Source organism: Crassostrea angulata, chromosome 2, assembly GCF_025612915.1.
Source record: "Crassostrea angulata isolate pt1a10 chromosome 2, ASM2561291v2, whole genome shotgun sequence".
NCBI lineage: Eukaryota > Metazoa > Mollusca > Bivalvia > Ostreida > Ostreidae > Magallana > Magallana angulata.
Window position 1 is genome coordinate 71,784,405 of NC_069112.1, and position 72,089 is coordinate 71,856,493.

Here is a 72,089-nt window from a genome sequence, read left to right on the forward strand (position 1 = left end):
TTAAATACTTTGATTGATAATGAGTGAATTTAAGATTTTATCCCTAAATTGTAGAGGGCTCCATGATGTTAACAAACGAAAAGATGTGTTCAAATATTTGCGAGAACAAAAAGCATCCCTGTACTGTTTACAAGATACTCACTGTACTGAAAATGATAAAAGTGTTGTATATGCACAATGGGGCCTGGATTTTTTAATGAGCCCTGGTAATTCAAACTCAAGGGGAGCACTGACCCTTACTAATAATAATTTTGAATATTCTGTTTCAAATGTTAAGTCAGATCCCAATGGAAATTACATTGTCTCTAGTATACTTGTTGATAACAAATACTCTCTAACTGTTGTAAACTTGTATGGTCCAAATAGAGATTCTCCAGATTATAGAGAACTCTCTAACATTATTGAAGAATTCAGTGACGATTTTATAATTATGTGTGGAGATTGGAACCTGGTTCAAAACTTCAACCTAGACTGTCATAATTATGTTAAAGAAAATAATTTAAAAAATAAATTAGAAGTTATTAAGCTACAAGAAAAATTTAATTTGGTGGACCCATGGAGTATAAAAAATCCTGATGCAAGAATATATACCTGGAGTAAAAAAAACACCTATCAAACAAGCTAGACTAAATTTCTTTTTAATATCTGAAGAGTTAATGTCACTTTTACATAGCGTATTAATATTACCCGGATATAGGACAGATCACTCTATTATTGAATTACAATTAAAATTTAACAATTTTACAAAAGGTAAAGGTTTCGGAGATTCAATAATTCTTTATTAAGAGACCCCACCTATGTCCAGAAAGTTAAAGATACAATAGCAGAAACTGAATTAGAATATAGGGAACAAGGTAATCCAGTGGAAACCGAGATATCTTCATGTATTGATGATGACCTATTTTAGAGACTTTATTAATGAAGATAAGACAAATTACTATATATTATGCTAGTAAAAAGTCTAAGGAACGGAAAAAACAAAAGGAGCTCCTTGAAAGACAAATTAAATTTACACAGGATCTTTTTAATACATATCACCTAATTTCCTACGCCCAAGCCCTTTCTGATTTTCCAGATGAATTAGAAAAGATTAGAAAATATGAATTGGATGGACTTTTACTACGTACTCATTGTAAATGGATTGAGAATGGTGAAAAGCCAACAAAATACTTTTGTGCCCTTGAAAAAAGAAATTATGTAAATAAAAATGTTACAAAATTAATCAATAGTAAAGGAAAATGTATTGTTGAGCAAAATGAAATCTTGACTGAAATTAGAAAGTTTTATCAAGTTCTATACAAAAACTACGATGATCAAATAGAAGACATAGATCTTAATGACCTTTTCACACAATATAAAATACATATACCAAAAGTTAATGAAATGAAACAACAACTCCTTGATAATAACATTACCTTATCTGAAATATTGTGTTCTCTTAAGAACATGAAAAACGATAAAACCCCTGGAACTGATGGTTTCACGACTGAATTTTTTAAATTCTTCTGGATAGACATGAATAAATTTAAATTAAAATCCTATCAATGTAGTTTTAAGAAAGGATATTTATCAATAAGTCAAACCCGAGGAATTATTTCTATTATTCCAAAAGGAAATAAACCAAGAGAACAATTAAAAAATTGGCGACCAATTTCACTACTAAATACAACATATAAAATTTTATCTGCTGTTCTAGCTAATAGAATGAAACCTCTTCTTTCTTCTCTTATACATGAAAATCAAAAAGGTTTTTTGAAAGGGAGATACATTGGTGAAAACTCAAGACTCCTATATGATGTTATTCATTATTGCAACGAGAATAAGGTCCCAGGACTTGTCCTTCTTATAGATTTTGAAAAAGCTTTTGATTCAGTTTCATGGAGTTTTATGTTTAAAGTACTTCATTTTTTTCATTTTGGGGAAATCTTTATAAAATGGGTCAAAATATTATTTTCAAAAGCAAGTCTTTGTGTTATTCAAAATGGGTTTTTTTCTGACTTTTTTGAGATTGGAAGGGGATGTAGGCAGGGTGATCCAATTTCACCATACTTGTTTATTCTATGTGCCGAAATAATGGGTATATTGATCCGAAATAATCTCAATATTAAAGGTATAGTTATAACAGGGAAGGAATATAAACTACTACAATACGCAGATGATACTGTTTTACTATAAGATGGTTCAAAAAATTCATTAAAAAATGCTTTATCTCTTATTGATCAGTTTGCAGAATACTCAGGTTTAAAACCCAATTATGATAAAACATTATGTGTTAAAATAGGTTCACTATCAAATTGCAAGCAAAATACACTCCCTGAGGTTAATATAAGATGGTCCCAGGAGCCGTTTACAGTTTTTGGTATAACCTACTGCATAGACCTAAACACTATAGCCATGCATGAATTGAATTTTTTTTTCACCTAAACTATGTGAAATGAAAAAACTTATTGCTTCTTGGTCGAAACGTCTTTTAAGCCCAGCTGGAAAAAAAACTGTAATAAAATCTAATATTTTGCCAAAAATTATCCACTTAATTATTGCTCTTCCAAATCCTCCGTCTTGTTATATGAAGGAGTTAGAACAACTTTTTTTCAATTTTATATGGAATAATAAACCTCCAAGAGTGGCAAAAAAATGTATCACACAAAACTATGAAGATGGTGAACTTAGAATGATAGAATAAACAATTTATGTACAAGCTTAAAGATCACATGGATTCGTAGATTTCTAAATTATACTTCCTCTTGGAAATCACTATTACTCAGTACGTTGCCAAAAATTGAAAACATTTTTTTGTATGGAAATATGTTTACAAAAGTTTTGTCAAGTTGCTGTATACAAACTTGTTTTGGAGAGATGTATTTGATGCTCTATTTAAATTTAGGAAAATTGTTGAAACCGAAGTGTCTGAATCTGTTGTTCAGCCAATCTGGTATAATGAAAATTTGAATTTTACAACAATTTTTTTTTTTTATGAATGCTTGGCTCAAAAAGGTGTTCTGTATGTATATGATTTTTTTAGTACTAATGGTCAAATACTGCAATATGAAGATTTTTGTGATAAATTTGATGTACTGATTCCATTTACAACCTATTATGGTATTGTCAACAATATTAAAATGTTAAAACTGCCTTACGATGTAAATACAATTATGTTCAACAATCCATATTATCCAGTTTTCTTAAAGCCAATTCTCAAAAACATAAAGGGTTCAAAAGAGATATATGATATAATCACAGCTACATCCTGGGAAAAACCAAAATATGAAACTAAATGGGAAAATAAACTTAACCTTGATGTAGACAGATTTTGGTGGAAATTACATAACCGTGCAATTTTTAAGATATCCACAGATGTACAAATTCAATGGTTTCAATACAGAATTGTTCATAGAATTTTAACTACAAATGTACGCAGGACAGTTAAGGCAACATTTTGCTTTTAAACAGAAGTAAAGGGAGGTCGTTTGGCTTTTGTCTATTCATTTCTGCATAATGAATAGTTCTAAACTATTTTGGGTGTTATTGTAAAGATATGGGTCTTCTTTATTTGACCATGTCTAAATTTGTGGGTCACATGACTTTTTAGGGTCATGTGGGCGTCTTTTAGACAAAAATCGCCAATGCTAAAATGAGACAAAAAGTTCAAGGGCAAGGCAAAGAAATTTAAGAGTAAGTAATATGGCAACATATTCAAAATTATCCATACATCATAGAAATCAATGCTCATTCAGTTGTAAAGTTTACTAGTTATGTAAATTTCTTTAAAAACTGGCTACTTGTTCCTAAAATAGTGCATTTTTGTATATTTTCATTACAATTACAAAGTAAACCTTCATCTCTCAACAAATGAGCATCAGGTTTTATAAAGAACTCGTAAAAGGGAAGAAAATCATACCAAGTTTAATAATATCTATAGCCGTCTTGCACTTGAACTTTTGCATTTAATTTCTCAATCTAGAAGTCCTCTCAAATCAATACACATTTCAAACGCACAAGTGATCCCAAAAGGGGAGGTAACTCTTTTGATATAGGCGCGATGTCATTTTATCACATAATCCGAATTAATTTTAGGATATGTTTCAACAGTACATTATGTAAATGGTTATTTAAACATAGTGCTTCTGTTTTATTTATTTTAAAAGAGACAAGATAGTTACGATGAATCGTCCGCATTTCCTCTGTTGTATCATGGATGTAAACAAAAAACCGTTGTGTATCAGTTCTCTTGGTTAACTGCATTCGCGGAGTTATTGGTTTCTTAATATTTTTTTAGTAATGGGAGAAAAATATATAAGAGCTAATTGTACACAAATATTTGAGGGATTAGATGTCAACAGAGACGAATGAAGCCCCTTATATTAATAAACTAAATAAATTGTTCTCATAATATATATCAAAAAATAAGATATGGAGTATTTTTTTCATTATTTATGTGCAGCCTTTGCCCAATGACTGCATATTCTATAGCACTGCTTGGGTCTGTTAATATTATTCTGGGGAGGGGGTTCAAAGGGGTAACTTTATTCTGTTTGCCAGGGGCCAGGTACCATGGTGTTCTACGATGTAAATTTTGAATTAAATTAGAATTTGCCACGGGGACTATACATGTAGATCTGCCCATGTATGAGGCCTTTTCCCATCCCCCATAAGCAATCAACAGTATTCACCTTTGTAGTACACGTTACACTTGTAATTTAAACACTCATTAAAATTGACTTTTATTTTTATTCAACACATGCAGAATGATTAAGATTAAGGAGAGGGGGGGGGGGGAGGGTTAGCATATCTATTCATTCACAAAATAAATTCTAAACGCTCATTTCTCATTACCGAGAAAGGAAAGAGTGTGTAAATCCTGCAACAAGGCGATCAAAAGCCATTTTTGGTTCACACCAATATATTGAATTTAAATAAGTCTGAATTCTCCTATGTGAGAGACTCTCTCTCCCGCCCATTTACAAACCATCCCCTTTCCACTTCTCAAACAAAATTATATATATAGAAACAATTATATATGGTTCATTTGTTTTATTAATTCAAGAAGATAAAGGGACTTTCTGAAAAAAAATTCTGTGACAACATTTAAACCTGACATATGCATGCAAACTCAAAATTGCAATTTCTTTTTATGATGTCAATGTGTTTATTGTTTGACTTCTTAGTTCTGGTCCTCTTCTCTCTTCAAAAACACAGTCTTCTTTCTAAAGTTCAGGTTTTTCTTTCCATCATTTTATCTTGTATATGACACCAGGATAAGGGTGCGGGTAAATGATCACCAATAAGAACATCATTTATGTAAATCTCAAGACAAAGCAGGTACCAGCTAAAATGAAAATTATATATATTTCAGTAAGTTTAACTTGTTATCAAAATAGCTGAAAGACTGAAATGGAGGATTTTCTACAATTTGATAGTCAATGGAATTCATTTATCTTTATAAACATTTCATTATGTTTAGATGTGCATTTAATTTTGCACAAATTCAAATACAGCTTTTCGGTTTGATCGATTTGAAATTAATCGCATCCTCACCCCTGATGTGTGCATGATATTAGTTTAATTGCACCCCTTTATTTTACCCGGCCTGACCTTAAAAATGCACACCTCTCTCTATCTCTCTCTCTCTCACAACTGATTTGATTGATTGATATTATATAATGCTGGTGCAGTCAGTGTGAATTATACCATGTATTGTTGATTTGTTGATGAGCAATATTCAAAATTGTAGATTTATAAATAACATAGGTTTATATCAATCATTTTAAAACATTAAATGAAACCATTCGTACTTGAAAATACTTTTTCTAATTGAATTGTCTCATAGAATAATCAGATTGGTCATTATTTCAATGATAAATTATTGAACTTATACATGTATGTTATTTACTTACATTTTCTTCCAGCCTTTTTTTTTCAAATCAGTGTGACACTTTTCAAATTACTCTGCAAATAACAAAATATAATTATGAGAAGTCATACAATTTAATTTACATGCATATAAGGACATGTCAACAGTAATTTGAACATTTTTGTGAAAGGTCTACATATATTATGCATGGATGGGTAAAATGACCAACACTTCAAATTTTATTTGAAAGTTACATATGCACATTCTACACAAACAATACCATAGATGACCATGAATGTAGATTCCTCATTTAGAGAAAATCAGATGGAGACATGCAGTCATTTGTTTATTTGGGTTTTTTTTATTACCAATATAGTACAGCATCATAAGTATGAATCCAGGTGGCAAGATTTCAAACAGTGTTATGGTAGTAATATACTGAGTTCTAAAAACAAACTAGTAATAATTAAGAATTAATGTGCATAAACATCTTAATATATCAACTGGATGAATGTGTAAACAATATAAATGAACTGTCATGGAAGAATTTTGAACACAGTAAAAAGGTGTTATTGATCAGCTGTTCATCAATTTCCAGAAAATGAAATCAGCATCTTTTAGCCTGCACTGTACTGATTTTCAGAAAATCAAATCAGCTGTTTTCACACAGTCTTTGTATTCTTTACTTACAAATTGAAATTAAAACAAACAGCTGTGTAAAGCTAAATATTGTCAGTGCAAGTACTATGAACTGATTCGTGTCGATTGGTGAAAATGATCAACAATTTAACGGACTGGCAATAAAGCTACATGTACAATGTACATTGTATAGGCCTAAATGTAAACAATACAGTCTCTCCTCATGTTTTGAACGAAACAACACATTAGGTCGATCAGAAATGCATTAACAGTATAAAATCACAATAAAATAGTTATTGAGCTATTTGGTATATTACAAATACACTGTATATCTAATCTACATACCTGATAAATCATCAAAAGATCGCCATCATCGGGAATACCAACTACGCGTGTTTACATCGTCTGACGAGCGCTTTTGGGACGCAGATTCACACCCATACGACAGATGCGTTATGGAAATTCTTCGAATATTCTGATTGTTTTAAACTTATAAAAACACACATGAGTGATTCTTAGTTTTATTTTGCTTATGAAGTATTAAATCAGCCGTATTTTATGCTTAAACTGCTGTTTTCGGTATATATTCTATATATGGTAATACAGAGGCGGGGCGTATATTATGACGTCATAACTCATTATCCCTTCATTAGCATATCAAAACGATGTGTTGCCTTATCTGTCCTGCGTATTTTTGAAAAGAATTGGAATTGTGCAATCTGATTTATGCTCTTTTTGTGACCTTTATCCTGAAAACTTCTTCCATATATTCTGGGAGTGTACTTATGTTGAAGAACTATGGAATTCTTTTTTTGAGTGGATTAATGATCAAACTTATATGATGATTGATGCCAATATTGTTGATATTTTGTTTGGTAAACTGTCAAAGCACAAAAATATAATCAATCTTTTGATCATCTTAGTAAAACGCCATATTTATAAGAAAAGAAAAAACAAAATGTTACCTTCTTTCGAAGGCTTAAAGAGAGAAATACTGTATTATAGAAATTTAGAACATTATATGTATAAAAAAAATAACAATGAAGACAATTATTATAAACGATGCATGGGATATTTTCTCTTCCCTTCAATAAGTGTCCTCTGTTTTAATTTATACTTGGGATACTCTATTTTTTCCAACTTCCGCTTTCTTTTTTTCTTATTTTTTAATTTGAACAATCGTAGTATATATAGTTACTCTGTGTACACAACCATAAACACTGGATGAATGTGTGTGTGTATATGCAAAAAATGTCCTATGTACAGCTTTTTTCACAATAATATTGTAAATTTGATGACTTCAGGGCCTCCCAACCCTGACATCAAATAAATGTTTAAGTTGTCTGGGACAATAAAATATTTAAATTAAAAAAAAAAACCAAGTAATTTTGGACCCATATTCGGCATCAGCTGATCACAGAATACTTGTGTATCGGTTCTCTGACTCCTCAGGAAGGATCCAAGAAGGAAACTATGAAGATGGGGAGCATGGAGAGGGCAGGCGCTTACTATACTATATGAAAACAAATCAAATGCAGGGTATAGCGGTGGTCATTACACCACGGAGCGGTCACACGCAACTGGGTCCCGAGAGATTCAATATTATGAAGGAACATGTGTGCGATGTTGCTAACTTACTGGATCACCTATAATAATAGGTTTCAAATAAATACAATCCTTGCGAATATTTATATCGGAATAAAAAAAACTTCATATTTTTCTCGTACAATGTATTTATTTACACGTGTGAACATTATACCAAATTTCAAATGAACAGTTAGTCCACCTTAATTTTTTTGCGGATTTATTATGTTCAACTAATTTATTCCTTTTTAACTGCGCATATGAAACATCCGGTTTGTGTTTATGGACACTGAAATCGCAAAAGTTGACGTTTACCTACAATCGCATCTTCCCGGGCCTATTCGGCAGGCTTGGAAAAACACCTCGAATGTATTAACATCACCGGATGTTAGAATTTTATACAAAATGGAGTCGCTTCCCATTAAATTAAGTATCGGCTAGACAGTGTTGTATGTCGGTTCAATGTTATATTTTAGGGTATATCATTTATTTTAATGAAGTCTTGCTCACATCTCAACAGATTGTAAAATGTGTTGTATTTATATCAAGTTTTATAAAAAAGGGGGTTGTCATGGACGCCTAGGTAATACATTCAAGGTGTTTTTTTCGAGCTTGCCGGAAAGGCCCGAGAAGTTGCGATTGGTTAACATTTTGTCAACGTACTTTGAGCATGTCTATAGAAAGGTATTCTATCTTCTTCCAACTTTCTCTTCTTTCGCCCTTTTTGACAGTACTGTTTACCCAAAATTTGATTTGTTTGAATGACTTTATTGTGTTCCACGTTTGCGATTTAAATTGCAAGTTAAAAAGAATCTGTTGATAGGCTCATGTCGGACGTTAAGATACTTTCTGTAAACTGAGTATTACATGATATTATATCATATTTTAAGGCAATTAAATACACTGCAGGTTTTGAAAACCAAATGAATGAATTTAATAACAGATTGGAACTATGGCAACATTTATTTACATAAACCTCTCTCTCATAGGTTTTATTTTAATTTATGTCATTCTTTTAAAACTTTTTTGTTTTTTCATCATGAATATTGTTCTTGTGTATGAAATTAGTAAGTTTATTCTTTAAAAAAAGAGTAACATTCCTCCGAACGACATTTAAAGGTTTTCTTGGACAAAGCTAAGCGACGGGTTAACGGCTTTGTTAAGTTCTCTTGGTACAATACTGAGCAACGGAATACATTTCTCTAGACGCCTTTGTTAAGTTCTCTTGGTACAAACAAATCGACGGAGTAATTTTCCCCGGAACGGCTTTAAGCAGTTTTTTTTTTTTTGGCAAAAACCGGAAAATTGGAATGCTCTGCTTTAATACATCTTGGACAAACAAACAAAAAATGATAAATTGTCCAATTTAACAATATAATCCATACATTTATTGCCAAGCAGCTTTCTCTCTTTCACGTATATTAACAAAAGAGTTGTAATTAATTTACATGTAACATTTAGCACCGTGTCAAATTAAATCATATGACGGTTTGCTATTATGTCCCTATTTAAAGAAGGGAGGGTATTCTGCTCTGCTGCTGTCTGTCGGTCGGTCTACCAACAGTTTCCGCTCATTTTTGTCGCAAAGGATCGACATATTGAAATATAAAAAATACAGGTCTATCACAATATCTAGGTCAAGTTCGATACTGGGTACGACAGAGCGATTTTCGACACAATTAATGGCCCTTGGACGTAGAGAAATTTAAGTCATTTGCAGTTTCCGCTCATTTTCTTAGCAGAGGGTGCCCATATTGATATGAAATTTAGTATACAGGTTCATCTAAATAATATCTAGGTCAAGGTTTGATTTTGCGTATGATAAAGCAATTTTCGACAGAGTTATGCCCATTGGAATTAAAATATTCCAAATATTTGCAGTTTACGCTCATTTTCTTTGTGGAGGGGGCATATGTGTTTCACAAACATCTCTTGTTTCATCTGCATTTTCATTTCAAAGAATAAACGAAAATTAGTGGATGATCCTAAGATTTGGAACGTCTACAATCGCGAAAACACATTTTGATTTTTTTTTTAATCATGGCCATTTTGCTTTTTTTTCCTGTTGACCAGTAATCTGTTTTCCTTTACAATCTTCTTGCAATATACTCAGCTCCATTCGTACTACATTGTTATATCAACCATTATATCATTGTAACATGTATATCAATCATTTTATCTGGTGTTTTATCCGAGTTCTAATCAATCACCATTCCACAGTTCATTTGTCAATATAAGTAGAATGTTCTATCGTTAAAATGACAGATGCCCTACCTACCCGGTTTTACGATAGAATTCGTCCCTTATACTCGCTTCGTAGCAAATAAAAAAATTATATCGCACTGTCTTAAATACATACAATGTTGCTCTTTTATAATCCCATATTACCACATTAACTGTTTTTTGCAACGAAATCACTGCCACTTTTAACATCACGTTTGAAAATTCGCTGTTTATGGTCACCATGTTTATGATACAATCCGAGACATTCCGAGTGCGATTTCCGACAAAATGGCAGGCAAATTCAAACGTGTATTTTTACAAAATGCCTTGGTACGACTCATTAAATAGATATTTTGTGGATTAAGCTACATATGCATGTTCATAAAGGTTTGTAATGTATAAAAATTTGTTTTTTCCATGCAGATTTAGTTTTGATTTTTAATTTAATATCGACGCGAAGCTTCGCGTCTGCTACTGTAGTGTCCGGAAATATCCGTCCCGGTTTTAATTTTTAGTTTTTTTTTGTTGGTTTCCGCCCAGTCTATCCGCACAACGTTATTTTTACAGTTGGCGTGTTTTGTCCCATCATGGAGTAAGTTCTGTTGCCATGTCTTCTTTTGTGTATTAAATGATCGAATACTCTTTAAATATTATGTACGCTGTGTGTAGTTTGTAAACATTCTGTATATTTTGCATATTTCGGCATTTCTATCAGCTTTATTTGTAACTGGTTCATCGTAAATATGGCGGAGAATTTCAGTCATTTTTATGTATAAACGCAGCAAATGGTTAAGAGTAATGTGTCATTGTTTTTATCCTAAAAGTCTGTTAACGATTCCTAACTACAGCTTTAATAAGACTTGTCAATATTGTCAGTATTTTATTGTGAAATTGTGTATTGATTTTGTCTAAATATGTGTTATCTTATTTGTATTTTTTTACTCTCTTCCGAGAGGTTTCTGCTAAAATAAAGCATAAAACAGTACAGGGGTTGTATGGACAACAGTGATGAAAAAGAAATATGGCAGAAAGTGCCTGTTTACTAGCGGTGTTCAGCTTTAAAAAGCTTCAGGTTAGCGACGGGTTGTACCGAATTCAAAATTGGTTATATTTTTAGTTTACACAATTTTAAATGTTATATTATCTGCACGGGGCAATCAAATAAGTTCTGGTTTCAAAATGTCTTCAATGATTTCAAATCTAAAAGACTCCATTAGAAAAAAAATTATATAATTGCGCCCATATAATATATTATTTTGTTGTGTAAATAATTACCATAAATAAGCCAGACATGTAACATTAAAAGCAAAAACATATAGAGGTATAATAGGGCAACACCTGTAGAATTTTAACTTGAAGCGATTTGAAAAGTCACATTAAATAAGAACAGATAATCAATTCCCCAGGATGCGCAAACATATACATATATCAGAAGTCGGCAACATTTCAGCTTAGCCATCGGCTTTAATGAATGTTAGACAGGGACGCCAAACACGTCAACCTCACAAAGAATGAGATGCTCAGTTGTCTTGGAGATCTTAACGAATCTTCCTTGTGGTAGTGTTGGACAGTCGATGACGACCAGTTGTGACGCGGTACCGGGACCATCAAAGTAACCACAGAGAGTGTTGACATCAGATTCTGTCAGTCCTACAGTGACGGTAACATCACGCAGCCAGTGTGAAGTATCTGAATAAAAGTCAAATTACAGGTGTAAACTAGATTCTGTAATCTTTGGCTTGTATGGTCATAAAAATAAGCACAATATAATTATATATAAATATAACACAGGAAAAACCTTACCGAAGTGTTTCCCCTAGATTACACTTCCCTGTACTTGTTTTAATTTTTATTGTTTTGCATGATTAACTCATACAAAATGGCTCATATTAAGCAAAATATGATTATTTTATTTTTAACGTAAAAAGAGAAGGTTGAAATTTTATGTGATAATTTTTCAAGAAAAATGTGATCAATAAGAATGATTTAAGTTTGACGAGATCTTGCTTTGGCGATTATAATATTGTTACGGGTCATAATTACAATGAATGTACCTAATATTGACAAATAAATTTGTTGAAAGTTAATATATGTTAAGCACCTTAATTGTAGGATGTGGCAGGAATAAGTATGCTAATTCATTTTCTTTAGCGGGTTAAGATTTTTCTGCAATGATGGCTACCTTAAAAACCCGCATGAATCTCAAAACAAGATTTTATATTATGACACATACACATTTACATCTATCTTTTAACAAATTAATAAATTGATTGTAAAAAGTTGGTAAAATCCACTTAAGTGCTGTTATGTACATTATGTACATCAGTACGTTAGCTAAAAGTAACAGCCAGATCGCCTCCTAATGGAATTTGAGTCTGAAAGCATCATGATTGTTTTGAGCAGTCCGTGGTATTACGTAGGCTGTCGTACATGTACGTTTATAGCAATCGATGAAAGGGGCGTGTAAATTTCAGTATTGTTGTTTCTATAGAGCTATGAATTTACAATAAGTTTTCGTAAGAAGGAGAGGGAATCATACGTGGTGGATGTAAATATATCATGCTTGTTGTAAATGATTCACATCACGTGTTATTTACAACTATATCGTGATGACTAGGGAAAACGTTAATTGTGTCGTAGACTTTTGTTACTATTAGCAGTTTAATTGATGCCCCACTATGCATTTGCCCTATAGTAATCACTCTATTATATTCTCTGCGGTGCTTTACGTCAAATTTCTAAGTAAAACAAAATGCTTGAACTGGGTTGCTTAAGTCAAGGGTTAAGGTCACGGAAAACTTCTCTAAAAAATATTAATATTTTAGATATTATATGTAATGTTTTCTATGAACATCGTCGGAAACAACCTAGACTTGACGCTATTATATTTTAATATTTTGGGGGGCTTCATTCGATCAAAGCTATGAAACAATTAACCAGAATTTTAGCAACAGGTTCCTCAACGTTTGCTATATTTCGATTTTTTAATGTTGTTGTTAAATACGCTTACCCGTCTATTCCTTTGTTAAGTATTCTGACAGTTGTGATGTTATACATATAAGGTATGGACATAAAAAGCACAGTCAAAACTTGCAATGTTGTTACTTTTTACACCTACCTTTTCCGTTTTGATATATTCTTCTGTTAAGTATTCTGACAAATGTGATGTTATACACAGCCTGTAGATCCACCCTCCACCAGGGATTGGTGTCGCCACCACGTGTAATTGTACACATGTCTACAACAATGTCAGTTCCTCTGTTGCCATCCACTGCATACGCGGCTTTATAGTCAAGAAATGTTGATGACTGTGCGGCAGGTTTACCTAATGCGATGTTCGGCAGAACTGTCAACGAAATTACAATAAATAATAATATTTGCGTGAAGAAGATATGAGGATACCATTTACTACAATACAGAAATAGCTGTGATAGTTGTTATTAAGTTATTAAACTAAACTGTAAATGTAGTATTTAAGCCATTTGCTGCCCCAATTAGCCCATTTATTAAATAGTAAGACGACTGTTCGGCAGGTTTAACTAATGCGAAGGTCGACAGAACTATCGACAATAATACAGAGAAAAATGTCTAGTGATTAATTAACGAAAATACAATACAATTTAAATATGGAATGAAAAAACAGTATTGACTTCAATGGTTGTTTATAAAAAAAATTATATCTGACCAATCCCGTTCCAGACTTAAAGATATCCTATTTCATAAGAAATTAAAATCATCATTACAATAACGTAAACAACAGTAGTAGTATACCCTTACTCTTTCTTCAAAACCTGTCCATTTTTAACAAAACTTTGTGCTTTAATAAACTATTATAAAACTTCTTTTTTACAGTTTTAGATTATTTTATTATCTTTCACTTGCACAACAAAATCATTTTGATATTAAAAAAAGTATAAATACATGTATAGTTATACATAACGTTTTCAGCGAAAAATTACCGAGTCTTTTCAAGTCGTTTAGTTCCAACTAATTTAGAAAAATAAAAAAAAAGAAATAAAAAAAAAAAACAAGAGAAAAACTGTCAACGTGACAGCAAACCGGGTTTTAATTTTGTGTGAACAGTATCCATAATCCATTTGTCCATAATGAATTGATACAAATTACATATCCAGAAAAATGGGGTACTCTATATGCAATGATTTTGCCAAAAGTGACAAAGTTAAACAGCTGATAATTTTTCACAATCCTAGCAATTTGCATACCTCTGATATATGTTTAATTGATATGCAAAAGAACAACTTCCTTTCTTAATCAAAGTACTGAAAGTACTGGTAGACGGAGGAATCATTTCGGAGGAAATTAAACTAATGAAAATTTATATGATTTTTTATTTAAGGAAAAACAGCGCGCATACCGCTTATCATGTTAGTATATATGCGAAGCAGTTTAGTATTATGGCAATTTAAGGTAGTGAGGACATTTTTCAGGTTGACATCGGAGTTAGGTAGATCATTAAAATAATTAGTGTTGTTCTCTTTGTTTAACCTTATAAGCTTATTATATTTCTACTTAAAATTTTTTATTCTTTACAAAAAAGGAAGGAGGAAATTATTTTGCATCACAAAACAACATGCGAAACTGTACATGTTATTGAATGCATACAACTCGAACTTGAAAAATACAATGCAAACTATTTATGTACACATTTCTTTTCTTGTGTATATTTAGTTTAAGTCGATATTATTTCCTGTGTATAGTGATTTGAAAACCCAAGGTAGAAAACGCCATATCCTAGAGGTTTCCACACCTGTTCAGGACAAAAGATAACCTCTAAATTATGAATTACTTTGTCTAACTCTACAAACCCCCCCCCCCCCCCCCTCCTTTCTCCTTTTCTATCTTACAGAAGGGGTTTCTTGATTAATGAGTGTCGTCGATCTAGATATTCTCTTATTATGATCGTTATGAGAGAGAGAGAGAGAGAGAGAGAGAGAGAGCGTTTAAGGCGTCATTTTACGTACATTCATTTGAAATATACTAATATTACATATTCATAAAATTAGTATCCACAAAAGAATATAGTATAATGTGATTTAATCCAGCATGCAGTTTCAGTCCGAGTCCACGTGTTACCCCTGTTAATCAAATCAACGCGCGAGGTGCACCGTGTCCCTTCCAAGATAAGGGAAAAAACGTTCGTTCTAATAGTTTTCATTTCAAGTAAGGAGAACAGAAGTATGCCTAACAATAAAGTATTCTACACTGTTTGTAATGTTTGATTTCAAGTAAGGAGAAAGGAAGCATGCCCAACAATGAAGTACAGGTATTCTACACTGTTTGTGATGTTTGATTTCTAGCAAAGACAAAAAAAGTATGTATAACAATGAAGTACATGTATTCTACACTGTTTGTGATGTTTGATTTCAAATAAAGAGAAAGGAAGCATACTTAACAATGAAGTATTATACACTGTTTGTGATGTTTGATTTAAAGATTGATATACTGTGTTTATACTGGGCATAATAAAATAGAGTGTAATGAAAAAAACTGGCTATGTAAGCTGAAAAAGTTGGAAAAAAATATTGGACTCTTGGCGAACAAGAAAGCTAACTCTTTTCGGAAAATGCCAGATAATTAATTCTTTAATTGTTTCTAAGCTTCTTTATGTCGCAACAATACTTGAAATTCCTGATCAAACGATATTAAAACAAACAAAATTATTTTTCTAGTTTCTATGGGGGAAAAGAGATAGAAAAAAGCGTAATACTCTAATAAGACATATATCAGATGGAGGGATTGGTATCACCGACTCTGAAACTAAGGTCAAAGCTTTTAAAGCATCATGGGTTTCAAAACTTATTCATTCTAACAATGATTTAAATCAACTCTTGAACGCTTGTATAGAAAGATATAATTTAGATATCTTTAATCTATTAAACACGAATATTACAAACGCACTAGACCTTACTATCAAATAATTCCCAATTTTTTTATAAGGAAGTAATATGCGCTTTTAATGAATGTAAAAACACTGATCGAGAAAATATCCAGTTTCAGAATATATGGTTCAATAGAAATATAATGTAAAAAGGAAAAACAGTGTTTTTTCCAAATTGGATTAAAAGCGGTTTTAAGTACGTGAGTTATTTATTCAATTCTAATGGATTCAAACCAATAAACGAAATCAAAGAGAGTCTGATATCTACAATTACCTATGTGAATATTTAACTCTAAAAAGTGCCCGTAGAAAATATGCCGCTAAAATAAACTTACAGAATATAACACATAATAAAAGTACAAAGTTGTTTTTCAATTTTCATGGCTATTTCGAACTTGTCGAAGGAAAAAAATCCAATTTTTTTTTTTACCATATCTTACTACAAAAAATCTCAAAAGAACCTAGAATGGAAAATTTTGGGTTCAACTTTTTTGTATTGATGACCGTCAATTGTGGGGTAATATTTACCAATAAAAAGTGAAAAACATATTTGATAAAAATGTATCAGAATTTAATTACAAATTAATACACAATATTTTATCTTGTAATAAATGTGTAAGTAAATGGAAAGAAAATTTTGAAAAAAACTGTCTGAATTGTAATGTAGAAGAAGACATTAAACATCTTATTTTTGATTGTTGTATATCTAATCCCATTTGGAAGAAAGTATCTGATATCTTAAATATAAATGGGTATATCCCTCTAACTATTTTTAGAATCGGTAGGACAACAAAGAAGTGCCTTTAAGCAAAATAGTCCCTATACTTGCAGAGTGTATATACATTTATTGGGACATTTTAAATCATAATGCTTGACACATGTCAGAAAAGAGGATTTGCAATTTTTAAAACAAGTGTCAAAATTGAATTATCATTTGAAGAAAAGAATTGAAATTGTTTGATGTACACCCTTTCCAAAACTGAGAAATTCCCTACTTTTACTTTCATTTTCAGAGTTTTTCAATACAGACGCATTTTGCCGGAAAACGAATCTGACTTCAAACCACGAAATTTTAACAGGAAAGAGACAATTTGATGAGCTTTCATTCAATAGGTCCCTCGTTGCTGAACGAAAATTAGGGCCGGAGCTATGAACCATAACGTTAACATTACCGCCTATGGAAAATGCATTAGTGGACTATACCCATAATGTAACATGGAAAGTTATTGTTATTGGCTTTCCAGCATATTGCAACAAAAACACGTTTATCTTTAATAATGTATCTTTTGTAGCTTATAAAATGTACAAATATAAAATGAAATGTAGAGTGTTGAACGACTTTGTAACATATAATGGTTTATTATGTTTTCTGAAAAGTACACTGGCAGTTTTATATGACAGTTAAATCAGCAAAAAGCATTAAGATTAATTTTGATATTCTTAATAGATTGAATGAAAAATTGTAATTATATTTCAAGTTATGTTTGTCTAAAGGTGACCTGGCCTTTAGATTATTAAACTGGTAGGGGGATTCTCTGGACACTTATACTGTTATTCCCCCTACGCATATAACAGTGAAATATACTGTTACATAAACCTGCTAAATACATATGTACAAATCTAAATATATGTATGATATCTATATATTGTAACAACCTGGTTATTTCTTTCCAACTATCTTTGCTGTATTAATGACATACTAAGCATGAAACATTTCATGTGCGGAAATTTACTTGTAAATGAATATTTTTCTTCTTTTTTTTCGTGCTAAACTGTAGTTCAAAAAATTCCAAAATATATGTTGCAATAAGCCTCTGCGCAGGCCCACTACCTTCTGTTTTGTTACATATATATCATTGAATAAATGTTTGGAAAAAAAAAGATATACTGTGTTTGTGAAGTTTAGTTCGTATACTTTTTTCTCAACATAACTCTCTCTCTCTCTCTCTCTCTCTCTCTCTCTCCCTCTCTCTCGTTCGTTAAGACTATGGACACAATAAACACATGTACTTTATTTTGCTATTAATTTTGAATTTGCAGATAACTCAAGATCAGTTATATGGTACCATTTTAAATGATATATATTATGGCTATTGTTTGCATCATATAAAAGATTTGTTTGTGAAGTTTAGTTCGTATACTTTTTTCTCAACAGAACTCTTTCTCTCTCTCTCTCTCTCTCTCTCTCTCTCTCTCTCTCTCTCTCTCTCTCTCTCTCTCTCGTTCGTTCGTTAAGACTATGGACAAAATAAACACATGTACTTTAATTTGCTATTAATTTTGAATTTGCAGAGAACTCAAGTTCAGTTATATGGTACCATTTTAAATAATATATATTATGACTATTGTTTGCATCATATAAAAGATTTTTTTGTCAATTCTATCTATTTATGTCACGCACGACACTCTTATCAGCTTGTGAAATACACTGACCTCCCAAATCATTTTCTGGGGGGGGTGTAAAGAGAGATACGTCTTCGCGGGAAATTAATTAATAATATGTAAACCATATACGACAGAGACAAAGAAGCACACCATGTTTATTCATCGAATCTCATTATTATTCATAATTTCCTCCACCGCTAGATGGTGCTTAAGGAATCCCCATTATTTGACGTCATGGGCAAGACAATCACAATATACGGAGGCTTTTTAACAGCCTCCGTCTAAAAAACTGTACGAGGAGTTATCCTGTACGAGGAGTTATCCTGTACAAGGAGTTATCCTGTACTAGGAGTTATCCTGTACTAGGAGTTATCCTTGCGACGAGTTATCCTGTACAAGGGGTTATCCTGTACTAGGAGTTATCCTGTACGAGGAGTTATCCTGTACTAGGAGTTATCCTGTACGAGGAGTTATCCTGTACGAGGAGTTATCTTGTACTAGGAGTTATCCTGTACGAGGAGTTGTCCTGTACGAGGAGTTATTATCCTGTACGAGGAGTTATACTGTACTAGGAGTTATCCTGTACTAGGAGTTATCCTGTACGACGAGTTATCCTGTACGAGGTGTTATCCTGTACGAGGAGTTATACTGTACTAGGAGTTATCCTGTACGAGGAGTTATCCTGTACGACGAGTTATCCTGTACGAGGTGTTATCCTGTACGAGGAGTTATCCTGTACGAGGAGTTATCTTGTTTGAGAAGTTATCCTGTACGAGGAGTTATCTTGTACGAGGAGTTATCCTGTACGAGGAGTTATACTGTACGAGGAGTTATCCTGTACGAGGAGTTATCCTGTACGAGGAGTTATACTGTACGAGGAGTTATCCTGTACGAGGAGTTCTCCTGTACGAGGAGTTATCCTGTACGAGGTGTTATCCTGTACGAGGTGTTATCCTGTACGAGGAGTTCTCCTGTACGAGGTGTTATCCTGTACGAGGAGTTATCCTGTACGAGGGGTTATCCTGTACTAGGAGTTATCGATACAATAAGGATACCTTTATGGCAGCCACTCCCCCGCCCGCCATTTTCCCTGTTTTTATAACCGGAAAACCGGTTAAAAATTCTCTCTCAAAATTCTTTGAACAGAATAGAAGCAATCGAGCTACGTGGGACCTCACGGCAGTCTCCGAACCCCATGCCGATAAAAAAAAAATTCACCCCGTTATATAACCTCTTGATCCGTCTCATTTCTAAATAAGATTACACATTAACTTTTGTTATATAATTGATTAATTCCTAGCTTTCTGATTAACTAACTATCTCGAAAAAAAACAGAACGTTAATTCACCTGCACGTAACCTAGGAGGTCAATAAAACATTTGATTTTCTCTTCATTGGACTGAAAAAAGATAGTCCAATGAAACATCGCATTTCTCAATTTGTTTGGCAATGGCTTTAAACTAAAACTTTGCTTGATAACAATCCATTAATATATGTCTGTATTAATTCGTCGATGAATTATATAAAAAAAATGATAATTGCTGTTATTTCGATCAATACCATGATTTAGCTTCCCGAGAAGTTCAGTACTCGGGCTCGTTAAATAATGTACTCCGGCTCAGTGAATTTTGTACTTCTCGGATAGCTAAATCCTCGTATTGACTTCAAAACAGCAAAAATATAATATTCAAGTTTACATGTCAAATTTTTTAGAAATAAGATATTGGAGATTTCTTTTTAACCCTTATCGCACAATACCATGATAATTATATTACAGAAATCACCGCATTGTCACATCGGAAACGAATTTTATATACATGAACCTAGCTCTCCTTGTTTGGTTCAGTTTTAATTATACCTTAAATATTTTCTAACAATAATGCTGGTATTTTTAATAGAAAAAGTGTTGTTCATTAATAACTTAGTGCAACAGTTTAGTTGGATATCATGTTTATTTTTCGTCCATTCTGGCGATTACGGCATGCCTCTGCAGCAAGGCAATTGCCATGTAAGGTCATGTCAAAATTCGACAAACTTGTAAACTTTACATTTGTCAACTTGTATCTGGTCTGATGTGCTATTGCCGAGAATGAAGTTTCAAATGCAGAAACTACGGATTAAATGTGTGCAGAGTTGAAGGTTTAATAAACAAATGAAAACAATAAAGCTGCGAAATGTGCATCATACGAAGTAACCGATTCAAATCTTACATGTTTTTATGCCCGAGTTTTATAGGTTACATGATCATAAATATTATTGCATATTCGGATTTACTAGTTTTCATGTCTGGATTTTTGAACACGATTACCCTCCATATTTTTTAAACGAAGCCCGGGTTATAATCAAAGTACTGAAGAACTGTCGGGAGTTGATTTTGTCCATGTTTATTCATTTTAAAATCAATGATATGTTATTTTGCATGACAAGTACATGTAGTTTCTAATTTGAATTACGCCCATTTTTATAATATGAATTTTTGGACTTTTTCGACAAGAATGTTGAAAACCCCCCATATGAATAATGTTGAATAATATTTAAAGATAAAATTAATTCAATCAAACTATGTATCACTTCAACGAAACTCTCGGCTGAAACCGTAAATCTCCGACAAGGATCTACGAAGACAGCCGAGCGTCGTATATAGAACTCTGGCGTAGGAATACATACGACTACACAAATTATTTAAATTGTTCGTACCATTTAAAATCTGACTTTTTTCAAGGTATTTATAAATAAGTTTCCTTAAAAAACAATGCTTTAGCATACATGAAATCGAATTTATCAATTATTTTCAAGAACTAAGTCTTGTCAGCAGCAATGATTTGTGCTGAGGTCCAAACACTGTTTCACTTTCGGTTTGTCTTTGTTACTGCATAGGAGAGTTGATTAAAATCAACTCCCAATAAAATGTGTTCAGTTTAAATACATGTGTACTTTAAAAAAACTCATGCATAACTGTTAATTAAGGAAACAATTAAACATTATTGATATATAGTTTGAAGTTTTAAATCAAATGATTTAAATAATTTATAGAGCGAATAATCTCCGTAGAGGTCAAAGTGAGGGTCAAATTAGTCTCAAGTATTTCCAAGAAATTAAATTCGTGTGTTGACAAGATTTGTGTTTAAACAATGAAATGCCTTCTGTGTTGTTGATTACGTTCTACTTTCCAAATTTTTTGTGCGTTTAGAGTGCGCTCACCGTTCACAAAACGCTCACCTTGCGCTCACTGTGCGTTCACTCATCGTTCGGTCCGTTTTCATTTATTCTCAATCGGAACTCCAAAATGAAGGATCGGTCTTTGCTAGTCACAGCAAATGAAAAAAGAACCCGAGCGAAAAGGTGGAAACTTATATTAGACATAAAACATCATTTTAAGAAGAATTTAGTCAGTTGAATTTAAAGTACACATTTCTGAGCAGGCAATGTCCCTTTTTAGTTGTTATTTTTTTATGACTTCAAGAATTGTTTTTTATCATTCCTATAAAGAAGTCATTTAATATATGTTTGAAGAAATATGATGCGACGTCCGATTTAATATTCCCGATGCACAGATATTTAAGTTACCTCGATCAAAAGAGTATTAAACATTTTTATTATTACATTACTCGATTATTTTTTTTATAAAATTATTGTCTTAAATTTGGTTTCATTTAAATATTTTATTTCTAAACATAAATGGTATCATGGTATAAGATATAGTAGGATAGACATTGTCTTAGATATTGTCTGACGTCAGGTATATCTAAGGTTTGAGAGTTGCATTCTCCGAAACAGTGCAGGCAATGGGAGCAAGCAAATATATCAAGAGTTCAGTTTGCTGGTTTATAAGATGTAAGAGCAGTTTGAGAAAGTATAACGTGACAGACGGACGGACGGACGGACGGAACAGGGTATAAACAATATACCCGTACTTTCTTTAGAAAGTGCGGGTATGATTACAAAATGAAAGACCGATATTTATTCAAAGTGGAGAAAACCTCGAAACTGTAGAAATAGGGGTTGAATTTTTAAAAACCTTCTTCTCAAGAACTACTTAGTCAAATTCAATGTAATTTTGCATAAATGATCTTTATGGAAAGAAAAGATATAAATTGCAAAAATTATTGGTTAATTCTGTTTAAAATCTGAGTTATTTCGAAAATAATATAAAACGGCGAGGCAAAACTGGGCCGGGGCAAAAACAAAAGATCGGCAGTAATTAATCTGCCAATCTCATTAAAATTTTCAGGACATGTTAGGGACCAGTATATTTGTATTCGCTGTAAATATTGCTGCAAAACAATGCGTATTTTGAAATTGACGATTGCCGATCTGCCCCGGCTTTTATTTTGCCCCGGCCCGGGTTTGCCTACCCATTTTACTAAAACTCGTATTCCATACTTCTAAAACGAGGTTCTTTGTTTAAAGCAGCCATGACATATGATAAACGGGTCGATCTGACAATGATGAATTTGTTCGTTGTGCAACAGTTCGCGTACGAAGGGAGTCTTAGAAACATGCAAGTAACATTGGTGCCGATTTTGTGAAGTAAATTGAGGTTAAATATTTCAATGGGTTGACAGTTTTTACATATGGCGGTCATGTTAGCCTGTTTTGATTTTCGTTTTGTTTTCATTACTTATGCATTGTAACCTGGGAATTATCGCCTGCAATTTGTACTTTTTACGAATCAATTAAACAGAGACTTCGGTAAATCAGATAGTTAACTGTTTACCTGCGCAAATTAAGCAAAATCTGATGTATTAACAAAGTACTAAAATACGATTCATTCTATCGGTAATTTGGCATGATCTTATGCGTAATGGTAGATTAATGCAATGTGTTTTGTTGAGATGCTCAGCATTTTCTCGAGTTTATTCAATTTGAATAGAGTTTCATATCGCTCACGGAAATATGACATTTATTATTTAATCATAATTCAGAAGACAAATTAAATTTTTGAATGTTTTTAATAAAATACAATAACTATTATATTTTATTTTAAAAAATGACTAGTAAGTAGTTGAGAAAGAAAATGTACATATATGCTCTCTTATAATTTGATCGCTTTATGAAGTGCGGAAGGAGGGGGGGGGGGGGCAGAACAAAAATGTGGAGAATTGGAAGTTAACAGTATACACCTGCCAAATGTTTAGTTTTATATCTTGCGTAGGATTTATTTTTCTATTCTGGGTAAAAATAGTATTCCGTAAAGGTACAATGTCAAAGATTACGTGTAAGCAAAAATTAGTGTAAAAATCGAATACTTTACAATATTTATTTTTTGTTATTCTACGGAGGGGTCATATGGCACAATATCTTTTGAACGCCAATTGTTGCTCAGGTGAGCGGTGTGGCCCCATAGGCCTTTTGTTTAATAGCTTGTCAAGATTTTTCGATTGAAGATTATACGTGCTTGAATATCCTTTCCTATTTCCTTAAAATTTCTTAATATAACAAAATCAATTTAAAATTTGATTGTTTAATCTTCCGCTTTCATGCTTACTTGCAATTATTTGAATGATATACGCATGTACATTCCTAAAATATTATAAAATTATTGAATTTCAAGTCATGTACATGTTCTAGATTGAAGAAAAAGACTTAAAATTTCTTTTTAAATATTAAACGTCCCGTTTATGAATTTAGGATCAGCAGCGAAAATTAAAATTCATTTCTTAAAAGATAGCCTCTTTGATCCATGCATTCCTCCACTGAAAAATTTTGTCAAACAAGCTTTTCGGAAAGCAATTACTTGTTTGCTGGATAAGATGTAAGATACAGGATATAGGGTATGATAAGATTGTTTTGTCAACTTTCAAAATACATATAGCAGCATTGTACACAGAGTTTATTAGGTACTAGTATTTCTTTTCTCCGCGTGCGTTCATCGTTCACCGTTATTAGTGCTCACCGTTCGCTCAGAGTGCGCTTACCGTACGCTCAGAGTGCGCTTACCGTACGCTCAGAGTGTGCTTACCGTACGCTCAGAGTGTGCTTACCGTTCTCTCAGAGTGTGCTCACCGTTCATCCACCGTTCAAGTGGGAAAGTAGAACGTTACAGGGACTGTAACGGTCTTTGCTTCTACCCATGTTTGAAAACCCTTAATTATCAAGATTTTTTTATTTGTACCATAAATCTGCCTTTTATATAGATTGACTTTGTTAGTCTTCTAGTGTTAATAATACGATCAGTTATTCAACGAAATGATTGGCAGTAGTTCCACGGAGATCGACTACAAATAGATAAAGGGATCCGAGCCGGCGCCGCATTTATGTACAATGTCTTTATTTTTTTTTTGATAGCATTATATCCATTGAGAAAATTTCAATAATTTTGTAAAATGCTTATGAATTATTTATAGCGAGCGCAGCTCGCCGGCTCGCAGCGCCGGCGCGAAGCGAGCTCTACCGGCAAGGGTGTGCGAATAGAAAATTCGGACTAGTTGCACATTCATTCAACAGATTTTTTTGGCGTCAGTAAATCGGACCAGTAATGCCTTGTTTTGATCGTCCCAGTAATTCCCTGTAAATATGGTTTCCCATTTCACACTCTCACGAGAACAAGATAAAAGACTATGTACATCATGCATTGTAAATAAAATAATTCCATTACATAAGACTAACAGAGTTGTCGTTCCTTCGAGTGACGTCACAATGGATTTCTTGCACATTGATCCCACAGAATTTTTCGGCGTCAGTAAATTTCGACCCAAAATGCAATTGATCAATGTCGGACGATCTCACAAGACTTGATTCCTTCTCGCGAGAATCAAAGTAAAACTTTTGAGAAACAGATAAATTGTGTAATTTCAAGAATATCATGCTTTTTAAGTAAACAAAGCAGTATATTTCACTTAGTTTATTTTTCAGGGTTTTTTTCAAATAGACAGACGACACTTGACCGACGTAAACTTTGACGTCACAATAAGGGGAAATTACTCTAAGTAGTTATATTGTAAATAAGCTGAAATTTATACCAAAATCTTCTCAAAATCTTGCAAAGCTAACGAATGGGGACATCTTTTTTTTTTTAAATAGGAAACAGTTGTAACTTGCCCTCATTTGGATGAATGCTCACATTTATTTTATTCACTATATATTTACAGTAATTAATTTCCAGGAAAGTTTTTTAAAAGGGGGCGCGGCAGCATCATTCAAAAAATATTTACAAGCAAAATGAAAAAGAAATTCTCAAAATCAGGGAAATTCTAATCCGGATGAGGAATGGTGAGTGCGAAGTATGCATTTAGCTCTTTAACGGCTCAATGATATCTTTATTTTCACATTTATTACATCCCGGGGGGGGGGGGGGGGTCTAAAACTGTTTTTCTTATATGATCAGCAAATTCTTTTATACGTGAATTAAATTTTTTTTAAACGGGGGGGGGGGGGGGACTCTATGGTAAGTCAATTTTTTATATGTAAGTTTAAGAAAAATGTCTGCTGCAAGAAAAGAGGAAATAAACTGCAATAAACATTATGTTAAAATCTTTATTATTCAACAACCTATTGTATCTGAGATAAATTCTTTTTAAATAAATAAACAATCTTATAAATTATGAATTTACTAGAAAAAATAGGCATGTTTATTTTTTATTTTGCATTCAAATTCATTTACGTTACGTTGATACTTTTATTTTTATTGATTTTTTATTTGATCACATGCTGCGCTCGCCTCAACGGTCGCACCGTAAAACATATTATATATCTTAATTCAATTTCATTTATAATGTGTGAAGGAAAAATTAAAAAAAATAAGATGAAAAGATACTGTGGCCAGGCTTGGGGTAATGCTAAATGTAATGGTAATGCATTGCAATGCATTACATATTTTCAAAGTACTGCTGGTAATGTGTAATGCCACAATTTTAGTATACAAGTTATGGTAATGTAATGCATTACTTCCCAAAATCTAGTGTAATGCTGGCATTACATGGCATTACTTGGCATTGTTATATTCAGTAGTATATTCTCACTATATAACTCTATATAGACAAATAGTCAATAACTGTAATATTAGCTCATCCGAAAAATATTGACCGGTCAATATTTTTTTGATATTGACTGGCTAGGAATAATATCTAGAGAACATTCCCTCTATTTCAAATAATCGCCTCTGATTTGTTGATTCGTAAACGATGACGTAAATAACTCTTCGCGACTCCAAAACAAGGTGACGTCATAATAGACAGTCAGTCAAGGCAAGTAAACAACGGACGCGCAATGCGACGGTTTGCTATCATAACGGATATAAGGATTTGCGAATTACTGTGAAGTAAAATCAGGTAGAACATCTGTATTTTCATTCTTCCGGTCGGCGGAAAATCAACAGTGACCGTTTGATGCTGAGGATATTTTGGAAATGAACTTTGCACAAATTTGAATTCGTGAATTCTTTGTTGAGCTGAGAAAATTACGGCGATCTGTTTTCAATTACTTTCTTAAATTTTGGTTTGTTTCTTCATATAACAAAACAAATGTTGACTGTGTTTTCGGGCAACATTGATTATATTAGCCCCCTTGGGACGAAAATATTGCCCTCCGCTTCGCGTCGGGCAATATTTCGTCCCTCGGGGGCTAATATAATCAATGTTGCCCTCAACCCCAGTCAATATTTGTATATTACTATGCTTTTCTTACATGTTTATTTGTAAAATCGTGATGAATTGAATAACTGAAACTGTATTTGATTAAAACTTGTTTTTTAAAGAAGAAAAATAATTCTTGAGATAAAAATATTTTTGTTGTATGATTAAGCATGTTAAAAAAAATTTAAAAATCCATTCTTAAATTGTCAATAAAACTGGCTATATCAACACAATTTCATAACATTTTAAGAGTGTCTTATTAAGAATTTCAAATCATTTGAAAAATGTACTCCAATTAGTTGTACATTCAATGAATTATTTACTGTGAAGAATGTGTCAACAGTGTTGTTCTAAGTATCAAAACATTCTATTTTTTAAAGAGGTGCTAAACACCCCAATCACCACCCTTCTATTGGCTGTATGTGTTCCATTAGAATGGAAAACAAACATACACCATTAAAAGCAAAAATGAATACACTATTAAAAAGATGCACTGACTAACCATAATCTCTTGAAGCTTAAAAATTACTTCCAGTATTATAACCCCTTTGAAAATGACTTTACACACTCTCTCTCTCTCTTTCTCTCTGTTGTATACATGTATTAAGTATAATAACTTGGACTGATAGAAAATACAAGATTCATGTATTTTTTCTATTATTACCTGAACACGTACCGGTACATACTTGTATCTTAGATTTTCACACCCGACAGGATACAGTTGAAAGATGAAACCTGTGAAACTTTGATCATATAGTGCAACAGCAATCTTGTAAAAGTCATTAAATTTGAACCTGATATTGAACATGAACCAGTAAATATGTTTAAACATGTTTTATTTATGAAACATTTACAAAAACTCTTTATTTAGCTTTTAAATTACTCTTTTAAAACTTATTGACTTTTCACAAAGTAATGGTAATGATAATGCATTACTTCTCTCATGTAATGGTAATGTAATGCATTACTTCAAGAAAATTAAGTAATGGTTATGGTAATTTAATGCCCTAATTCTTGAAGTAATGGTAATGTAATGCAATGTAATTCGCCCCAAGCCTGAAGTCTGTGGCAAAGGATCCATCAACAGTGTAGTGACAGCAGAGAGGTAAAAACGATTATTTTTTAACATTATAAAACATTTTACTAAATGATTATTTTGGCATCAAAACCATTTGACAGTTACGGTTAAGGTCTTTATGGTATTTTAAATTATAAAGTATATTTCTACCTAGGGTCAGCAAACGGTATTTTAAAAAAAATAAGCATTGTTTACATTAACACTATCTTCATGTTTGTCCTGCCCCGGAATTAAAATCTCTATCCGGGGGTCATGAAATTTATAATTGTCTTGATTGCTGTATAGTCTTTCTTAATGGGGCAGAGTCACGATTTTGGTGAAATTCTATGTTTCTGTTTTTATTATTTACAATGCTTTAAGAATGCATTTTCAAAGACCAAATTAAATTGGAGGGTCAGTAATGAAGTTATAAGCAAGATACAGGGCTCACAATTCTTTGTCATGTATACAAGGCTCCTGCCCTGTTTCTTTTTACATTAGTTCAATATACCGGTCAAGCTGATTTTTCCATCTTATTCATTTTAAGAATAAATAAACAGATCTTAACGTTTACTACATTCATTTTCGGTCTTTTACTGGAGTTTCCACTTCAACGTTTCAAATGTAAACAAACGCTTTGTTGTCATAGCAAAGAATTGTAAGCTCTGTAACTTGCTTATAACTCAAAGAATGACACTTAAATGTTGGTTGCATATAGAAAATGCTTTACTGAAGCATTGTAAGCATTTAAATCAGGTAAATAATTTTTGACCAAAATCGTGACCATGCCCCTTTAATATGTAGTCAGTTCTTACTTAGTGTCAGCAGAAGAAGAAAAAAACCCGATTTTTTGAGTATTTAATACATGTGTGTATAAAATCATACTATATCACCATTTTACCCTGACTTGGATTATGAAACCCTATACCCAGAGGTCATAAAATTTTAAAAATTATGTAAAAAACTTTGTAGTCTTTCTTAATATACAGTCAGTTTCTATTCAATGTCAGCACGTAAAAAGATTTTTTAACATTATATGCAACGATTCTAAACAAGCATTTTTGCATCGACCTAGAGATGAACCCCGTAAATTTGAAAACAGGAAATTTACAATTCTGGTAGAGATATGAATGCATTATTTTAAGTAGATTTTCTTAGATACGCAGAGAATAAGTAAAATATTATAAAAATGATCAAACTTAGCAAATTTGGTCCTGCCCATAGGCAATCTTAGCAAAGAGTCATAAAATTTACAATTTATGATGCATCATGTCACATTTTAATAGAAACGGCCGAAGTAATTTTTATTACTAAGTTAAAAATAGGCAATTGTTAACGCACGACGAGCGTCGCATCAAGACCGACGGCGACGGTGAAATACTAATTCTAATAAGTAATCAGAGTGCCTCAAGTGACCTAAATTTGAAAATACCTGATGTACTTTACAACAGTTCCTTTAATTTGAATGTTTGAAAATTAGGTATAAATACAAATACGTCAACATCAAATAAAGCTTATGAATTTGTAAACCTCTTAACAATTAGATCTGACTTCTTCTTTACAAAGAATATTAACGTCAAACACCCCTGTATTGATATGATAATAAAACTATATCCAACAAAAAGAAGCTACAAAAACAGTGTAATTTCTATACAAATAGAATAGATAAAGTTGTAATAACATGTTGGTATTTAAAAGTACGAACACTGTAAAGATACGTATTAGAGAGACAAACATGAGAGAGGAGGCAGATACACAGAAATAACAATGAAAGAGTTGATAAACATCAACTTAAATTAAAAGACTCGGAAAGAAACACAGAAACAGAGGAGAAAAACATACCTATTTATATTGATAGAGGGAAAAGAGAAATATACATTAATATTGATAGAAGGGAGAAGAATAATATGCATTTACCTTCATTACAGAGTGCCCCTATGAATCCACCTGCGCATCTACACGTGAAAGATCCATCGCTGTTGCTGCATATTCCTCCGTTTTGACATGGATTGTCAAGACATTCATTGATATCTAAAAGTTATTATGATTTTAAGCTGTTATCTCAGACATTATATAAACTAGAAAAAACAATATAAAATACAAACAAATACAAGAAAGCAACATCAATTAAGACATTAAAATGCATGTAATAGTCCTCGTATTTAAAGCTGACATGAATTCATAAATACGCATTATTTCTCGTTTATCTCCGACTACCGCCATATTACTTGTGGTTCATCGATACACACCCCCTATATACATGTATCTGCATTCAGGCATTTCATACACCCGAACCTTGGACGAAAAGACGTGTAGAAAAACGTGTTGAACATAAATAATATGACAACAAGTAAAATGGCAAGGTATATCTCAGCGAACAACGAAGTAGACAGACTGAAACCAAGGCACAGATACTTAAAAAATCCTCGATAATTGTAGACCGCTTCCTGTGTTGTTTCTGTTTAAACATTGCATACGCGCAAACCACACACTTTGGCAGATCGAGCAATGTCAATAACAGGATAGACTTTAGAAACTGACCTTATGTAGAAACCGATGTTACGTGTTACTGTTATGGATTTACTTAAGAAATAAAGAACGAGTTTTCGTGAATGTTGCAGGATAACCTCCGAGGTCGAGAAATGTTGTTTTGAAATATAAAAGCCGAGGCGTTAGCCGAGGCTTTTATATTTCAAACAACATTTCGAGACCGAGAAGGTTATCCTGTAACATTCACAAAAACAAGAACTTTATTTCTATTCTACTAACAGCCCAGTATTTTACAAATCCATTCTCCTATAGAGAGACGTTCTAGGTCATTTTGACGGCTGTTCCGTGTAACCCCAATGGTTTTGTTAGTAATGTTAACATGTGAAAATATCAAAGAAATCACATGCAGACGACAGACAACATTTTTCTTTGGATTTTTAATACTCTTTACTTATTTATAAAATATCTTTAAATCATGTTTCTTATATTTTAAGGGCAAAGTAATACGATTATTCCTACTATACGTTTTCGTTTTTATGTAAAAACACGCAGTGAAAATGTGCTAGGGAGGTGCTAGGAACAGCCGCATTGATCTCTTAAAAATAGAAATTTGAGGCAATACACATCGTTTTGACTGGAACTAACACGTGAAATTGACATAGTTTTAAAACTTTTTACGGTTGAAAGTTGTACCTTCATGGTCAGTGCGAGACAAATAGGTATTTCTGATTTGATAATTTACTGATGACGTTCGTGGTATATCGGAGAATAATGTCCGCGGCATCTCTTTGATCTCGGCAATAACTGTAGTAGAATATTATTTAGCTACTGAGTTGGATGTAGTTTGGCCAGTGTTTTCAAAAAGACACAGACGTTATACACTCTCTATGAACGACACACGTATTCGATATGCATTCGATGTAAGGGAGCGCAATCTGTGCAAAATAATAATGATACCTTGAAAATTATTGTAAAGAATAAAAAAACTTGTTTTTTGTGATTGCTGTTTTCTTTTTTCTTTATCACAAACATTTAACTGCAATGTGTAGTTTATGCATCAACAAGTCCGTGCAACCTACATGCCTCGATCGGAAAGCAACCGACGATAACTTTCTCAACTACTGTAGATACCCCAGTGGCAGTAGAGGAGCGATTGAAACTAATATGGCGACCAAATGCTTTATGCATTCATGTAAGCTTTAACATATAACAAGAATCAAAGGAGAATTTGGTTTTAAGTTGGATTTCAAAAATTATCCTTATTTTAACGGAAGGAACATTTTAACATTTGCAGCCTCCACAACTATAAACATGCTTATTTTATATTTGATTTAAAAACACTGTACTGATATAATAATGAAACTATATCCAACAAAATAAAGCTACAAATAACAGTTTAATTCTTTATACAAATAGAATGGTTAAAATTGTAATAACATGTTGGTATTTAAAAGTACGAACACTGTAAAGATAAGTATTAGAGAGATAATGACAAACATGAGAGAGGAAGGCAGATACACAGAAATAAAAATGAAAGAGTTGATAAACATCAACTTAAATTAGGAGAGTCGGAAAGAAACACAGAAACAGAGGAGGAAGGCATACCTATTTATATTGATAGAGGGAAAAGAGAAATATAATTAATATTGATAGAGGGGGGAAGAATTATATACATTTACCTTCATTACAGAGTGCCCCTGTGAATCCACCTGCGCATGTACACGTGAAAGACCCATCGCTGTTGCTGCATGTTCCTCCGTTTTGACATGGATTGTCAAGACATTCATTGATATCTAAAAGTTATTATGATTTTAAGCTGTTATCTCAGCAATACCATAGATAGAAAAAACAATATAAAATACAAACAAATACAAGAAAGCAACATCAATTAAGACTAATGCATGTAATAGTCCTCGTATTTAAAGCTGACATGAATTCATAAATACGCATTATTTCTCTTTTATCTCCGACTACCGCCATATTACTTGGGGCTCATCGATACACACGCCCTATATACATGTATCTGCATTCAGGCATTTCATACACCCGAACCTTGGACGAAAAGACGTGTAGAAAAACGTGTTGAACATAAATAATATGACAACAAGTAAACTGGCAAGGTATATCTCAGCGAACAACGAAGAAGACAGACTGAAACCAAGGCACAGATACTTAAAAATTCCTCGATAATTGTAGACCGCTTCCTGTGTTGTTTCTGTTTAAACATTGCATACGCGCAAACCACACACTTTGGCAGATCGAGCAATGTCAATAACAGGATAGACTTTAGAAACTGACCTTTTGTAGAAACCGATGGAACGATGTTACGTGTTACTTTTATGGATTTACTATCATTTAGCTACTGAGTTGGATGTAGTTCGGCCAGTGTTTTCAAAAAGACACAGACGTTATACACTCTCTATGAACGACACACGTATTCGATATGCATTCGATGTAAGGGAGCGCAATCTGTGCAAAATAATAATGATACCTTGAAAATTATTGTACAGAATAAAAAAACTTGTTTTTTGTGATTGCTGTTTTCTTTTTTCTTTATCACAAACATTTAACTGCAATGTGTAGTTTATGCATCAACAAGTCCGTGCAACCTACATGCCTCGATCGGAAAGCAACCGACGATAACTTTCTCAACTACTGTAGATACCCCAGTGGCAGTAGAGGAGCGATCGAAACTAATATGGCGACCAAATGCTTTATGCATTCATGTAAGCTTTAACATATAACAAGAATCAAAGGAGAATTTGGTTTTAAGTTGGATTTCAAAAATTATCCTTATTTTAACGGAAGGAACATTTTAACATTTGCAGCCTCCACAACTATAAACATGCTTATTTTATATTTGATTTTAAATAAAACTGAATTGATATAATAATGAAACTATATCCAACAAAAAGAAGCTACAAATAACAGTTAAATTCTTTATACAAATAGAATGGATAAAGTTGTAATAACATGTTGGTATTTAAAAGTACGAACACTGTAAAGATAAGTACTAGAGAGATAATGACAAACATGAGAGAGGAAGGCAGATACACAGAAATAACAATGAAAGAGTTGATAAACATCAACTTAAATTAAGAGAGTCGGAAAGAAACACAGAAACAGAGGAGCAAGGCATACCTATTTATATTGATAGAGGGAAAAGAGAAATATACATTAATATTGATAGAGGGGGAAGAATTATATACTTTTACCTTCATTACAGAGTGCCCCTGTGAATCCACCTGCGCATGTACACGTGAAAGATCCATCGCTGTTGCTGCATGTTCCTCCGTTTTGACATGGATTGTCAAGACATTCATTGATATCTAAAAGTTATTATTATTTTAAGCTGTTATCTCAGCCATAACATAAACTAGAAAAAACAATATAAAATACAAACAAATACAAGAAAGCAACATCAATTAAGACATTAAGAGACAATGTCAGTAATCATTGAGCTTTGTCCATATTATAAGTGGAAAGTGTAAAAAAATATTTTTCCTTGATATTGTTATGTTGATTAATATAGGTAAGCGGTATTTTAGAAATATGGTATTTTTGGCCACATGGTCATTGTTTCCATGGCAACAACCAAAAATAGACAAAAACACTAAAATACCAACAAATCATCAAATATGTAAAAATAACAATGCATATCAACATAAAATTTTGTTAAATTTGAAAAAAATTGATAACACTAAATTTTGCATTTATTTGGAAATCAGAATGTCAAAGTATTATTTCCCAAATTGCTTTTTTAACATTTTTCATTGTAAAATTTAAAGTTTTTTTAAAAATTAATTTCTCTAAAAAGCAACCTGAATTTGTTTTGATTCTATATTAGATAAAAAATTCTTACATTGGTTTATAAGATTTATCAGTGAAAAACGGTAGTCAATGTGTATAAAAGAAATAACATTAAAAGCAAAGTAACCAAACTTTGATTTTGAATATGTAATATTACCCCCCTTTATGGAACTCTTCTGCGGCGGAGGTTCAATTAAACTAACAGGAAGTGGAAACCAAACATGTTGTCTGCTCAGTTGGTTGTAGTCTGCTTGAATTTGCAGAGGACTTACAGCAACTTGTAATGGTAGGTGATATTTATTAAATATGTCTGATCTATGCCAAAAATATTTATTGTAAAACATCTATATTGCTTCATAAACGGATAAAAAAATTGACTTTTTGATTGACTTTACAGGGAGTTGTGGTTGCTTGATGTTTGTTTAAAATTGCAGAGGAATGACATCTGATTCAACTTGTAAATGTAAGTGTTGTTCCGTCAACATATGTGATGAGTTTAGAATAATTTCAATTAAATTGTTAATTTCTAAAATAAAAATACACTCTTTACCAATTTTACATAGATTTTTAGAAAGAATTGGAATGACTCATGAACTTTGTCTTAATTGTTTAAATTGTCATCCGCTTGAAGTTGCAGAGAAATGACAGCATCTTTTGAAAATATGTGTATTTTTGTCAGTATGTTGGATGGATTTCAAATAAGTTACCAGTTATAATGTAAAGCATTCATAAATTAATGCAAATTTATATGAAAAATACATAACCCCACCCCTATCTCTCTCTCTCTCTTTCTCTCTCTCCCCCCCCCCACCCACTAAACATATAAAAAGACAGAATGTTTATATACATTCTCTTTTAATGGGCAATTTTAATTTTCAATTTTTAATTCCAAATCAAGCCTCCATGATGATAAGGTTACACTATCATAGTTAGATTCTCAGATGTATTACATGTATGTTTGTTTTGGAAATACATGAAAGCTCAATATCAGTTTATAACAAGCTTTTATATTAATAACATATCTTGATCTCTTTTAGATGGAAATCAGTTTGTCTGTAGCTCAGCTTTTTCACACCGAATGATACCTGTGGATATATACAAAAAGACCTGGCCAAGACATATTATTCCTATGACATGTTGTAATCTTTCCATAGATGCACACCTCCGACAGTTTTCAATTTGTAGCAGTATAAAATCAGAATCAGAATTATTGAAAATAAGGGGAGGTTTCTTCAGTGAAGATGATGAAATACTTACCATCTGTCCAAACACAGGTATGTGACATGTCTTATGAATGTATCATGTTTCATAATATGGTTATGAATATCAGACAATTAAATTCAAAGACTTGCAGAATTTAAATTAAACACCTTTATCAATAAGAACATGTGATTAGTTTTGAAAGAGTTGCTTGTAAATCTCTGAATTAACAGAAAAAATGACCCATAGAAATTCCCTTTGCTTAATAGTGAATTAGAATTTTCTCTCTATCATTTTCTCTCTATCTCAAAGCATCTAATTTAATTGTAGTAACTGTACCTTCAGTTTGACAATGACAGACACTAGCTTGCAATTGACAAATTCATATGTTGTTTGCTTTGTTTTGTTTTTAATGTTTTGAATCAGGAAAAATAAGTACATGTATAAATGGACTGAAGTGTACATAATTACTTGTACTTGTGAATTTAACTAAGGGCATTTCCTTATGTAACCATCTCTCTGTCTTTCCTCACTTATCTTTCTCTTCTTTGATATTGATGTTGCAAGATATATCTGTGCATTACTGTGAATCAATCAATTATTACAATGCAGATAGAGGTAGATTCTTTCAGATCATCAAAAAGTTTGGCATACACAAGAAACTTAATCTACCAGCATTAAGTCTACAAATTCATACTAAGTCCAAAAATGTGAAATAAGAAATTGCAAAGTAAATTTTAAAATTTTGACCATATTTTTTTTATATTGAGTGACAATTGTAAAACTGTCAGTGGAACAAAAATTAAGCATTAGCATACATAACTGGGAATGTAGAATTTAAAAAAAATATGCCTGCCAGATTGATTATATCAAAAGTATGTGTAAAAACTTTTGATTGTATCATTACTTGACCATGCAGTGGGCATTTGTGAAAACAAATTAGTTAAGTAATGATAAACACATTTACAAATGAGTTTTAACATCTTATTTAGATATGTTCTTGGTGTTGGATGGAGGTCAAGTAGGATGTGTTCCCTTGGATGGACATGTAATCATCAAAGCAAGAGCAATTCAAAAGGAACCATAACAAAAGAGCAGCCACTCTTGCTGAAGAATTATTATGATTGTGTTATTAGAATTGGTTCAGGTTTGTCAATTACTTTGGTTATTATGGCATTGAGATTAAAAACACAGAATTTTTATTTCTCTCTCTCTCTCTCCCTCTCCTCTCTCTCTCTCTCTCTCTGTTGATAAATAAAGCCTAGGACCAGTAGTCTGTCAAAATATATTGGCCTGCAAAATAATTTACTTGCCCCCATATATCCATATGTGTAACATTCAAAATTGATTACAAATTGTTTTAGACATTTGGCTTTTAAAATATTTACGAGTCCATCATACTTGTGTTCCCTTGGATGGACATGTAATCATCAAAGCAAGAGCAATTCAAAAGGAACCATAACAAAAGAGCAGCCACTCTTGCTGAAGAAGTATTATGATTGACTTATTAGAATTGGTTCAGGTTTGTCAATTATTTTGGTTATTATGGCATTGAGATTAAAAACACAGAATCTTTATTTCTATATTCTCTCTCTCTCTCTCTCTCTCTCTCTCTCTCTCTCTCTCTCTCTCTCTGTTGATGAATAAAGCCTAGGACCAGTAGTCTATCAAAATATATTGGCCTGCAAAAAAATTACTTGCCCCCATATATCCATATGTGTAACATTCAAAATTGATTACAAATTGTTTTAGACAGTTGGCTTTTAAAATATTTACAAGTCCATCATACTTGTGTTCCCTTGCATGGACATGTAATCATCAGAGCAGGAGCAATTCAAAAGGAACCATAACAAAAGAGCAGCCACTCTTGCTGAAGAATTATCATGATTGTTTTATTAGAATTGGTTCAGGTTTGTCAATTATTTTTGTTATTATGGCATTGAGATTAAAAACACAGAATCTTTATTTCTATATTCTCTCTCTCTCTCTTCCCCTCTCTCTCTCTCTCTCTCTTTCTCTCTCTCTCTCTCTGTTGATAAATAAAGCCTAGGACCAGTAGTCTGTCAAAATATATTGGCCTGCAAAAAAATTTACTTGCCCCCATATATCCATATGTGTAACATTCAAAATTGATTACAAATTGTTTTAGACATTTGGCTTTTAAAATATTTACAAGTCCATCATACTTGTCAATTTATTTAATTTCACTGGCAGGAATAAAAAAATTTCTGACCACTTAGTTTTTGTAATGACTGATATTACAGTCCAAATTAAATAAATTCTTTACTGCGAGCGCTTTCAGCCATGTTGGCTCTTCAAACTGTTACACAAAATTAAACGTAGGTAATCAAATAATTGATTTGCTTTTTATTATCTCACCTGAGCTGAAAGCTGAAGTGAGCATTTCTGATTACTTTCTGATTACATCCATATGTCTGTCTGTCTTTCCATCCATCTGTAAACTTTTTGCATTTTTGACTTCTCTCAAGAACCATGCACTGGGTCAGTTTTAACCAAGGAATATAAGTAGAAAAAATCTTTTGAAAAGTCTTTTAAAAAGGGATTTGATGTTTAACATAGGAATATGTGCAGTAAATTTTAAAGATAGTTTTAAACAAGGTATACTCTTAATTGTTATTTTAGATATTTTGTTCTGATACCATGAAGTTAATTTGATGAGCTATTGTTGCTCAGATTAGTGATGTGGCTTCTGGGCCTCTTGTTTGAATTTGTTAGATGATATCTCCATCATTTACTGTAATAGTTTTTGAACTTTTACAGGAGTGAGTTCCAATTGTAGAAAACATCTTGTAAAAAGGATGGAATCAGATAAGGAGAATACAAAAGGGGAAAATGAAGTAGACACATATCCAGTTGGTTCTGCTGAAGTTCTTCACAAAGGATGGGCTTTGAAGTCAAAATGCGAGTTTAAGTGATTCACTGAATCTCAAAAATCTTTCTTGAAAGTTTGGGGTTGTAGAAAGCAGTGGTCATAAACTTGACCCAGAAGATGTAGCCTCCGAGATGAGAAGAGTGAGAAATGCAGAAGGAAAGTGCATTTTCAGAATTGAAGAGTTCCTTTCAGGAAATCAAGTTTCCAGCTATTTCTGCAGATTGGACTTAAAAAGGAGGAAGATTCCTGTTGTGATCAGATGGTTGGAGAAAAGGACCTAGAAGCTGAAAATGATTTGGACAATTTTAGAAGCTTGGCCACTTTAGCATTTTATTAGAACTTCTGATTCACTATTTTTAGGCCACCCGAGTCACTCAGGTGACCTTTTGCTATCTGTATTTGTCCGTCATCATTCGTTGTACATTGGTTGTTAACTTTTGAACATTTTTAGCTTCTTTTTTGAAACCACTGAACCAATTTAAACCAAAGTTAATATATGTACTAAAGTACATACCAGGTATATATTTATGATGAGGATGAGTGCCTCTTCCAAAATTGGGAAGTTCATGGTCCTGGGTAAGGTGTTCTGGTGTTAGAGTGGGGCTCTAAATGCAGTAGTTCTTTGAAAATCTTCTCCTATGCTCCTGGGTATTAATCCGATGAAATAAGTATATAGTTATGATAAGGAAGAATGCCTCTTTCAAAGTTATGAATTTCATGGCCACTGGATCAGGAGTTTTCTTGTAAGGACAGGGCTCTAACGATTATGTATAGGGTAGGGTGGTGTAATTTTTGCCCAATTATTTTTTTGTTCCTAAGATTTGTTCAACTATGTCACTGTATGTTATGCTATGACGTTTTGATAATTTTTTTTAGAATTTCAAAAGTTTATTAGATTAAACTATCCCGGAATAATAAAAATGAGTTCATAATAGCCCTATAATTATAATGCACATGAATATACATTGAAAGAGCCACACTGCAGGTACTCAGGTGACCGATAAGAACCATGGGCCGCTTGTAAAATGTAGTATTGTTTTTGTGCTATGTGAACGCATCATGTATATTTTCAACTGAAACTCTTCACTTTGAACTGTTGAGGTTAGTCATTGTAGATGTCATAAACGGGGGTGATAATTTTGTTAAAAAAATTAGGAAAAACAAATTTAGGCAATGAACAATCTTTATATACTGTAGAAACACATATTTTCGTTGGTGCAAAATTTCGTTGTTTTTAAACGAAATAAGATTTCGTTGACATTTAATTTCGTCATAAAGTATTATCTTTGTATGCATTAATACTTGGTTTAAAAATTCGTCATGGATTTAATTTCGTTGATTGATACTGCCAACGAAAATAACGAAATTAAATCCTCGACGAATATTTCTGTTTCTACAGTACATGTATGATGTCCTTCTCTTAGAAGCAAGAAATATTTAAATAACTTTTTATGTAACCAAGTCAAAACTTAACCTTAAACAAATTTGTATGGTTAAAATTGCATTTCTATTAAATTAGTAAGGTGGAGTATATTCTGCTGTTAATTTTGCTTAACAAGAAAACAAATTCAAACAATTCAAAAATTACCGCTATGTATAATGGTAATTTTCTGTTAAAAACACTGATTAATTTATCAAAATTATAAAGTTTATATCTCCGTCAAAGTGTGTCCTTCCTTCTCTCTCTCTCTCTCTCTCTCTCTCTCTCTCTCTCTCTCTCTCTCTCTCTCTCTCTCTCTCTCTCTATATATATACACAAACAGATAAGTGTTGCCATAAAAATCCTTTCCATAATGTGTTTTTTATTATTTTGGTAAAGTTTTTATGAGTTTTAAAATTTAAACATTTCATTATTGTAACACATGAAGTGTGTGAAGGCTTATAAAACCTATCTCGAGTCTGATTTGTATGGCAAAAATGTGTTGCTAGGGAGAACAAAATGCTGCTATGGACATGATTTAGAAAAACTAAAGAGAATGGAAGTGATTGGAAAGAATTAAATAATAATTTTTTTAAAATATCAAATATAGATACGTACAGTCATTAAAAACGTATTCTAGGTCTGATTTCTGTGTCAAAAAATGTGTTGCTTTTTTTGCTAGATTAAACTATCCCGGAATAATAAAAATGATTTCATAATAGCCCTATAATTATAATGCACATGAATATACATTGAAAGAGCCACACTGCAGGTACTCAGGTGACCGATAAGAACCATGGGCCGCTTGTAAAATGTAGTATTGTTTGTGTGCTATGTGAACGCATCATGTATATTTTCAACTGAAACTCTTCACTTTGAACTGTTGAGGTTAGTCATTGTAGATGTCATAAACGGGGGTGATAATTTTGTTAAAAAAATTAGGAAAAACAAATTTAGGCAATGAACAATCTTTATATACTAGTACATGTATGATGTCCTTCTCTTAGAAGCAAGAAATATTTAAATAACTTTTTATGTAACCAAGTCAAAACTTAACCTTAAACAAATTTGTTTGGTTAAAATTGCATTTCTATTAAATTAGTAAGGTAGAGTATATTCTGCTGTTAATTTTGCTTAACAAGAAAACAAATTCAAACAATTCAAAAATTACCGCTATGTATAATGGTAGTTTTCTGTTAAAAACACTGATTAATTTATCAAAATTATAAAGTTTATATCTCCGTCAAAGTGTGTCCTTCTCTCTCTCTCTCTCTCTCTCTCTCTCTCTCTCTCTCTCTCTCTCTCTCTCTCTCTCTATATATATATATATATACACAAACAGATAAGTTTTGCCATACAAATCCTTTTCATAATGTGTTTTTTATTATTTTGGTAAAGTTTTTATGAGTTTTAAAATTTAAACATTTCATTATTGTAACACATGAAGTGTGTGAAGGCTTATAAAACCTATCTCGAGTCTGATTTGTATGGCAAAAATGTGTTGCTAGGGAGAACAAAATGCTGCTATGGACATGATTTAGAAAAACTAAAGAGAATGGAAGTGATTGGAAAGAATTAAATAATAATTTTTTTAAAATATCAAATATAGATACGTACAGTCATTAAAAACGTATTCTAGGTCTGATTTCTGTGTCAAAAAATGTGTTGCTTTTTTTGCTAGATTAAACTATCCCGGAATAATAAAAATGATTTCATAATAGCCCTATAATTATAATGCACATGAAATATACATTGAAAGAGCCACACTGCAGGTACTCAGGTGACCGATAAGAACCATGGGCCGCTTGTAAAATGTAGTATTGTTTGTGTGCTATGTGAACGCATCATGTATATTTTCAACTGAAACTCTTCACTTTGAACTGTTGAGGTTAGTCATTGTAGATGTCATAAACGGGGGTGATAATTTTGTTAAAAAAATTAGGAAAAACAAATTTAGGCAATGAACAATCTTTATATACTAGTACATGTATGATGTCCTTCTCTTAGAAGCAAGAAATATTTAAATAACTTTTTATGTAACCAAGTCAAAACTTAACCTTAAACAAATTTGTTTGGATAAAATTGCATTTCTATTAAATTAGTAAGGTAGAGTATATTCTGCTGTTAATTTTGCTTAACAAGAAAACAAATTCAAACAATTCAAAAATTACCGCTGTGTATAATGGTAGTTTTCTGTTAAAAACACTGATTAATTTATCAAAATTATAAAGTTTATATCTCCGTCAAAGTGTGTCTCTCTCTCTCTCTCTCTCTCTCTCTCTCTCTCTCTCTCTCTCTCTCTCTCTCTCTATATATATATATATACACAAACAGATAAGTTTTGCCATACAAATCCTTTTCATAATGTGTTTTTTATTATTTTGGTAAAGTTTTTATGAGTTTTAAAATTTAAACATTTCATTATTGTAACACATGAAGTGTGTGAAGGCTTATAAAACCTATCTCGAGTCTGATTTGTATGGCAAAAATGTGTTGCTAGGGAGAACAAAATGTTGCTATGGACATGATTTAGAAAAACTAAAGAGAATGGAAGTGATTGGAAAGAATTAAATAATAATGTTTTTAAAATATCAAATATAGATACGTACAGTCATTAAAAACGTATTCTAGGTCTGATTTCTGTGTCAAAAAATGTGTTGCTATGGTTAAAATTATGTTGCTATGGAAATTATTTAATTGAATAAAAAGGAAAATATGATAATAAAATGTTCTTCTCATAATATTTAAAAAAAAATAATATAAAAAAAATCTACATACATGCAGTTAAATAAACGTAAATAAATTAATGACGACGTGTCAAAAAGGTGTTGCTATGGACAAAATTGCGTTGCTATGGACCTAAAGCACAAAGAAAAAGCATTTAAAAGTAAAAACTTAACAATTAAGTCATATTGAATGTTTAGTTTATATTTACTTTTACTAATACATAATTTTTATAGGCTATGTAGAGGGCCAACTGAAATAAAAATGGTGGAAGATTGCAAATATTCATCATTCTGCCCAAAAAATTAGGAAAACCAACTACCCAAATTTATTGCTTACGTACATAATATTGACAACTGTCATTATGCTGATATATTTATTTTTGCAGAGGTCGTTGCTTTTTTTAAAAAAAAAAGGTTTAAAATGTATTTGTTTTATGACAATACTGTATCTAGTAAAACATATCTTCTTCTGGTTGTCATAGCAACTATGATGTCATTTCATTGAATAATAATTCCATCCAAATTATATTATACAAATGACTGTCTTTTTAGGTAAACTATTGAAAAGGTACATTTTTAACTCTAAAGTGGCCCATTTTGTATATTTAGATCCCTATTTTTCAAGGATTTTGTTCACTAATAGACAATATGGAACAAAAACATTTGTTTTGTTGTCATGGAAACCAAGCAAAAAAAATATCACTCAAAATTTATTAAAAATTTGTTATTTGCTTCTCCTTTGATGACTTAGTATGGTTTTAAATGATTTTTAAAATTTTCACTTTCCATGCGAAGCTCGATGCTTACTGACATTGTCTCTTAAAATGCATGTAATAGTCCTCGTATTTAAAGCTGACATGCCATAAATACGCATTATTTCTCTTTTATCTCCGACTACCGCCATATTAGTTGTGGCTCATCGATACACACCCCCTATATACATGTATCTGCATTCAGGCATTTCATACACCCGAACCTTGGACGAAAAGACGTGTAGAAAAACGTGTTGAACATAAATAATATGACAACAAGTAAACTGGCAAGGTATATCTCAGCGAACAACGAAGTAGACAGACTGAAACCAAGGCACAGATACTTAAAAAATCCTCGATAATTGTAGACCGCTTCCTGTGTTGTTTCTGTTTTAACATTGTAAGGCCAATCACTATTTTTTGTGGAAATAACTAGTCAGATTTAGTGCATTTTTCACCATAGTGATTTCTCTGAGATTTCAACCCTTCTTAATATCCGCGTATTTTTCTTGATTGTTCAGCTTTTTAGACGACCCCCAGCTAATTCCCCTGCAAAGGGTTTACTTTCCATACCGTGCACATGCTACAATATCACATGTCCGAAACTTACTGGTTAAAAGTCTACTATGTCCCATCCACCTTTTTTATGTAATTTAACGCCAATCTGTAACTTGCATTTCATTGTGTGAAGTCAACACAACAGTCATAGTCGCAAGTTTCGTATATTGCAAATCAATTTAACAACTATAAATATTTCTGAGAGAGAAAAGGATGGGAAAGAAAGAAAGAGAGAATTAACCTTCATTACAGAGTGCCCCTGTGAACTCGAAAGATCCATCGTTGTTATTGCACGTTCCTCGGTTGTGACATGGATTATCCAGACATTCATTAATATTTTATGAAATTTTATGACTCAAAACATTTAAACCTTCAGTTTCATAAGTCAGACATTGAAAGAAACATCGTATTAAAAAAGGAGAATGATTAATATTGTCTTACAAAGCGCGTCAAAATCATAATATAAGAAGAGTTTATAATGTTACTTTTTTTGTTTGATTATACCGGCATTTTAAACATGACCCAGATTTAATCAATACTAATAATGCTCTAATAAATATTTCGAACTAGTCTGTTAAGAAGCTGTTTGTACTTTGCATAATTCGTTATTTTTGTTGATGTATATACAGCAAAATGTGCCACATACGTTAAACATGTGTGATACGTATGTGACCTCACTTACGCTTAACGTGATTTAAGTAACACATGTGTATAACGTATGTTAATGAACATATGTGAAACGTATGTTACACGTGTGTTAGACATACGTGATACATTCCATACGTTTTACGTATGTGGATCCAACGTACGTTTTTCATATGAATTACATACGTATCACATGTAAATTGCTTTAAATTAAATTACTTGAATTTTTTTTTTATTTTTCAGTTCATTCTTCATATACTTCATCTTGCTGCTTGAATCACTTCATTTAATTACTCAGATACTTCAGCGGATCTTTGGAAGCATTGATTTTGCTTTTCCAGCTACTTGTAAATTTAATTTTGTAAAAGAGTATCTTCAGCTTAATATTTTGGCAAAAAAGCCCCCTTCACAACAGAATAAATAAAGATAACAACCGTAGATACACATGTACATGTACAAATTTCACAAATAAATCTGTTCCATTTTCCCCCTAAAGATTTACCCTAGCGTCTTCTCAAAAAACAAGGAACATTAAAATTTACTAAACTTTGTTGACAATCTCGACAGTTTAAAACATATGTTTTTCACATTTAAAATGTAGGGCGTAACACATTTTCTAGTTCCTTACCTTCATCACAAATTATCCCGGTCCATCCGGCGTCACATGTACAGTTGAATGAGCCGGGTGTGTTTATACATGTGGCTCCATTGAGGCAAGGATCACTCTGGCATTTATCAACATCTTGAAATATTTAAATGATATTAAAATGATTACAATGACTTGATCAACTGCAAGTTTTCTTATTGGAAACGCGGACGTTTTTCTACATGCGTTGACAGGACAGCCGATGCCTAACTTTGCCGTTTAAGTATAACAAAACATACTAGAGCTGGACTATCGATTAATGGTCTTCTTTAATGATATTTGGTTACCCTAATAATATTTTGCATCTCACGTTTAACTGATGGACAACAAATGATATCAATCTTAAAAACAACCACCAAAATAGAAGTAAGTCAAAACAGTTAAGGCTTTGAATGCATTTTCTTCATTTGATAATCATGTTAAACATAAATTACTTCAGTATCAAAGAAAGCAAAAGCTTATTTGATGCTTTATACGTTGCCTTAAATTTGATACATACAATGTAATACAAACTGTATACAGGGAAATGTTTGGCCACGTTTTAATTTCGCTCCGTTTGCGCCGTCGTTGTCAGCGGGCAAATTCAAGACTGGACGAATTTCAATATTTTATATTATCTCGCTTTAATCACAACTGTGTCTGGGTGAATTCAAGACAGGGCGAAACCGTTTGCAAGTAAAAGGGGCGGAAATAACCCTGTATACAGTAACAGTATTACTCAATGAACATAATTTACTAAAACGATAATATAAGTTTTCCGACTGATATACCTTATAGATGTATAGGCGAAAACACAACGATAAAAAAACCAAAGAGAGAAGAGGGTGCATATCAAATTTATTTTAACGAGCCAGAATTATAAGCAATTGAGAGAGAGAGAGAGAGAGAGAGAGAGAGAGAGAGGGATTACCTTGATTACAAAGTGTCCCTCTCCAACCATGTGCACACATACAAGTGAAAGATCCATTGTTGTTACTGCATGTTCCTCCATTCTGACATGGATTGCTCAGACATTCATCAATATCTTTTAAAATTTAGAATTAGAATAAATTATGACCAGTTTTGCTTCTTTTAACTAACATAATTAAAGATGCATGGGTTTATATTCGAATTTATATTCAACCATTGCGAATATGTTATCGTAAACATTGTATATGGAGAAACTCTAATTTCACATTTTGCTTAGAGATGTGCTTGCATTGTCACATATTAATGAAAATAAAAAAATCATACGAGGTTGAAAAATATTCTCCATATAAAATCGATTAACTAAGTTAAGAAAAGTTCTTTTGCTAGCATATTATTAATGAAATGTCTGCGTATGTAAACCCGTTAGTAGTAAAATTTTCATCAGTTAACAATTTTGCAACGACAAAAATTGAATATAATAACCACATTAACAGCCCTCTCCCCCCTTTTTTAACAGAAAAAAACCTTTTTTGTATATTATCGACATTATTATGATATTCGGTCATATTTGATACACAGTTTGAATTTTGTTAAAAAAAAACCCCAAAAAACTTTGCCTTTTTTTCTTTTCCAAATCAATATATAGTAACATGTACACGTTTCATACTTTTTAAAGGAAAAAAAAGTATTGATACATTAATTACAGAAGATATTCGTATTTTAAAAAGACGTAAAAGCAAGGTTCAGACATAGGCTTATCATCTTCCATCTTTATTAGAAAATATTAGGTACTTTCCATTATATGAATTGATAAAAGCCTACGACATTGGAAGAATCAATGTTAAAATTTATGTGTGCTAGATTCAAGTGCAGACCGGAGAAGGTTGTGCCTGATAATGATTTTAATGCAGACCAAGAATATACATTGCAAAAGGTACAGAAAACAAAAATGTTAAAATATTTAATACGTGTAGATATGAATGCATTGTTTTTTCCATGAATTACGTATATCATTATTAAAAAGATTTGTCCTTTAAAAATGTCATACATACTTTAGTGCGAATTTTTTTGCGTAGTTGTACGTGTTTTATTTCATGTTTATTGGAACATTTCAATTGTCAATCAATTTATTTACTAATACAACTGTTTGCAAACATTAGGCATAATAACACTTTCACTGCGTTGTTCTAAACTGTTGGCATTGCTGGTGCCGTGAATGTGGCTCAGTACTCGTGATATCGAAAAACAATAGTAAACCCGTTTCATTTTCCATGTTGTGTTACTGGAACCAAAAAACTTAATTCCTTGGTTTCATTTACAAGATTTAAAATACCATTTTTCATTCAAAACTAAAGATTAATAATTTATTTCTTCACTTATCCGAATAGCATATTCACCTGTACAGACAATGTTGTATTTCCACTCTCCGTTTGACTGACAGTTCAGTTGTCCTGAACCAGACTGGGAGTATCCGTCAGAACACGAGGCGTGTATCCTCCTGCGTATACCAATGGCGTCCTCACGTCGTGTTGTATTCAAGTTTATTCCTTTTTGATCAGGTATTCCACAATCTTATGAATAAAGACACACAATTAACAATGTAATCTTTCACTGAAATTAATATGATTAATACCTATGATAAGAGGCTACATTTTACTTTTACAAAAAAGACACGACAATGTTGTCAATTTTTCTAGTCTATTGTGATATTTTCTTCAACTGACAGTTTGTTTAATTAATATTTATATCTAACAATTTATACTCCTGGAAGTATTATAGTATATTGTGTTAAATTAAAACATAATACTTGTCGACAAACGGTCTTTTATATATTTCGTTTAGATTATTTATTTTGTTAAAAAAATAGCTCTCTTTGACACTTGAAATTTTTCCAATATGCGTAAGGAAAACCAATTATGTACATGTAACACGTGTATATTTTTAATGGTATCTATTTGCATTAAAGAAAGGTACCGGGTGATTTTACCTGACAAAACACATTCAAAAAAATTTTCCTCGGAATATCTCTTGTGTTTACATGTCTGGTTGATTTCACAGGTTGAGTTCGAACAAGCTCCAGCCAGCTCCTACCAAAGTAAAACAATAATGAACACGAGAGTTCACTGTAAATGTAACTTATTTAACCTATTCTTAAATGTTTATTGTTTATATAAATGTACAGTTTATATGTATATTTGCGTAATTATTTAAAAAATTGTATGCAACAGAGTTTTGAAGGTTTTAAAGTGGATCACTAAGATGACAAATTTTACAATATTGTTTTATTATAAACCATTTTTTATAACATTTTCTAAGAATATTTTAAAAGCCGATTCACATATTCTATTTCATTGTCAAATTGGTTGAGACTACCATTTAAAAATATCTCTTTTCCTTTTTTTTTTGGCTATCAAACTGTTGATTTTGGATGCCAGAGGAAATAAATATATCTGGCTTGATTTCCACGATATGTATTGACTTTTGTTAAACTGGTCGACAAAATTTATTGATTTTAGTTAAACATGCTTTACTGCGTCAATTTTTTTTAAATCATCCAATTAATTTATGCATCAATCCTCTTGGTATCAATAAAATATAGAGACTACAAAGATGTTTTTTTCTGATGCCAATGTAAATATTAGGGACTTAGCCAACAATTACTCTCCACATCGTACACATTTAAATGGGAAACTAAATAATTTATAATTCTAACGTAATGTTGACCTACATATGATAGTCAGGTAAAACGTAAAAGATTACACGGACAACTTGTCTCCTGACTCTCAACCTCTAATCTAAATCTTAAACTCTGGCTTTGACTAACGCATCTAAAGAAAAAAGAAAAAGAAAAAAAAATTGATTGGCGTGACTCTAAATATTTGAAATGTATAAATTATCCAACCAGATAATATTTCTTTAATCGCCCAGTTAAACGACTATCAATTCATCTCCGTAAATCGACTGACTGTTATGTTATTACATTAACTCTATTAGTGTCAAACACACATGTAAGATGAATACTATTGCCTTTCAACCCTCACGTTCTAACAAATATATGTTCATAAAGCTATATTTGACTACTTTGATCGTCTATTTCTTTGTTACAGTTGAGACAAGCTCGATAAACATTTGGTTACATTCTAACACATCACAATCAGGAGGAATTTCCAACAAGCTTAAACTGTAGAAAATAACCGCAACATCCAAAATATACATTTAACATGGTAATAACAAACTCAGAAACGTTACACATGTCTAGAATTGTATCGTTTATTTATGTTTATAAATGATGCAAAACATGAAAAAAGCAGTGTATTTATTCATCAACAATTCATTTTAAATGCTTACTTTGCTAAATCTTTACAATTAAATTTAAGAATATCAAAAAAGAATCCACTTAAAGTTAAATGAACTGTTTCCGCCACTTCCTTTTTCACCATGAGAACGGTAGTCTAAAAACGCATTTAAAAAAAAACATTTACTTTTTAGTGACGATCTCTTTTTTCATTGCAGATATAATATTTGGTTGAATCTTAATAGTATATTTAAGCAACTCAAAACGCTAGAATTGTTGATGCAGATTTAAAAAAGAAATTAAAACTACAATCTTGATCATAATAAATATAGGGAATATAGGGAGCTATCAGGAAAGAAAACCATATCACAATACGATGGTTGTTATTATGTGTACTCTTTAGGATGACGTATGTTTTAATATATGACTACCAATTGAAAACAAGTATGCCAAAAATCATATGATTTTGAAGTTGTTTTCAAAAGATACAGCGAATTTTATTTCGCATGAATTGGATTTACGGAACACCATTTCTCATTTCCACAACGTCAGGTGACGCCGAACTACTGATAGGCAATTTAAACCTGCCACTCTTTCTCAAAGCAAGCATCTGTTAGTCCACACACTTTTCATGCCATTAACCTATTTAAAAAATTCTCGTTCACATCATTATTTGTCAAATTTTTGTTCAAAATCTTTTGTGTCAAATCGTAGATTATGTAGGTATGAGAATCTCTGTCCACGCAGTTTCGACTTTATTGATAAGGAAAATGACCAAAACTTATTGTGATCTCTTACATGTATTTGGTTTATTCTTACGCGGTTAAATTGTACATTTTCTTAATAAGGAAAATGCGTACAAAATGCTAAACAATTAAAAATTGACATGCTCCGTGAAACATATCTTATCAAAATAATTAATCTGTGTATTTTTTAAGGTGCATTCAAAAATAAACTAATCTTTACATATTTCTTAGAAAATACGTCACGATTAAATATGAAAAGTTTCGTTGGTATCATGCGAACCTGTCCGCGAACTTTTCTAACAACCCTCGTAGTCGTAATATTCAAATAAATCATACTTGATTCGATAGCTGTGTCAGAGACGATATAAACAGGTTAGTTGATAGTAAATAACCATTTAAACATATTTACCTTAGGCCAGTGCCCCCTTTCACTGTATACCCATCCAGCACTGTCCATGTAGTTAGTCTCCGCTGTCGTCTTATTTTCGTAATTGATTTCACAGTAATTAGCCCCTTTGAAATAGTTGACTGATTTACACCGTGGTGTCACCATACATTCCGTCACACAGTCCAAGAAACTGACTTCTGTAAATGACTGGATCAGTTTCCTGTCCAATCTGTGTCCTCGCTGAAGTTGAGAGAAGCCCGGTTTTAGGCTGCCATAACACGGCACAAGGACGGTTATTAAAAGCCACGGACATCGGAAGATTTGGAACAACAACATTGTACTATATAAATATATAGGTTTCCTCCCAATCTTGAACAGTGCGACTTACGCTTCAAAATAATAATAATTTGGACAACTTGAGTTTGTTTTTCATATACAGTTTGTGATGTACATTTTTGATTTATTGATTAATATGTAACCAATAGGCACTTAAATGTTGACGTAAATAATTAATCGGTAATCAATCACTAAGGAAAAGAAGCAATTTTGTAGTTTTTATTAATTTTAGTCAATCTACCTTTGCTAAGGTTACACTGAATCTTGAGGGACTATTATGTTCCTTTAATGTAGTATTCTGCACTTATTATCACATTTTATTTATTTTCTTTCCCTTTCTCCCCTTCTATGTCTTTACGCTATATTTCTCCTTCTTTATATATATGTTCTATAGTATGTTATTGTGACGGTGTGATTTTTATTGGGTACGAAATACTTTGCAATGTGATCAATTTTTGATATTTTTAATACACCAAATATCTGCATAGTTCTTAGTTTTAGTTATATTCAGTACTTTTTCTATACATTAATATCATACGTGTTCATACTTAATGCACGTTTGATAAACAAGTCAAAGATTGTTCACGTCTTTTATCAATCTCACATGTATCCATGTTTACGTAAATATTTTAAAATCTGGATTAATCCTTAACTCGTATTTTTTTTATTGTTTTTATATATGTTAATATTCATTAACACGAGCAGTGTTCCATTGAAGCAAACGTCCCGAAAAACTATACCTTTTTCTACCTTGAACAACTTGAATTGAGCATTCTTAAATAATAACGTGGACGGTATTAGCTTGTTTTTTTTAACTCGATTTTGTAATTCACATTAAGGACGATGTTTACACAGGGGTTGAGTTATTATAAAGTTCAGTGTCATGAGTAAAATTTGTTCTTAACACTAAAAGTATTTATGAAATGAAATATTATTGACAAACCATTCGATATTTTACTTTATTATGGAATTAGGCTCAAACAAAGTTGGACAAAGTTAGCAAAACAAAGGAAATTCGGACTAAAATTTTTAGATTTTGTTTTTCACTGAATATTTCTGGTAGTACTGTAATATTCAAAGAAAAGATTTTATTTGTTAGTAAACTCAATATTGCATATTTTCTGGTGGTTTTATCTCACTTTTTTTTTTAGATATTCGAATGGCTCACACTACAAATATATTTAAAAAAAAGATAAAAGACACCATATTTTAACATTTTGATCCTTGACCTCACATAAAGTTTATGCCTGCAAACCAAGGCGTTTCAGTGTAAAACTTACCAAATCATAAATAAAAAATTGTTAGCTTTATTAACCTAAGTACATAGATCGTAAAGGTTTTATGAATGACCCTCATGATAGCCCTGGCAAGATGCAGTAATTCAAATCAAGCTGTTTTAAAAAAAGTTTTTTAAATGTAACGGTGGTCTGTTATTCTCCACTTTAATTTTCCCGGATTATCACGAGATGCTAGTTCATACTCAATTAAGAACAGCAGCAACAACATCATTCTAATGAACTCCTTAACAGAGTCAGAAAATACAAAAATCGCAAAAATGGGTGAAATCAAAGAGTCACGATTAAAAATGAACCCCCTTTTTGTGTAATTAATAAACATGTTATCTTTACTCTCGGTTAAGATAACAATATCACCGTAGAAGTTTTTTTTAGCTAATCTGAGCTGAAAGCTCCAGTGAATTTTTCTGATCACTTTTTTCCGCCGTCCATCGGTCTGTCCGTTTTTTGTATTTTTTTTTGGGGGGGGGGGGTTTCTTTTACATTTTTTACTTTTTCTACAGTCACTGAACCGATTTCAACCAAATTTAGCACAAAGCATCCTTAGGTAAATTGAATCCAAGTTGTTAAAACTAAGTCAACTTTTCTTTTAAATGCTTTCCAGCTTTTAACATATCTTTTAAGAAGGTAAGAATCAACAACCTTTAGATAATTTTATTCATTTATTTCTGTATGCAGAAAACTACCTTTTAAATTTAATTCAGATTTTTTTCATGAAAGTCATCTGTATCCAGAAAAATGACCAAATGTCTATATTATTTGAAGCAGACTACGACCAAAGCAAAACCGAGATCAGCTTTTCGGTTCTGCGTTGGTGATACACGCAAGTCTTGTCTATTCGGTGCTGTAAAAGTCCGTGTAAATCAATCAAAAATCAACAAAAATAAGTGCATGGGGTTGCATTGAGTGAAGTTTTCTGAATTTTACGTAAACAAATATTATTTGTGTAAAATATTCATTTCATAATGCATCATTCCCGGAAAAAAAAATATATAAAAATTGGTGCAGAGGATTGCAATGAAATATTATCACTGGATTTTTAAGTTAATACTGTTGCATAAATTATTTATTTCATGACGTATTATTCCAAGTATGAAATAAACACACAGTAAACCAATCTAAATAAATTATAAAGTCTTCTGGGGACTGCATTAAGAGAATTCTCTGAATGATACTTGAACAAATATCATTGTGTAAAATATTCATTTTTATTGCACCATTTCCAGTATAAAATAAATATACAGTAAATCAATCTAATCAGATATTCAGGGGAGTGCAATTAGAGAATTCGCTGGATTAAAGTAAAATACTGTGTTCTCTGTATAAAAATCGTAAATCAATCGACAAAAAAAACCGCATATCGTGCCAATGACTGTAAATAAAGAAATATCGAAAGTTTAAAACCGATTGATATGCTCCCTTTTTGTAAAATATTACCACCTATAATTAAAAGAATTCTTTAGGTTAATATTTTGGATTTCTTTTCTTTTTTTTTAATTTGATGGTTCCTTATATAATGAATAAAGGTAGAAAAATTATTAATAGCTTCGCGGTTTATAATGCGTAAACTGCCCAACCCAGTTTACTGATTCATACTAGTATAAAAGAATTTTACAAATGTACCTGTAGTTATACGTAATTGAAATTTTTCAATTATGGAAGGTATATCGTTATTAGAACCATTTCATGGTGTTGAATTGTACTTTTTTTTTAGTTTTTTTAGCTCTAAACTTTATCATTATTTGTTAATGCAATTATTTACGAAAACGGTAACGTTATGAAAATGTTTACATATAATAATAGTAAAGGTTAACTACATTGAAACTTTACTTACTTGATTCTGGTTGTAATGCGCTTTCCAACTAGCTAACAAAGTTATTTTATATCGTATAAATATAACCTGAAACAAAATGATGCCTTCTTCGTAATCACAGTTTTCTACTAAATTATTCAATGAATTTGTGATCCCCTTTAAGGAATTGTTATAGGGGGTAAAATTGAAGAAAAAAAAGGTCAATTATTACCTTTAGTCTGTTTATTGTGTTGTATTTTCAAATTCGTACACATAATTTAAGTTCAATTTAGAGAACAATGTTGTATATCTCATGAAATAATTCACCTATACTAGTATATTTTGTGTTTCACTAGGTTTTACATATTACTAGTACATGCATGCAATAATTTGTGATTTGAAGTTTTAGGGGGGTTTTTTTGCTTTAAATATCTATAATATAAAATCTTCTCCAGAGAAAAGGAAGTCAATGTAATTAATACAAGAGGCCCATGGGGCCACATCGCTCACCTGAGCAACAATGGGCGTTCAAAAGATAGTGTGCCGTATGGTCCCTCGGTAGAATAACAAAAAAAAAAATATTGTAAAGTATTCGAATTTTACACTTATTTTTGCATACACGTAATCTTTGACATTGTACCTTCATGAAATATTATTTTTTACCAGAAAAAGAAAATCCTACGCAAGATATAGAACTAAACATTTGGTAGGAGTACACTGTTAAGTTGTTAACTTCCAATGCCCTATATTTTCGTTCTGCCCCCCCCCCCCCCACTTTGTAAAGCGATCAAAATATATAAGAGCAAATATGAGCATTTTCTTCTTCAACTACTTACTAGTTATTGCATTTTAAAAAAAATAATGTATTAGTTATTGTTTTTTTATCTTAAAAATCCCACATGTATAGACGTGAAAAAGAAATTTGTACCTATATGTGCTCAATTCCTCAAATTAAAAACATTCAAAAATTTTATTTGTCTTCTCCATTATAATTAAATGACTGTTATTTACTTAGCGTACAAACCAGGATAATTTTCCGCTGTGATATTTTCTTAGGAATAGTGATAATTACTTAATCCCTGCAACAGAAATGTGTGAGAACTATGGAAACTGTTTTAAAGATGTCGTTTTTATTTACCCGTGTCTGAAAAACTATCAAAATTGATGTAGATTTCACATTATTTATTGTATAAAGAGGGGGCCCCAGAGAGTAGGTATATACAGAGTATCATTCTTTATTTTGTCTGTACAAGTATTTAACATACTCTAATTCATATAGAATTTCTAATGTTCAACCAAAATTTCAACATCAATCGTAGAATTATAAGCAAGATACAGAGCTCACAGTTCGCCTTGATTTGAGTCATATTCTGTTCACATGAGTTTATTACATTCAGCTTAAGATTTCTAACTTGGTATTTCCTATTCAGCATTTAAAATGGGAAAAAAGAATGGCCCAAGATTTTCCATTGTTTTATTCACTCAAGTCCAGTTCACTGGTATTTGAGGTTCAAAATCAGTTTATACAAATGTACACAAACACAGTCAAGGATCACATGTACAGAAGGAGAAATAATGACGAAAAAAGGTTAAGTTTACAATATAATAAGTTGTTAAAGTTGGTTTCTGGAAGAACAGACTTTGAAACTTTTCTTAATAAATATTGACATTTTTTTTACTTTTTTAATCTTGAGTTTTTAAGATCTGTGGACAAACATAGAATTGTGAGCAAATCTCTGTATCTTGCTTATAATTCGAAGCTTAACACTCAAATATGGTTAGTAAATAGAAATTGTAAACAATAAAACACAAGAAACATGCACTATAACAAATAAAGAACACAATTAATTTTTTCGAAATGAATCATATATATACATGTATATACCTACATATTTCCGACAGCGATATCAAACTCTATTTAAACTGCATAAAGTCGAGAAAATGCCGAGCATCTCAACAGAACCTATTGCATTAATCTACCATTACGCAAAAGATAATGCCGAATTACCGATGTAATGAATGGTATTTTAGTACTTTTTTGATACATCAGATTTTGCTTAATTTGCGCAGGTAAACAGTTAATTGTTTGATTTACCGAAGTCTCTGTTTGATTTGATACGTAAAGATCACGAAATACAGACGATAGTTCCCAGGTTATAAAGCATAAATAATGAAAACGACACGAAAATCAGAACAAGCTAACACCAACGTCATGTGTGAAAACTGTCAACGCATTGAAATATTTAGCCTCAATTTACTTCACAAAATCGGCACCAATATATTTTGCATGTTTCAAAAATTTTCCTTCATTCGCGAACTGTTGCACAACAAGCAAATTCATCATAGTCAGATCGACCCTTTTTCGTATAATGTCATGCCTGCTTTAAACAAAGAACCTCGTTTTAGAAGTATGGACTACGAGTCTTGGAAAAATGGGTATGCAAACCCGGGCCGTGGCAAAATAAAAGCCGGGGCAGATCGGCAATCGTCAATTCCAAATACGCATTATTTTGCAGCAATATTTACAGCAAATACAAATATACTGGTCCATCAAATATCCTGATATTTTAATGAGATTAGTCAATTGTGACATATTGACTATTACGATTCAATGTAAGTAATACTTGGTGTTGGATTATCATTATTACAAGTGTGTCATCAGTCTGGATTAAAACAAATATATATTTATACAGCAAGAATGTTTACTGTAGGAACTAAATCACCAAAAACGGGTTGTGACCCGATTTTCGTTTAGTTGGGCGATTTCATTAATCTTGAAAAGGGGTTATAACTCGCAGGTCTTACTAAATGTACATTACTACATTTAACAACTACAAATCAAGTGTGTTTAATCATTCGACATTTGTCTTCCAAAACATCCGATCCAAAGTATAATGTACATGTATGTAGCTGTTACTAAACAAATGTCAAAAATTCATCTGACCCCCTCCCCATTGATCTCTGCCAATGGATGAGTTCATTAAGATATCAGCCGTTGCGTGAATGGTAAAGCAGGACTTCGCGCCATAATGTCTCATTCATAGTTTTTGCGCGCCGACTAATGACCAGTCCGTTGGGATCATGCGAATACCACAGAGCACACCGTGCTCTGTAAATATCACAGGCACGTAGCATCTGGGGTTGGGTTCGGAGTGGGGGACTGCTTTCCCCCTCCCCTCTTTTTTTGCAGCAGACACTTTTCTTAAATTTTATATAATAAATTGAAATACCATGGATATGCCACCCCATTCATTTTATTTTCACTGTATTAAATGAAACTGCAAATAAGGAATTGAAGTTACAGTTAGGTTTTTTTCATGAATTTGAGAATTCACCCTTTTTTAATTGCTTGTCAAGATGATTATGATGAAGCTGCCCTACACACATTCAAAAAACGAAACGTGTTTGTATACCCTTTCATATTTTATATGGTTGGAAATATTTTTTAAAACGTCTTTCAGTTGATTTTGCATCTTAATATATCAAATACAATTTTAAAAAAAATGACTATTTATTCTCCAGCTTTCAAGCTGCACTTATATTATATGTGTACATTCCTTAAAAAAATAATTAATAAAACAATTGAATTTCAAGCGATACTAGTATATATGTACATAATTGTACATGTTCTAGATCGAAAAAAGACTGACATTTCGTCTTAAATTTACACGTTCCGTTTATAAATTTATGATCAGCAGCAAAAATTTAAATTCATTACTGATAAGATAGCCTAATTGATACATGCATGCTTCCATTGAATAATTTTGTTTAATCAGGCAAGCTTTTTGGAAAGAGGTTGACATTTTTACGTTATTGATTTTTCCTATAATTATTATATCCGCTTGCGTCCAGTATACGTTATAAAGGACTAAATCCATGTTTAGCCAAAATCGGCCTAACGTCAAAAGCAATTAATATTGTATTAAAAATATTCTAAAACATTTTTTCATTCGTTATGTAACTTTTTTTTGTGTTTAAGGATTCAGAAATTATATTTCTGCTGTTTATTTTAAGACACTATAATAGCGAAAAACGTGTGCTTTTCATAGCGTCAAGCATGACGTTACGTCTTTAAAAGAGCCTTCAAGTAAATTACATATTGACTACATTGTTATCTATGAAATTGAATGTTTTTGTCATTAAATTGAAGTTAAAGATAAGTTCATTATCAGAATTTAATCGAGAAAGAAACGGACTTTAACTTTTTTTACCCGAATGGCACACCTTAGTTTCCGTAAAGTCGGCCATTGTGACACGATTTCGCACGGTGACAAACAGGATTTTACAGCGACAAATGCAAAGGAATTCATCGACGCATTTGTAAAGTAAGTGTTTTAAAACATCTCGATATTCTCTCTGTAACGTAAGGAAATATTAAATAAGAAATATTTGATTTGTTTTATATAAAAAGAGTTAGATCAACGATCGAGTCACATGTACTGTACAACACGCTGCATAGCCGCATGGTATGGTGTGTTGGCAGCGTTTCCATTTCATTGCGGGAAAAAGTTCACTTCACTATAGATTGGTTTATTATTGTTTAATTGCTATTTAAAGTATTATTTATTAACACATATCATGCATTTTTTCATCAGCTGATCTGAGACACTCACACATTTACCCAATTCCAAGAATGTACAAGGATATACATTAAACAGGTCGAGACCACTATATTTTGTGACGTCGGCATAAATTTGCATACTAAATTAGCCATCTGTTTACTATTATCAACAAACCAATCAGGTGAATGAGTTGCAAGGCATTGTGGGCTACTACAAGTTTCAGTGTATACAAAGCGTATTGAAAATATATACCATTTTGAATTGTCCTTTGGAAACTCATTTTGAATGATTTTTCAGAATTTATGAAATTAATATGGACAATTATGTCTGAACTTTAATTTCTATGCTCACATTTAAAAAATATTGCATATGAGGACTTATATCAACCTATTTAAATACCCCATTTTCAATGTTCAAAAGAGAGGTACGTCCTATAGAATTAGAAGCAGCGAGTACCGTTTTTCACGTGATATCCCATATATAAGACAACATTATTAGAATGCTCGTTGATATTTTCTTCAGGGACATTCATCAGAATGCTTAATTAACGGACAAAATACTAAATGCTGCACAGCTTGCGCTTCTGCGTTTGTATATTTGTGCATTTCTACTACCGTGGCTATTCACGTATGTTAAAAACGTACAGTTACCTGTTTTTATTTCTAGTGCACAATGATAAAGTCACCAATACACAACTGTGCAGTTTTTTCATATCAAAACCTGTTTGTTCTTGTATGCGTATGTTTGTCAGTCGTTTGATACTGATCATTTTTGAAGCAACAATTGATCAACTAAAACAACAGTTTTTTTTTCAATGTGAGCATGGAACAAAGTTAATGGTACGTAATCTTTCCTTTTTTACCTTCTAAAGTAAAAATCAAGATGTACAAACTTTCCGGCAAGCAATTAAATATTGTGAATAAAACAGACAAAAACCACGTGCGTCTGTTGAATCGTAAACACGTTGTAGACCGTTATGCATTGCAACTCATTCACTGGATTGGAGAATCTGTTTGACGAAAATACTATCACGTGTTAAATAATGCTATCCATATAAGGTAGTGTACCCGACCTGTTAAATCCAACTTAAGGTAGCTCCATACTCGTAAAATTCTCTGAGGAAAGTTGAAAAACCGAACTGATTTCAACTTAATAGACTTCAATGTCATCAATTGTAAGAAAAAATATACATGTCATCACACTTTTTGAGATGCCAGATAAACATAAACTAAAGCATATTTTAGCATTAGAAAAATGTATTTTTTTGTGTTCAAAGTAAAATCTTGTAGGCAGAAATTTGTTTTCTTGGTTAATTTTAATGTCAACTTTATCAGAAAACGAAAATTACAAAAATATTTTAAAATTAATCGTTGGAATAAGAAAAACTATAGCATTTAGACATACAACTGAGAGAAAAGTCAGAAAAAGAGTTATTTCCCCTTTGTATAGATAAAATATTTAAAAATTTGGAAATTTAGTATAAAATTAAGTGCGAAAATATCTTGAACCTACCAATAATTCTAATTACATCCATGTGATTATATTCACATAAAATAAATAAAACTATCTTGCACAATTTTTAAAGAATTCAAAGTTTTACTAAAAAGTGTGACATCACAGAACACTGGATCTACTTTAAATGCAAAACAAAGAAGAACTACATGTATTAAAAAAAACCGACAGCAATAACTATACTCTATTTGTAACATATTTTAAGCTCTAGTGACTACATAGCATATATGTAACTACCATTATCAACCCAAACAATGACTCATATATTTCAAAAATATATAAAAGAATAATAACATGTAACATGTTTAACACAGAAATTAAAATAGCAAATAATGGGTAACAAATATGGTAATCATAAAGTAAAAGATTCTTTGTTATGGCACATTGTCAATTAGTTTAAAAATGAGATGACAAAATGATTCAATATTAAACGAACATGATAACAGAACACATCATGCAAAATGCACTGACATTAGTCTATACAGAGGAGATACCCCTATCTAGTGCAAACAATGTTTTCAAGTTATACAAACATATATATACCAGTAATAAGGGTACAATTGAAGATTTTGTAATTGACAAGAAAGTTGCATAATAAAAACTAGGTGTGTGCTTCCATCATGATTTAGATAGATTGTATATACTTATCGACAACAATAAACATTTTATTTAAATTAATACACAAAAATATCTTTTGACACTGTATTAGAATTTTCTACTAGTATATATGTAAAAAAAAATTATGATATAATTCTCGCTTTAGTCATAATATGTTACAATTGACAAATTGTTGATTACAAAACATTTGTGTGATAATAATGCAACCAGATCTGTATTGTGTTTAAATGAATCAGATAAATGAATATTTCATATTATAAATCAAAAATGTTCATATTTTCAGGATACCAACAGAGTCTGATTGCAGAGTTGGGGTCAATTACTTTGAAAAGTAATTAATTACTTTCAAATACATTGCCAATTTTATCAATTACTTGCAATTACAATTACATTGATTTTTTAAAATGTAATTAATTACTCTCAATTACTTTGATAAATGTAATTAATTACATTTCAATTACTTTTAATTAGTTTTATTTTTTTAAATCTTGAGAACATATATTAAAGACATTAAGATATACAGGGCTTTATGTACGGTTATTTTTTTAAAGGTTGTATATATAGTTCAGTTCAGATCAGATTTCTTGAAAATGTTCTTTAACATTAAATTCATTAAGTACCATTGAGTTCATTTTTGGTTCTGAATCATATTTTCTCTACAGTGAATTAATTTTTATTCACATATTAAAACTATGTTTATTGAGAAAGTACAACTTTTGGCAGTACAGTATATCATTATATAAATAATAATTGCTATAATTCACAAGAATGAGATATTTTGATTCCCTTGAGTCTAAAATCAGTTTAGTTCAGTCTAAAATCAATTGGGGTTCTTGGGTATTGGAGGAGTTCACACCTCCACAAAATTAGATCTTTACCTATTGCTCTGGGCAGTGTGTCATACTGTGTAAACATATGAAACATTATGGGACATTTAATTATTGTATAAACAAAAGTCCATGCCAAACATGTATAAAATCTATTTATCATTATAAGACACCTTTATTATATCTTAAACTTGGAGAAAAGTAATTGAGATGTAATTGAAAAGTAATTGAAAATACACTATATTTTTGGAATGTATTTAAATACATTCAATTACTTGTAATTGAAGACAGGCTCAATTACCAATTACTTTCAATTACTTTGAAAAATGTAATTAATTACACTCAATTACAAATACTTTTTTCAATTACCCCATCCCTGTCTGATTGATCACTAGAAGAAGAAAAATGAACTCAGTTACTCCTCTACCTCACTGTCATCACTGTCCTCAGATTCGTCAATGACAGCTGCATCAGTGACAAACTCGGACCAGTCTTGAATAGACGAAATAGCCTCCCTGTTGTGTCTCCCAATAGCGAGAAACCAGATAACGGCGGCGACATGGGAACATACTCCCACAACACGGGCACCCGCTCGACATCTGCAATACCATGCAGTGATCTCAGACTCGGAAAACTCGATCCAGAGCAGATACTGTCGGGAAGAAACATGACGACTCTGTAGCTTGACCCTGATAAGCCCATGGGGGGGGGGGGGGGGAACTCACTGTGAACCAAGATATCCACATCCCCCTCCAAATACTCCTGAATATAACTTGGACACAACTTCAGTTGATAAACTTCACAGGTCAGATTACGAATGTCATCTTCGCTGATGTTGGGGAAGTCCAAAGAATCAGTAGCCACTTCCAACTTTACAGACTTCTTATCCAGACAGTTTTCTTCAACAAATGTCTTTAAAGAGTTAACTTTTGTTGACAAATACCTCATTTTGCATGCAAGGGCCATGTCTTCATCTTCACTTCCTGTCGACAGAGGCTTGCAGTAACGGTTGGAGAGGGCACACACGATGCGCACATAGTCACCGATAAATGGCACTTGATTGGTCGGAAGAACATGAGCAAGGTACTTCCATCGCTTTATTCTTGCATTGGCTGCCTCAACGACCCAACGAATCTGAAAAGTTAAGAACAAGCACCACTCATAAAAAAGGTAAAAGTGCCTTATTTAAAATTAACAGTGGGTATATTTCTTTACTAAAAGAAAAAAAATTAAAATGATGAAAAACATAAAATCAATGATTTGGAACAGCATTTGTTTATATTTCAGATGAAGACAGATGTAGAATTATTGTATAATGTAATTGTATTGAAGTTTTTCTGACATGATGATTGAATTTATGTTGTAGGTCTGGTAATCAAAATATGAAAACAACTAACCTTGGTGACCAGACGAGAGGCATTGGCATCTAAGGTTGTCATCTGCTTCTGCCCTCTGCTCATCAGGCGAGGCATTTCGGCCCTTATTCCCAGCTCCTCGAGCATATCGACTGAATCTCGGAAGCCTCTGTCTACAACAAAAACATCATCTTCATGGAACCAGCCCTTCAGATCTTCTACATTGGTATGAAGCATATGGTTGAGGATAGTGGCACCATTATTCCTAGCTAGGTAGGGTCCAAGAACTGTTAGAAAGTATTCGTCTGTGGATGTGACAACCATGGGTTTAACAAGGGGCCTGCCTTTATGTAAACTATATGATTTCCGTTGAAACTGGAAGTTGTTACTTTTCTGAATATATATATAAGTTCCATCCAAAACAGCAATAGCTTTCTTATTTGTAAAATCACCAAAAAGTTCCTGAGCCAGAGGTTTTGTATGATTTTCTATAATTTCTTCTCTTGTTGTATGTTGTAGTCCAAGATGATGTGGTACAAATGGCTTCATGCGTGCTGTACGGACTGATTTTACTGCTCTACAGAGGGAAGACTTTGAAATTCCAAAAATCGTGGCCAGAAGTTGATTTGACATTCCTGATCTCAGTTTCAGAGGAAAGATTCCAAGTGACATCCTTGTGCCTCAGTTTTGTGTGTTTCGAATATCACTGGAAATAAAGGAATGGAGGTCTTCAAAGTTTTCTTTAGAGATACTAGTCAGTGCCATATAATCACTGTTGCTCATGGTAGACAGTTCAAAAGAAAATCTGCTTTTTGAGGTCTGGAGGGCATAATTTCGTATTTTTTGGATCAGTTCCAGCACTGTCGACTTGTTTACAAATGAAGACTCGAATGTCTGTATTTTGGTCAAAACACCAGGTCTGAACTCTCCTTCATCAATGTGGGATGGACAACATCTGCTTCCAGGTGGGATGATGATTTCATGGTGAAGAAAGGCTGAAAATCTAGCTGCTGAAGACACGACAACAAGTTTAGGACCTGGTCGCTTGCAGATTAAGCAGTAAGCATGTGAAGAAGGTGTTCTCTGGAGAGGCAAAGATATAGATGGTGGACTGCACATTCCTGGTTGTAGAGGCCGAGACACAGGAAGGGAACTAGACTTCTGCTGGCATGTTTTCTGGTTTCCATGGTAGCGATGTCTTCACTTTTTGCACAAAATGTCATTTGAGTTTGCCTCAACAAGAAAGTTCTTTCTGAGAAAGCGACGGATTGCTGTTGACTCACATTTTTTTCTGTCATTTGGCCTTGTTCTTTTTTTGCAAAGGATGCATGAAAAAATCTTTTTACTCTCTGTTTTCACTTGATCTTCATTCATTTTTATGTTCTGAAATTACAAAACAAAAATGTAGTGATACAGAACTTTAATGTTCACTAAAAAATAAAGATATCATTTTATATGTATTGTGAATATTTATGTTTACAACTACTAAGCAAATACTTGCAATGTATCAAGTATAAAATAACTTTATAGAAAAACTCAAATTGACGAACTGTAGAATTGGAGTGCCCCCCCCCCCCCCCCCCCCCCCCATGTATATAATGGAACTGTCAGTCTAATATTTTGTGGAGCTGCAGACCTTCAGTTGTGTTACAAGTGTTGTTTTTGACATGTGATCAATATATTATCATTTACACATATTTTTCTAGATTAACTTTAATTGCTTTAATATGATGATAAACTATAATTGCCAAATTAAGTTGAAAATGGTTTTTTTAGGGGGGGGGGGGGGGGTTATAGAAAAAAAGAGTATATTGAAAAAAGGTGTACTCAATATTTTTTCTAGCCAATATTTAAAGAAAAAATATATCGCGCCGAGCGGAGATCGATCCCGGATCGTCGTATTTGCAGTCGAGAACGCTACCTTTACACCATTCAGACTACGTTGGATGTGGGAATTATATGCTGTACAGTACACTAAAAAAAACTTTAAAACAGAACACTTGGCCGTTTTCCTTCTATTAAGAAAATAATTATGGTTTATACAGGTTGATTTATTTACTAAATATATAGAAATATATATTTTCGATTAGACTATATTGCGTCCTTCATTTTAATTTCTAAATATAGACGACTAACTGTTTGCCTACATGACATCTGCAATACTGGCTCGCCAGTATGCATTTTAGTATCGGCAATCGAATATTGATTGTTTTTAGACCAAATCTTCAGATTAATAACCATTCTTGTATGTTTTTAATACATGCCTATATAAAAACAGTCTTTAAGGCTGAATAACGTATACACGGATTGAACAATCTCATCTATCAAATAATATCATGCAGACGAACGTTGCGAACAATATTATTTATTCAAGAAAAAATCAACAGAAATCTACGTATTCAATCAAATTCTTATACATACCTTCAGAATTCTTCTTTCTTCATTTTCTATAGGTTTTGTTGATCTTTCGTTCGTGTATTTTCAAGATTAATCACGCAAAGTAAAAGTCTCTGTTTGTTTACGTATGCAAATAAGCATGTATGGAATGTCGTGCATGCGCAAAATTTGGTGTTAAAATTGAACACATATACGTTTCATAAACAACACACTGTACCTTTTTAATTGTCAGATTAGATGACAATTACACAATGTGTTTGATTCTTGTGGTTTTTATATTTTTAAAACAAAAAGGTGTGAAAAAACGTGCAATAATGTCAAAAAATAAGTAAATCCGGATTGCTCCTCTTCTTGTTTACATTTAAATTTTCATCAACAGCACACCCTCTGATCCAAAAACTTTCACGTTGAATATCTTTTTTTATTGATACAATTTCATAATTTAAAAACAGTTTTTAGATCAGAGGGTGTGCTGTTGTTGAAAAACACCACCAAAGAACGAAAATGCTGTGATTTTACCCCAAAACCGATCCGGAACGGGTTTTGTCATTTACATATTTTTGCAAGCAGACGTTTAGGCGGGGATAATCTGGCATGTCAAAATAGTATCAGGTCTAGACTAACACATAACACCAATTTTATTTCATTTTGACCTAGTTTAATTTTTGACATATCACAGGGCCATATATAGCTAAACATGGATTTTGTCCTTTATTTAAAAAAATTGTGCTTTAAAGGACAATAAATTGTTATGTGATAGGTAAATTATATTTTAAAGATATACATGTATTCTGAAACCCAAGTGTCTTATCGTTAGTTCACAACTGTTTATTAATGTTCGGATACAATGTAGCAGATAAAAAAAATCAGCTTAATAAGAAAACTTTACTGGTGTTTTGGACATTGTAATAAAATAATATGACACAAGACTTGTTCACATAATATAGAATTTTAAATTATGTATCTTGCTTATAAATCTACGACTGACACTAATATTTTGGTTAATCTTTAAAAATGTATTAAGTTAAATAAAATTTAACGTATATCGTGACCATACCACTTTTGTTATGGGAAAAATTAAAATTTAAATTATTGAACGATTTAACGAGGCCGAGTCTTATCATTTCTACACTAAATATTTCAATGAAATCATATCTCTCCAGGGATGAAGACAAGAAAAAAAATATAGCTGCCTAAGCTGGATGGGTAATTCTTTTTCCTCTTCATTCCCTCGTTCCTGGTAATGAACTCTCCGTCGTACTCCAGAATGAACTCTCCTTTACGATAATTTTGTGTGGCAAACACGCCCTTTCCTATGAATCATGAAAATAATTATTTATAATATATTTATAGAAAAGCACAAAAGGGAAAACAGTAAACTTAAAAATTAATATAAAGAACGGTTAGTTAAATGGATGTAACGAAGAACAAGAGGCCCACATACCTTGTAGGTCACCTGAGTACAATAGGTTGTAGATTTTGTATGGTCCTAAACGGTAGCATGTGTGAGCATTGTGTTTTGAGAACATGGATTTTAAGAAAAAGTTGATATTGATTTAAGACAGTGTTGAAAAATTGATTGGGTAAATTTGTTGAACCAAGGAATTCTAAAAGTGCAGTTATAACGCATGAAGTACATACATGCAACTTGGCAATCGGTTACATGTGTAAGAGCACTTGCTCTGCTGATCATGTTTAAAAGGTCTAAAACGCCATTTAAAAATATGTGTATTTATTGCGCTTAAAAATGGAAAGTTGTTATGGTCTGATCAACTTTCTTTTACGTAAATTTTGTGGGGAAAATAGTATTACTAAATTGTTCATGCAAATTATACTAATGGTATTGTCTCTTGACTTGGGTTCGATTGTATTTCAACACCGTCACCACACCTGTAAAGTCAAGCGGTTTGTTTACATGTAAAATTTGCGACTCTTGATGTCGATGTGAATTTCATATACTTCTTTTTTCTGAGGTCGGTCGGGAAATGATGGGATATACTGTAGAAGCAACAATATTCGTTGAGGATTTAATTTCGTTATTTTCGTTGGCAGTATGAATCAACGAAATCAAATCCAGGACGAATTTTTAACCAAAGTATCAATGAATACAAAGAGACTACGATGAGACGAAATTAAATGCCAACGGAAATTTTTTTGGTTAAGGTAGTCCTATACTCGGCACTAAATGGGCTCAATCATTAAAAGCTTAGCTTTAAATGATAAATATACATTCTAGCAATACATATACAAAAGAAAATATGTATGTTTACATGCTAGTTTGTTTGTTATCAGCTCTCAGACGGGTGTACCCCCTTGCGAAAATTATTGACAATTATGAAATTTGGCAGACGTTCGTTTTTCCTAAAAATAATTACCAATTTTGGGAAAATTAGAACTGAACATACAAAATAGAGTAGAAATATTTATTTAAGCCATATCTCATCAATAATTTTGCGCAAGTTTTTGTAAGTAAGTACACTTTATGGACCTGATGTATCAAAAGGGAATACAAAAAATGCAATGCTAGTATCGCGTTTGGTAATTTTTTTTACTATTTTATGGACTCAAACTTAAATTCATGGTGTTTATTCTATAGATTGACATCTTAGAAAAAAGATTTGGTAAAATAAATTATATGTTGACGGATTACTTTTCACGCTATAAGCTCTAAAACAAGTAGACCCTGACGAAAAAATCCGTAAAAATCAGATTTTGCTACAGTTTTCTGCCTAGATCTGTCAACAATGTCAGATATCATTTAAACATTAATTAGTTGACAATTGATTAAATTCGAAATAGCTTCTGTCTCTAAATTTAAACCGGTTTTAGTAAAAGAAAAAGAAAAATTCGGGAGGGGGGGGGGGGGTCAAAACAAAGAAGATATAAGCATACCTGAGATCCTGGTTAATCAGAAACTTCGTTTTTCATTTTACTTTAACAGAATCGAGTTTCTCAACATTAATCATTTCTATCTCTCATAGAATACATATATTACCGTTCTAATTGCTTATTATTGCCATTGTTTACAACAGTAATGTAGAGCAAAATCAATACCGGGTATCTAAAACGCTTTGTAAAAGTCGAACCAATATTGTAAAATCCGTATTATGACGTAGTGCGATACTCGGACTACTTTAAAAGAACAATGAAATTTTGACCCAACGAAAAAACCTGCTTCTACGGTATTCTTTATACATTATATTTTTAATTTATTTTTGATAATTACATTAATACTTTTAGAACAATCACATTTACTGAAATGCTTACACACTATCAATCCAAGTGTAATTATATAGTTGAAAGTAATGGTTTTCTTGTTTTTAATACTGGGACAGTCTGCATACAACATAATTTAAAATGCAGGCGCAGTGAGTACAGCAGTAACCTGTTGCTGTTTAATGTAAAAGCAAAATTATAACAGATACCTTACATTGAATAATAATCACAGAGGTCAATGAGGAGTTTACACAATTATCCATGAACATTATTGCTAAACACATTTTATGAGGAAGATAATTAAAGTTGTATGTTAAATGCATGTTGCATGCATATGATCAAGATATTTCTATTTAAAAAAATTATTAATAAATCATGAAATAGAAATACTATTCATTGTTGATTTAAAAAAACTGTGAAATTTTGATAAAAACTATTCATGGTTTACTGCTGTATGGTTCAAAAGTAACAAAATTTCCTAAAAATTGCTATTTGTACTTGCATATTAGTACTTAAAGAGACAGTACAGCTGAAAACACATGTGTGAATAAATTCAGATTTACCTATTGTATAGTTAGGGAATAAGAAATAACGTTAATTGTAATAGTTGAAATACATGAAACCCCTTTCACATACTTAATTAACGTAATTATGAGCTTCCGGAAATTCAAGGGTCGTACAAACCGGAATAATCTTAAATCGTTTATTTGTACCACGTGGACTTTGATTGACAGTAATTGGCACGTGCTGAAAACTACAAGATCTTCGCCCCACTTCGGTCATCATGGAAAACGAGGTTAAAGCGATTCTCTAAATGAAACGCATCTTTACTTACTCGATAATTTATAAATGGTTTACCAATTTAGATTCATTTTAAAATATATATATATATATATATATATATATATATATATATATATATATATATATATATATATATATATATGTGTCAAGAAACACCTCAAGGGGCCTCATTTATAAAATTAAATGTATGTTGTAAATTTATGTTGTAGCAACACCTATGATAAACACGAACAATACATGCTTACAAAATAATAATTGTGGTTGTTTTAAAAACTCTGAACAGTTATTATGAGAAGTAGAAAAGACATATCTTTATCAACAAACCTGTCCAGGAGATTCTCTGCGAGCCCTGCATGTGTTTTGTTTACAGTAAATACGCATGCGTAATAGTATAGAAGGCTGAACCCCGAACAGTTGCAATGCATTTATGTGATAGCTTATACGTAATTATTTATTTTAATGAAATAATAAGATTTATTGCATGGAGAACTTTGTAATTTTCTGAAAGTTTATACATTCATGAGTAGAACAAAAATACCGAACCCGGTCGGAAAATTTTTTCAAGTCGGTTTTTTGATAAGATCCGCCGAACAGTCTCTTTAAAAACAAACGAGCAGCTACAACTGCATAATACTAAATTTTATTCATTCACCGATACAAATCATTTATTTGTACTTGCTTATTTGTACTAGAAAAACAAACAAGCAGCTACAACTGCATAGTACCAAATCAAGTCGCCGATACAAATTGCTAATTTGTACTTGTATATTTGTATTTTTAAAAAAACCGAACAGCTACAACTGCATAGAACCAATTTTGTAAGTCACTGATACAAATTGCTGATTTGTTCCTAAAAAAAAGTATACAGTTTCATTGATCAATCCCTCAATTTTGGATGTGTGTAATGTTCAACACATGTGTGCAGCCAATGTTGAGTTTCACAGTTAGAGATAAGGAATTTAGGAGTTGTGTTTCTAACTGATTTGGATCAAGGACAAGGTCTGGACGGCCTCTAAACACCAAATCTGGTATGATTAACTTGGTGTTGTTGTTGTCAACTTCAGCAACTACCTCACATATGTATATTTTTGTGATGTCAATGGTCCTTTGCCTCATGCTGCAGGATTGGTATTTTATGGTATCGAGCTCAGAGTTGAAGTTCCCCATGTCTATGCTGCAGACTGAGCATTTGTTGGCCGCGGTGCATGCAATTAACATTTTATCACTATCTGGTTTTTATACCAAAATCATTTTACATGTACTGTTTATCAGTGATTTGGCACCCAATCATCGACTGGCACCCAAATGTCATTTGATCATTAGGAATGCATTCCTAAAGCATTGTAAATTATAAAAACAGAAAAATAAAACTTGACTAAAATCGTGGCCATGCCCCTTTAAGTTATATAGCTAAATCAGGAGATTGTGCTGGACCTGTTCAACATTGGGTAAGCCTCTAATATGGTAATACATTTAAATTGTTTTTTCGAGCTCTGTCTGAAAGGCTCGAAATATTGCAGTTGTAACAGATTAAGAGTTCAGGATTTGAACAACCACAATACGAACAATGTTTGCCCCATACAATATGAACTTAAATGCACTAAGAAGGCCGCATATGAAATTCCAAAGACATGCGTTAAACACCACTTGGACTCACAAATGTTGTCTTGGAGGTCCTGATGAGGTAAATTTATGAATTATGAACAAAATCAGTCTTGAACCTCGATCCTTTTAAAGTATTTTAGTATTTTCCCCCCTTCCCCTACAATAGAGTCGGATCAAACATGTTTTAAGATAGATTCCAAATCATCTGTACAGCACTCTACTTACCAAGTGTAAATAAAAAAACAAGATTCAGAGATATTTCATAACACCAATTAAAATATGGAATTTGTTTTGTTTTTTTCCCTTTTAAATGTATTACATATTTTTTTTTGGATGAGGTACCAGACAAACAATGAAGAGAATTCTTATTGAAGCAGGGCTCGGAAAAAAAGACTGGTTCTAGCAAAGAACAAGGATGCTGAAAATCTTAGAGATGCATTGTTGGAGCATTACCCAAAACTAAAGGATGCTGGGGGATATGAGTTGATGCCTTCATCATCAAGAACTCTATTGGAAACGATTCCTATTCCAAGCTATGGGTATACGACTCACTATTTGTCTGATGAGAGTGGACTTGGCTCCGCAATATGCTACATAAGACCATTGCAAGGACAACTGTCCGTGGATGTAGAAGACAGAAGTGAGGTACCTTAATTAGTTATCTTAACTCTAATGTCTCAACTGATTTTTCATTTACAATTTTGATTCATAAATAACATATAAAATGTCATAGATCAATTGAGGTAAAAGATGTGAATGCAAACTGGAAGTTAAAAAATGTTTTTATTTTATTTCTAAAGTTCTAAACAACAATGAAAAAAGCAAACCTGGTGAGGATTTGTGCTATTAAAATGTTGAAACTATCTATCTGAATTGTTAATATTCCATAGCCATCAGAATTTTGTGAAAAAGAATTGTGCAAAGGTTGTGGAAAGAAAATTCCAGTTGTCTTGCTCAGAAATCATTTGTCTGTGTGCAAAGATCAATGTGAAATTGTAAGTATTTGTAGGAGTAGTAAGGGGGACAGAGAGCAGTCACTCTGCAGTCAGTATGACGTCATGGGTTTTTCCCATAAAGGTCA

General features: G+C 32.1%; 2 protein-coding genes, 1 long non-coding RNA gene and 1 pseudogene across 3 annotated transcripts; 2 read left to right on the forward strand and 2 right to left on the reverse strand.

Annotated features, from left to right (window-relative positions):
- Positions 1-5,026: 5,026 nt before the first annotated feature.
- Positions 5,027-6,966, reverse strand: LOC128171138 (uncharacterized). The gene is made up of 3 exons (XR_008242015.1): positions 6,836-6,966; positions 5,895-5,946; positions 5,027-5,326 (listed from the first exon to the last, which is right to left on the reverse strand). It is a non-coding gene; the product is annotated as an uncharacterized LOC128171138 (long non-coding RNA).
- Positions 6,967-11,703: 4,737 nt separating this feature from the next.
- Positions 11,704-51,025, reverse strand: LOC128171089 (neurogenic locus notch homolog protein 1-like). Its single transcript, XM_052836842.1, has 10 exons — positions 50,711-51,025; positions 48,248-48,347; positions 47,658-47,831; positions 46,262-46,375; positions 45,334-45,447; positions 33,917-34,030; positions 32,381-32,494; positions 30,129-30,242; positions 13,416-13,643; positions 11,704-11,986 (listed from the first exon to the last, which is right to left on the reverse strand). The coding sequence occupies exons 1-10, from the start codon at positions 51,023-51,025 to the stop codon at positions 11,772-11,774; spliced, it is 1,602 nt and encodes a 533-aa protein (XP_052692802.1). The 3' UTR covers positions 11,704-11,771.
- On the forward strand, positions 34,335-39,139 carry LOC128171118 (uncharacterized). The gene is made up of 5 exons (XM_052836867.1): positions 34,335-34,797; positions 34,909-34,974; positions 35,549-35,780; positions 36,698-36,858; positions 38,493-39,139. Exons 2-5 carry the CDS (start codon positions 34,950-34,952, stop codon positions 38,645-38,647), a joined length of 573 nt encoding a protein of 190 aa, XP_052692827.1. The 5' UTR covers positions 34,335-34,797; positions 34,909-34,949; the 3' UTR covers positions 38,648-39,139.
- Positions 51,026-71,082: 20,057 nt separating the features above from the next.
- LOC128174830 (uncharacterized) overlaps positions 71,083-72,089 on the forward strand; it is a 5,429-nt pseudogene continuing 4,422 nt past the window's right edge.

Bases quoted from the DNA above. Each gene is read 5' to 3' on its own strand.
- LOC128171118 (XM_052836867.1), top strand. From the start codon at position 34,950: ATGACATCTGATTCAACTTGTAAAT. The intron at 34,975-35,548 runs GTAAGTGTTGTT...GATCTCTTTTAG, and splicing joins ATCTGATTCAACTTGTAAAT to ATGGAAATCAGTTTGTCTGT. The intron at 36,859-38,492 runs GTTTGTCAATTA...GAACTTTTACAG, and splicing joins TGTTATTAGAATTGGTTCAG to GAGTGAGTTCCAATTGTAGA.
- LOC128171089 (XM_052836842.1), bottom strand. From the start codon at position 51,025: ATGTTGTTGTTCCAAATCTTCCGATGTCCGTGGCTTTTAATAACCGTC. The intron at 47,832-48,247 runs GTAAAATCACCC...TTTATTCATAAG, and splicing joins TTTTGAATGTGTTTTGTCAG to ATTGTGGAATACCTGATCAA. The intron at 11,987-13,415 runs GTAGGTGTAAAA...ACTTTTATTCAG, and splicing joins AATATATCAAAACGGAAAAG to ATACTTCACACTGGCTGCGT.